General features: G+C 39.8%; 3 protein-coding genes and 4 non-coding genes across 14 annotated transcripts in view; 6 read left to right on the top strand and 1 right to left on the bottom strand.

Moving 5' to 3' along the window:
- Positions 1-512: 512 nt before the first annotated feature.
- On the top strand, positions 513-28216 carry KNG1 (kininogen 1). Of its 3 annotated transcripts, XM_027108948.1 has the most exons (11): positions 513-879; positions 3093-3203; positions 4199-4283; positions 7217-7389; positions 8512-8619; positions 17766-17850; positions 18712-18884; positions 24258-24365; positions 24484-24570; positions 25955-26032; positions 27984-28216. In XM_027108948.1, the coding sequence occupies exons 1-11, from the start codon at positions 688-690 to the stop codon at positions 28062-28064; spliced, it is 1281 nt and encodes a 426-aa protein (XP_026964749.1). In that variant the 5' UTR covers positions 513-687; the 3' UTR covers positions 28065-28216. The 3 variants fall into 3 exon arrangements, with proteins under 3 accessions (XP_026964749.1, XP_026964669.1, XP_026964829.1); XM_027108868.1 differs by lacking the exon at positions 27984-28216 and having other exon boundaries at positions 532-879; positions 25955-27901; XM_027109028.1 differs by lacking the exon at positions 8512-8619 and having other exon boundaries at positions 688-879; positions 27984-28204.
- A 25182-nt stretch (positions 28217-53398) lies between these two features.
- Positions 53399-59644, top strand: EIF4A2 (eukaryotic translation initiation factor 4A2). Of its 5 annotated transcripts, none has more exons than XR_003433354.1 (12): positions 53444-53488; positions 54301-54349; positions 54437-54569; positions 54862-55001; positions 55718-55886; positions 55989-56098; positions 56348-56491; positions 56810-56947; positions 57193-57282; positions 57502-57581; positions 58033-58143; positions 58858-59644. XR_003433354.1 is itself a non-coding variant. In XM_027109343.1 (11 exons), the coding sequence occupies exons 1-11, from the start codon at positions 53460-53462 to the stop codon at positions 59000-59002; spliced, it is 1224 nt and encodes a 407-aa protein (XP_026965144.1). In that variant the 5' UTR covers positions 53399-53459; the 3' UTR covers positions 59003-59644. The 5 variants fall into 5 exon arrangements, 3 of the variants coding, with proteins under 3 accessions (XP_026965144.1, XP_026965135.1, XP_026965154.1); XR_003433355.1 differs by having other exon boundaries at positions 58033-58139; positions 58858-58947; XM_027109343.1 differs by lacking the exon at positions 58033-58143 and having other exon boundaries at positions 53399-53488; positions 54304-54349.
- LOC113624019 (small nucleolar RNA SNORD2) lies at positions 54692-54760 on the top strand. Its single transcript, XR_003434169.1, has one exon. It is a non-coding gene; the product is annotated as a small nucleolar RNA SNORD2 (small nucleolar RNA).
- On the top strand, positions 56540-56718 carry LOC113624002 (small nucleolar RNA SNORA81). Its single transcript, XR_003434163.1, has one exon. It is a non-coding gene; the product is annotated as a small nucleolar RNA SNORA81 (small nucleolar RNA).
- LOC113624252 (small nucleolar RNA SNORA63) lies at positions 56997-57128 on the top strand. Its single transcript, XR_003434283.1, has one exon. It is a non-coding gene; the product is annotated as a small nucleolar RNA SNORA63 (small nucleolar RNA).
- Positions 57309-57448, top strand: LOC113624316 (small nucleolar RNA SNORA4). Its single transcript, XR_003434303.1, has one exon. It is a non-coding gene; the product is annotated as a small nucleolar RNA SNORA4 (small nucleolar RNA).
- RFC4 (replication factor C subunit 4) overlaps positions 59639-60948 on the bottom strand; it is a 13503-nt gene continuing 12193 nt past the window's right edge. The window contains exons 9-11 of one of the 2 annotated variants that reach the window (XM_027109374.1): positions 60066-60146; positions 59877-59993; positions 59639-59795 (exon numbers count right to left, since the gene is read on the bottom strand). In XM_027109374.1, coding sequence (XP_026965175.1) covers positions 59700-59795; positions 59877-59993; positions 60066-60146 — 294 coding nt within the window. In that variant the 3' untranslated portion in view covers positions 59639-59699. The remainder of the gene's footprint in view (positions 59796-59876; positions 59994-60065; positions 60147-60948) is intronic. The other variant, XM_027109385.1, reaches the window with a different exon arrangement.

The following is a 60948-nucleotide window of genomic DNA, read 5'->3' as shown; positions in this document are numbered from 1 at the left end:
CCACCCTGGGGAGCATTTTCCTTTCTAGAACTAATGCAAGTGAGTGGAGAGAGGCTGGCTTGAACACAGACCAGAAAGGATGTCCATATTTTATTTTTAGTTGCACCAATATTCTGGTGTAGGACCCCCAGCACTTACTATGTCGCTGTGCATGGGCTCCCCAGGCACGCAATATGATTGCTGGCAGCTTGCTTCTCTGCAGCTAGAGAAGTTAACATGCAGAGCAATTTTATTGAAAGGTGTCTGCACATTGTATCTACAGTTGCATTGTTGCCACCTGCAGTGACCTTCATAAATGGCTTTGGGAAAGTCACAAGGGAATAACAGAGGTAGTTGGTGTTTTTTTCTCTTCCTTCATTAGAGTCTGCTCTGATTTGCTAGACAAAGTTGTGCAATCACCAGGAAATGTGCTCTGTGCTCCCACATGCTCCCCAAATGCAAACAAGCAGGTCAACAACCCCAGTGTTGTAATGTTTCAGCCTGAAATCTGCTTGGATTACCCAGCAGGGCCATTTGTCCTTTTGGAATAAGCAAATAGTGCAGGGCAGCAGGAATTAGCCAGGCCCCCAGAGCACTGAGGCAGCAGGGAGAGGAGAGCCCGGAGGAAATAGAGGCTGAAGATAGTTAAAATCAGCATCTTAATTGGCTCCCAATTCTTCGTGAAACTCCCAGAGGGAGACTTAAATCATGAAATTAATCACCATCCTTTTTCTTTGCTCCAGGCTGCTACCAAGTTTAACCCAGGATTCCTCGCAAGAAATCGACTGCAACCACCCGGATGTATTTCAAGCTGTGGACACTGCTCTGAAGAAATATAACAGTGGAAACAAAAGTGGCAACCAATTTGTATTGTACCGCGTAACTGAGGTCATCAGGACGGTGAGTGAGCTGTGTTTAACCTTGAGGTCATTGGGAATTTGTGCTGTCACTTGGAGCCCAGGCCTCACGCCACACACGCACCCCAATCACCAAAGAACTGATAATCGAAGGGAAGCTTACAGCTCTTAGAAAGACCAACACCATTCTCTGGCCTGGGGGTGAAGGGAAAGGTATGACTCCTCCTGGGTGATCAGAGCAGCATATCCTAGGGTGAAATGAAACAAAGGTAGATGGAGAAATTTTAAAGGGACTGTGCAGAGTGGGAGAATCCAGGAACTCGGTCAGGCTGCAGCAGCAGGATTTACTGGGTGACCAGTCCTAGACAACAATATGAAGACCTCCAGACCTCAGGTGGGAAATGGGTTCTTAAAGGGGTACATCTAACAGGTATGATATGATCTCACTTATGTGTGGAGTCTAAAAGTTCAAACTCACAGACACAGAAAGTAGAACGGCGATTGCCAGGGACTGGGAGGTGGGGAAATGGGGAGACGCTGGTCAAAGGGTGCAAACTTTCAGTTATGCGATGAATACGTCCTGAGGATCTAATGTAGAGTGTGGTGATTATAGCTAATAATACTTTATTGTACACTTGAAATTTGTTGAAAGCCTAGATCTTAAGTATTCTCACCACAAAAATATAAGTGTGTGAGGTGATGGGTGTGTTAATTAGCTTGTTTGTGGTAATCATTGCACAATATACATGTGTTTCAGTTCATCAGATTGTACCCCTTAAATATATACAATTTTTATTTGTCAATTATACCTCAATTAAGCTAGGGGAAAGGGAAGGTTTGTCTAAGAGGAGTCAGAAATGAGACTAACTTGGTTCAACTGCATTGGACAAAATACCTACCCTGAAGTCCATATGGCTGAATGCATCAAGGTAACAGCCATGTTCTACTTGATTTTTAGCACTTTTTTAAAATCAATGATCGATGCACTCAGGATGGAGACAAACCCTGACAGGGTATGTGACTTCAAGAATTACAAATCTTTTCAATAGTTTGTTTAAGTGAATTTCATTATAAAACATTGTGTTTCTGTGATAGTTAAGCAATTGATTACTTTGGTGGAAAAAAACCCCAGGTATTTGATATGATAAGGAAAAAGGAAAAAGCCCAGTAGATATGTTTTTGTTTGTTTGCCTTCTGAAAGTCTGGCCTTTCTGTTTCACAAATTTGTGCAGTCCTGTGAGTCCTAGTGTTCTCTAGTATGGTTGTAGTCTTTATTGGCAGACATCCATGGCAAATGTGGTTTTTTATTCTAAAATGTCCATAGAATCACTCTTTATCTCTACCTTGCTGTGTGGGGACTGCCTGTACCATGACCACTTAGGTTTTATTAAAATCTGAGACCTAGGAGGAACCAGAAGAGTCTATCTTGTCTGATTCCATCATCTCCCAAATGCAAACACTGTGGAGAGAGCACTGCCTGGTGAGTCAGGAGACCTGCCATCCGGAGCTGGCTCTGCCTTTCCAAGGTGGGGAGGCTGCCTAAGGCATACGCCATCTACCTGGGGCCTCCTTTCTCTCACCTGCAAACTGAGAAGATGGACAACATCCCCTCTGAAGTCCCTTGCTGTTCTGACACACCAGGACATTGCATCTGAAGGCTCATCTAAATCAGCACCTTTATACTTTAAAAGTTTAATTTATTATTTCACGTCATGCTATACTAAATAGAAAACAAAACAATGCCCATAAAAATACTAAAATTACCCATAATTATTCCCACTATCCAGATAACTGTTACTTTTTTTTTAATGAAAAAAAGGCTTCTGGTTTGTTTTCTAACTGTAAAAATAATGTTTGTTCAAAAAATAGACAATTCAGGAATGTTTGTTGAAAGAAGAAAGTGAAAGAGAACTGTACTCCCACCACGGAAAGACACACATTTTAACAGCTTTGCTGCGTACTTTTCCAGACTTAAAAAGAAAATTTTATATATATTTACATATAAATTGGTTTATACAAAAATGGGCTAAAACTATGGACCTACTTTGAAATTTAAATATATATATATATTTGTAAATAGTATATTATGAACATTACTCCAAGTAAATATTTATAAACTTTCAATATTTTTAATAAATGTTTTTGCCTTCATTGAATCAAATCAAGATCAAATATAACTGCACCAGATCCCACTCAAATGATTTGCCGTTGGGTCAGTTAGATGAACCGTACGTATCTTTGGTTGCTGTTTTTCAGGATGATCCTGACACGTTTTATTCCTTCAAGTACCAAATCAAGGAGGGCAACTGTCCTGTTCAAAGTGACAAAACCTGGCAGGATTGTGACTACAATGACTCTGCACAAGCTGTGAGTGTGTTGACAGTTTCCGAGCCTCCAGTTTTCTCGGCCAAGTTTACCAAGGGCTGTCTTAACCTAACGCCTACCCTGCCCTGGCACAGCACAGCTTCTTGCTGGGCCGTAATTGAGGGAGAAGCAAGCCACTCTCCTCCCAGTCCAGGGAGCCACCTCTTCAATGTCAAAACCCTGGCTTCCTGTATGCAGTTTGAACACTGAAATTGAAAGGTAAATCAAGAGGACAGTTTAGCAGGCTGGTTCTCAGGCACTGTGTGCATCTTGATGAAACAGAAATATCTCTGGGGCTCAAAACAAAGATTCAGGGCTTCCCTGGTGGCGCAGTGGTTGAGAGTCCGCCTGCCGATGCAGGGTTCACGGGTTGGTGCCCCGGTCCGCGAAGATCCCACATGCCGTCGAGTGGCTGGGCCCGTGAGCCATGGCTGCTGAGCCTGTGCGTCCGGAGCCTGTGCTCCGCAACGGGAGAGGCCACAACAGTAAGAGGCCCACGTACCGCAAAAAAAAAACCCACAAAGGTTCATACTCTAAAACCTCGCCATTTAAACTGCCTTTCCTCCAATATTTCACGAATATCAGTGGCTTGTATAAAATAATGATTAGGCTGCAAAACATTCATTCTTGTGTCTCAAAACTCTTCTAGAAAACATAAAAAATCTCGACAAGGTTGTTTTTTGTTTGTTTTGTTTTGCGGTACGCGGGCCTCTCACTGCTGTGGCCTCTCCCGTTGCGCAGCACAAGCTCCGGACGCGCAGGCTCAGCGGCCATGGCTCACGGGCCCAGCCGCTCCGCAGAATGTGGGATCCTCGCGGACTGGGGCACGAACCCACGTCCCCTGCACCGGCAGGCGGACTCTCAACCACTGTGCCACCAGGGAACCCCTTGACAAGGTTTTATAAAGGAAAGCCGTATTTAGCAATAGTACTAGGTGGCTTTCATCTGAAAGATTAAGATAAATCTTTTTTTTAGTCCTTTTTTCTTCTTCTTCTTAGGCTACAGGGGAATGCACAGCGACGGTGGCAAAGAGGGGGAATATGAAGTTCTCCGTGGCTACCCAGACCTGCCAGATTACTCCAGGTAGCTGCTGTGCCTGGTGGTGCTGCCCTGGGGAAAAATGAACCTCTTCTGTGTGGCACCAAAGACCCCTCTTTCCCGGAGGGCAGCAGTGGCAATACCACTTGCAGCCTTGCGGGGGCGCTGGAGGGGGTGGAGCGGCAGAGTCCTGAGGTGGGGCCGGGCTCACGCCCCTCAGCGCTATCCTGATTCTCTTCCTCAAGAGCAGCATTGTATTAGGTGTGTGCAAAAGGATGAGAAGCCACAGAACTGGCTTCAACTGTAGGCAGCGTCCTAGAGTGAGAGTAGCACAGGCTTTGAGGTCAGATCTGGCCTGGAACCTTTCAAAGCTCTCACCTTCTTGGCTTTCCTTTTCCTTACCTATAAGAGGAGATCACAGTAATTCCCACTTTGCACAATTGTTTAGAATGAAACTAGATGATACACCTGAAGATGTAATCATAATAATGTATTAATGATAATCAAGGAAAAGGTAATAATAGCTAACATTTATTGAGCCCTTATTACTAGCCACAGTTCTAATCACTTCATGTGTATTAACATATCTATTCCTCAGAACAACTCTATGAGGCAAATGTTAATATCCCCAGTTCACAGATGAGGAAACAGGCCCACAGCAGTCAAATATCTTGCCCAAGACCCCACAGCTAGCAGTTAGCAGAGTTGGTGGAATAGACCCTCCATAAACGATATTCCTTTAGAATCTTAAGTATGGAGAAACTTCTCAACAGATGACCACTGTTAGCTCCTTCCCTCCTGTGGCAGAGGTGCCACATACAGAAGGATGGGCACGTCTAGGTGAAGTCAGTCACAAAAGCCATCCTGGAACTGGCCTTCTGCATGATAGCGTTTTGTACCTAAGCTCCAGAACTGCATCCTCAGCCATGCTATTGAACCCCACTGTAGTAGTGGTCCTTCTATTCCAGCCTTAATCCCCTATATGGTACCCACAAAAACTATATCCCTCGAGTTTCCGTTCCTGCAAGAAGTTGCATTCAAAGAAAAATAGTCCAAAACAGAAATCACAAGTAATTAAAATCTTTTGATAGGGGTAGCTTTTTATTATTTGGTTTAAGAGCTCTATCTCGTAAGCACATTTTAACATTATCCAGAGCAGAGCACGTTATGTACCATGAGAGAAAAAGCTCTTTGCCACACCTTCAGAAATTAGTGCTAGGTCCACAATCTCTTATCTGAAAACTTTTTGGCCAGATATGTTTCAGAATTCAAAATTTGAAACATTTTAATTTAAAAATCTCTCTGGAAATGTTGAGGCAGTGTGGAAAATCATTGTCACCCAGAAAAACTGAGTTTGCGTCTTTCCCTGTTCATCTCACCCTCAAAGGCTGCTCCACTGCTTCCCCTACACCAGTGGGAGCTGCCCTTGAGGTCAGGCAAACCAGCCTCTGGGCTTTTCTCCACCTCTCCCTTTCACCTCCTGTGTTCATCTTTTTTTGTTTTGTTTTCCCATCAGTAATTCTCTCATCTTTCCCATGTCATCCCCTCTAGTTTTTTTTTTTTTTTAACAGAAACCATCTTAGAAACAATTTTATTCAAAGGGTCTGTATATTTTTCTCGGAAAAAATGTAAATATTATTTCAACAGTATTTATTTATTTATTTCCCTCTAGTTTTTTAACTTTGCCCATTACGCTGATTCAACCTAACTTCTACAAGGAAAGGAGGGGGGAAAGCTATGAATATTCACACAATATGTCATTTCCTGACACAAACTTATGGAGAGAATGCCGAGAAACAGTTGCAAGGGGGGTTGCGTTGAACTGCTGACTGGGGGATCTTACATCCTCGGGCTGTGAGAGCCCCAGGGCCAAGGGGCCCAGGACTCCTTCATTTCTTCCCCTTTTTGCCACATGTACTGCTACTGACCAGGGAGTCAGGGCTGTGTGTCATGAACAGTGGTGATTTAACACAGACTCTCTCCTTTTAAAAATATTTTACATCATTTTATTAAAACCCATTCGGTGGCTCCCCATTCTTACAGGGGACCAATCTCAATTCACCTCAGAGGGTCTAGGAATGCCCAGAAGTGGAGAAGGTTGTGAGTATGTGCATCTTCCAGGAGAGGGCGCCATAGCTTACGTTAGGGTCATCAAAGGAGCCTATGACCCAGGAAAATAGTTAAGAATCCCTGCCTACAGAGCACAGCCCAGACTCCACAGCAGAGGCCTCCCTTCAGACTGCTCACACTTCAGACCACCCCTCCCTGCCTCCTGCTATAAGCTCTGGTTAAGATGTGTGTACAACACGGTCCCTGCCTCATCCTTCTTCCTCAGGCGCCGTCCCTCCCTTCTCCTCAGGCCTCACACCTTTTAGCTCAGCCTGTTCTCCTCAGGAAAGGCTTCCCTGGGCTCACTCTGGGCTCCTGCCTTTCCAATCTCTTGCTGAATTATACTGAAATCATCCATCTCCAGTTCGGTCTCTCCCCCTTGACTTTTCCCGACTCCTTCATGGCAGTGGCCATTACTAACGAATTAATGCATCCACGCAGCCATGCTCAACACAGGGCATGTTATAGCAGGTGCGAAATACATGTTTGTTGGATTGAATTGATACAAAATGTATTACGTCCTGCTCCCGGCTTCAAGGAGCTTTGGTTAACACTGAAAAAGAAATAAAAATGCACCTGTAATGTTTTAATTTTATGAGGATAAATTCGTGTATCACTTCCGTAATTTAAAATGACTTTAAAATAAATTTAAAATAATTATGCACAATAGGATGCATATAAGATGTCCCTAAGTGAATGATAGGTCTTCCCTATCATTCAGTCTTGTGTTCTCTTTTTCCAGTGCATACTAGGACTTACTAGAAAGTTTGCTTATCAGGGCCTTCCAAATTATCTGACTTATTTAGGGCAATGTATGTGAATGCAGGTTTTGCTTGTTAACGCTGCCCTTTTGCTTGCTCTTTGTCAAGCCGAGGGCCCCCTGGTGACAGCCCAGTACGACTGCCTTGGCTGCCTGCACCCCATATCAACCGAAAGCCCCGACTTGGAACCTGTACTGAGACATGCCATTCAACACTTTAACAACAACACTGATCACTCCCACCTCTTTGATCTTAAAGAAGTAAAAAAGGCCCAAAGACAGGTTTGTTCTTTAATTTTTCCCGTGTCATAGTATTGTTAGAATTTGTTAGATCTTTATGGTTTAGGGTTTCATTACCTAAAATAAACCTTTGGCCGAGGAAAACATATGATTCCACAGGTGGTGGTGAGGAACTCTTTCACGTTCTCATACGACTAGCTCAGGAGGCAAAGGCTTTCTCTTCAGGCACAATGATTTGGATACTGCAGTATGTAAATGGAGAAAGGGAGCCTAATCAGACGCCCTTCCTGGGAGATTTGTTTTTGATGAATGGGTGGTCAGCATTGCATGTTCTCCCAGAGATGGTAAAAAGGAAAAGTCATTCTGGCCTTAGGGTTTTAAGAAGACTCTCTCATCACCTAACTATTAGGAGGCAAACATGGCCCCCCAATATTAAATTGTACCTAAAAAAGTTGGCAAAGCTTGCTGGGTACCCTCTAAATTATGGTTTCCATTTCAGCAGAGAAAAAAGCAAATACTTGTAAATCTGGTCCTTTCTGTTGCCTCAGTTCATGAAGACTTTACTGACAACTGACTGGGCCCCTTGGATTTCAGCCTCTAATTATGAGGGACCCACTTTGGTCAGTAGCATTTCCTGCTTTTAATTGACCTTCCGACTTGCCTTCATGCAAGATGCATGCTCTCCTCAGTTCTGTCCATATCCAGCTATCAGGGTGGGACCCACCCTAGATAAAGCAGGAGAAATCTTACTGTCTGGCAGTCTGGGAACGTAAGGACCTACTGGTCAAGGCCACTCCAGCTCCAAAGATTTCTTTATCCATCTAGAAAAGCATTATTAATATTTTACAAAATTCAACAGATCATTTTTTCCCTGTTGCCTGGCAGAGGAAATATTGCTACGTCTTACTTAAGGAAATACATTAACTCCATCTATAAATTGCTTTTCATTTTCAGATGTGTAGCTGTGTGTGTGTGTGTGTTGTGTTGAAGGGTGTGAGAGTCATAATGTGCTCAATATTTATTCAGTAATGACTTTTGCCTAGTAATAATAATAGTTTGTATTTTTGAGCACTTATGAAATGTCAGGCAGTATTCTAAGCTCCTCCTAACACTATGAATTATGTTTAAACTGCCCTTTAAATATTCAATCCAAAATCGTTTCAGGTGGTGGCTGGATGGAACTATGAAATTACTTACTCAATTGTGCAGACTAATTGTTCCAAGGAGAATTTTCTATTCTTAACTCCAGACTGCAAGTCCCTTTCAAATGGTGTAAGTAGGCAAAAATCTAATCATAAAGTTCTTAGCCTTTTGTGTCCAGTATTTACAGGTGTGGGAACTCTCAGCTGTGGAGGAAGTCTCAGTCACTAAAATTTTTGATGACATACGCAGCTCACATTCACTTTCACTTGAGACTCTACAGTTCACATCATTGGTCAAGCTGCTTACCCAGCTGGTCAGAGTCTGTACATCTGGCAATAAGCATTTACAGATATAACCAGAGGCTAGGAATAGCCTGAGACAAAATGATGCCACGGTCAAGTTTGTCTTTTCATGTCTTCACGCTTTCCTGTCTCCTTTCCTCCCCGTGTGCTCAATGTCCTTACAAGGCTCCCGAGCTCTACCCAGGACACTCCTTCACTTCCAACTTGTCTCTGCTTGTTCTTTCACCTTCCCTCCCCTACTTTTATCTTTAATAAGTACATCCTGTGTCTCTCTCCCTTAGTGGCCCTTTCCAGGTTGATATCTTATTACCTGAACCAAAATTATGTTAAAAGAGAGCATCTCAAAGTGGCAGGAGTTAGTGCATGTTAAGATGATAAGGCATGATGACCTTCCCAGGGCTATTTGCATTTTAGCAGAAGGCTGTTCTTTAAGCAAGGGGTGGCTGCAAGTCCCTTCATCTAGTCCAGGGGTCTCCAACCCCTGGGCCGTGGACCGGTACCAGTTTGAGGCCTGTTAGGAACCAGGCCACACAGCAGGAAGGGAGCTGCGGGTGAGTGAGCGAAGCTTCATCTGACGCTCCCCATCCCTCCCCATCGCTCCCCATCCCTCCCCATCACTCCCCACAGCTCCCCACCACTCCCCACCGCTCCCCATGCCTCCCCATCCCTCCCCATCGCTCCCCATGGCTCCCCATCCCTCCCCATCGCTCCCCATGGCTCCGCATGGCTCCCCATCGCTCCCCACCGCTCCCCACCACTCCCCATGGCTCCCCACGGCTCCCCATCGCTCCCCATCACTCCCCATCGCTCCCCATCGCTCCCCAGCACTCCCCATCGCTCCCCACCGCTCCCCATTGCTCCCCATCACTCCCCCATCGCTCGTGTTACTGCCTGAACCATCTCCCCCACCCCACCACTCCCTACCATCTGTGGAAAAATTGTCTTCCACGAAATCAGTCCCTAGTGCCAGAAAGGTTGAGGACCACTGACCTAGTCATTCTACTTCTCAACGTCCATTATATGGGAAGAAAATGAGAAATCCAGGCAGCAAGATGTTAATTTTGACTTTTTATTAAAAGGAAAATATTAAAAATAACATATTTTCAACATATGGAATGGTTAAGCAAATTACAGTATATCCATACAGTAGAATATGTGCAGCCATTAAAATTATGTTTGCAGAGATTTTAGTGACCTAGTAAAATGGTTACGGTATGTTAAGTAAAAAACAAAAAAAAGCACGGTACAAAATTACACATACAGATTTACTCAGGTACATAAAGTAGATGTAAACATAAAAAGTGATGAAAAACAAATATGCCAAAATATAAAATATGGCTAACTTTTAGTTGGAACTATGGCTGTTTTTTCTGATTTTTTATACTTTTTGAAACTCTTCAATACTTCCCAATGTTTCTAATCAAGCATGTGTTTGTTTCATAAATGGGGGGGAAGTAAAAAGGACACTACTAAGAGAGTGAAAAGACAATCCACAGAATGGGAGAAAATATATGCAAATCATATATCTGAAAAGGGCTTAATATGTAGAATATATAAAAAACTTCCACGGTGCAACAACAAAATTTTTAAATGGGCAAACAACTTAAATAGACATTTCTCTAAAGAAGTCATACGAATGGTCAAAAAGCACATGAAAAATACTCAACATCATTAGCCATCAGGGGGAATGTAAGTATAGACCACAGATGAGATGCTACTTCACACCTAGAGGATGGCTGTAATTTTAAAAAATTGTAAAATACCAAGTATTGGGGAGAATGTGGAAAAATTGGAACTTTTGTACATTGCTGATGGAAATGTAAAATCATGCAGCCATGGTGGAGACCAGTATGGCAGTTCCTCAAAGAGTTAAATGTAGAATTACCATATGACCTAGCAATTATACTCCTAGATATATACCCCAAAGAATTTAAAACAGGGACTCAAAAAGATACTTATATGCCAATATTCATTGCAGCATTATTCACAATAGCCAAAGGTGGAAAACAACCCAAAAGTTCATCGATAGAGGAATGCATAAACACAATGTGACATGCATATAACAATTCTTTAGCCATAGAAAGGAATGGAATTCTGATATATGCTACAACATGTATGAACCTTGAAAATGTTAAGTGAAATAAGCCAGACACAAAAGGACAACCAGTATATGATTTCACTTATATGAATTATCCAACATACACAAATTCATAGAGACAAAAAGTAGGTTAGAGTTTACCAGGGGCTGGGAAGAGGGAGAACGGGGAGATTTTGCTTAATGGTTGCAGAATTTGTGTTTGGGGTGATGAAAACTATTGGAAATAGATAGTAGAGATGGTTGCACAGCACTGTGGATGTAATAAATGGCCCTGAATTATACACTTAAAAATGGTTATGATGGCAAATTTTATATTATATATATTTTACCAGAATTTTAGAAAATAGTATAAAAGAGAAAGAGAGAGAGAGAGGAACCCTCTAAACACATAGGTTCTAGCCACTATTTAATTTTGTCAGGTTGAGTTGAGTCTGGCCTTTTAAGCATCTGTTAACATCTTCTGTTTTTATGCTTAGCCGTTTGAGGTTATATAGGCCTAAATGTTATCTAGCTTTAATCTTGCTGCATCTGTTTATAAACCCCCAGTTAAGTTTTCTCTTTGCAACACAGAGAGTTGCAAAGGCTGGTTGGAGTCACAAAGCCAATCAGATTTGGTATAACTTTTCTGAGCCTTCACTTCCTCATTTGTAAAATCGTGAAGAATAATAGCACCTATATCACAGAGTTGTTACAGTAATTAAAGGACATGAAATAGAAATGAAATATTTTGCCCACAATTGGTAAGATTTAAGGCCTTGCTATTCAAAGTGCATTAGCATCACCAGGGAGCTTCTTAGCAAAGTAGAATCTCAACTCCACCCTTAGCTACTGAATCAGAATCTGCATATTAACAAGGTTCTCAGGTGATTCATCTGCACATTAAAGTTTGGAAAGCACTGATTTGAGGGTTTTCCTACGTAGTTCTCAGGGCATGTTGCACCTTAGAAGCACTAGCCTAGATTTAAAAAACACCTATTCCCAGATCACTCCCCCAGACATTCTGATTTTTTTTTTTTTTTTAGTTGCAGCATCCAACAGTGAACATACTGAACATTTGTCTTTTTTTTAAACATTTTTATTGGAGTATAATTGCTTTACAATGGTGTGTTAGTTTCTGCTTTATAACAAAGTGAATCAGTTAAACATATACATATGTTCCCATATCTCTTCCCTCTTGCGGCTCCCTCCCTCCCACCCTCCCTATCCCACCCCTCTAGGTGGTCAGAAAGCACTGAGCTGATCTCCCTGTGCTGTGCGACTGCTTCCCACTAGCTATCTATTTTACATTTGGTAGTATATATAAGTCCATGCCACACTCTCACTTTGTCCCAGCTTACCTTTCCCCTTCCCCATGTCCTCAAGTCCATTCTCTAGTAGGTCAGCGTCTTTATTCCTGTATTGCCCCTAGGTTCTTCATGACCTTTTTTTTTTTTCTCAGATTCCATATATATGTGTTAGCATACGGTATTTGTTTTTCTCTTTCTGGCTTACTTCACTCTGTATGACAGACTCTAGGTCCATCCACCTCACTACAGATAACTCAACTTCATTTCTTTTTATGGCTGAGTAATATTCCATCGTATATATGTGCCACATCTTTATCCATTCATCTGTCGATGGACACTTATGTTGCTTCCATGTCCTGGCTATTGTAAATAGAGCTGCAGTGAACATAGTGGTACATGACTCTTTTTGAATTATGGTTTTCTCAGGGTATATGCCCAGTTGTGGGATTGCTGGGTCGTATGGTAGTTCTATTTTTAGTTTTTTAAGAAACCTCCATACTGTTCTCCATAGTGGCCGTATCAATTTACATTCCCACCAACAGTGTATGAGGGTTCCCTTTTCTCCACACCCTCTCCAGCATTTACTGTTTGTAGATTTTTTGATGATGGCCATTCTGACCGGTGTGAGATGATATCACATTGTAGTTTTGATTTGCATTTCTCTAATGATTAATGATGTTGAGTATTCTTTCGTGTGTTTGTTGGCAATCTGTATATCTTCTTTGGAGAAATGTCTATTTAGGTCTTCTGCCCGTTTTTGGATTGGGTTGTTTGTTTTTTTTTTCATATTGAGCTGCATGAGCTGCTTGTAAATTTTAGAGATTAATCCTTTGTCAGTTGCTTCACTTGCAAATATTTTCTCCCATTCTGAGGGTTGTCTTTTTGCTTGTTTATGGTTTCCTTTGCTGTGCAAAAGCTTTTAAGTTTCATTAGGTCCCATTTGTTTATTTTTGTTTTTATTTCCATTTCTCTAGGAGGTGGGTCAAAAAGGATCTTGCTGTGATGTATGTCATAGAGTGTTCTGCCTATGTTTTCCTCTAAGAGTTTGATAGTGTCTGGCCTTACATTTAGGTCTTTAATCCATTTTGAGTTTATTTTTGTGTATGGTGTTAGGGAGTGTTCTAATTTCATTCTTTTACATGTAGCTGGCCAGTTTTCCCAGCACCACTTATTGAAGAGGCTGTCTTTTCTCCATTGTATATTCTTGCCTCCTTTATTAAAGATAAGGTGACCATATGTGCGTGGGTTTATCTCTGGGCTTTCTATCCTGTTCCATTGATCTATATTTCTGTTTTTGTGCCAGTACCATACCAGACATTCTGATTTAATTGGTCTGGGGTGAGTCCCTGGAGTCAGATGATCTAAAAATTTCTCAGGTAAACCAAATGTGCTAATAATACTGAGAACTTCTGAGCTATCTCCAGCATCCTTCTCCCCATCCAAAATTAAGGTACTATAAGTGTGGTATTCCCTGTACCTTTAAAAAACATGACTTTTTTTTTAACATCTTTATTGGAGTACATTTCTTATATGTGTGTTCCTTTATTGGAAATATACATTTATAGAAAGCTTCAAGACAATGCAGAAACAAAGAAAAAAAAATAATGTTGCACCACGTACCCAAACACCCAAAGTTATCTGAATGTATTTCCCTCTTGTCTTTTTTGGTGGGGAATACGGGCAATTTTGAGTGATTTTCTTTTTTGCCTTTTTGTAGTTGTAATTATTTTACATGCTACACTTTTTTCACCTAAGAATTCTTCTATGTCATTAGAACTCTTGATAAACTTTTAAAATAACTTTTAATATCCTAGTGAAGATACCATAGATTATTTTTTAAATTACTTTCCTACTTTTGGTCATTTGTTCAAAACCCACCAAGAAAATGGGTTGTTTCCATTTTTATTATAATTAATAACTCACCAAACATCTTTTAGAATACAGCTATTTCTGTTTGACGTTGTTTTTCTCAGAATAAAGTCCTGGCTTTACACATAGTGTAAAATTGTATGAAAGCTCTTAAAACTCTTGATATATATATAGGTTAACTGCTAAATGCACCAATTTACATTCCATCAGCAATGTTTACCCTTGATAGAATTCAGTATTTTTTTAACTCAGCTAAATTCATAGACAAAAACATTTTTAGTTTTTATTTTCTCAATCAATAACATAGTTAATATGCATTTATTTAAGCATTATATTTTCATACATTCATTAGAAATTTATGGGTTGAATTTATGAATTGTCTTCTACATCCTTTGCCCATTTCTTTTTGGGATAAATCTTAATGACTTAGAAATAGTATTTATATATTAAAGGTATCAGTGTTTTGTCATATTTTCTCATTTATTTACTTTTTAGTTTTCATTATGGTATTTCTGACTTACAAATAGTTTTTGTGTATAGGTGACTAAATCTATCAATATTTTCCTTTTGAATCTTTCTACAACTTGCTCAGCAGTCACTATATGTTTTTTTTTTTTCTAGTTTGTCTATGGTCAGTATTTTCAAATATAGCTTTTGAAACTATATGGAATTAATTTTGATGTATCTTGTGAGGTATCTAACTTGATATTTTCAAGAGAATAACCAGATACCTTAACAGTCTTTCCTTCAACAAAATTTGCAACAAACTTTATCCCGTAATAATTTCTTACAAAAAATCTGTTCTCTGTTTTTGTACCAACACTACCGTATTTTAACAGCCATAGCTTCATAGTAAGCTTGAATACATGTTTTATTATTCTAGTGTTTGTATTTTTAAAACCAATCTTAGAAGAGGTTTGGAAGAAAAACTTACACTGTCACATAGATTGGAATTGCATTACATTTCTAAATTAATTTGAGGAATTGGCATATGTACTATATTTAGTCTTTTTAATCAAGAACTTGGTATACATCTCTATGTAGTCAAGTTTTATTTTATATTTCTAAAGTTGTGTGATTTTCTTAAATATATTCAGAACAATGCTCACTAAAGTTATTACTAGGTTTTGTTTTGTTGTTTTTGGTTATTGTTATTAGGAATTAAATCCTTTTTTTTTTCCTTTTCCTTTCATTCTCTTTTAAACAAGTTATTGTTATATACAAATGTATACTTTTTTTTTTTTTTTTTTTTTGCGCTACGCGGGCCTCTCACTGTTGTGGCCTCTCCCGTCGCAGAGCACAGGCTCTGGATGCACAGGCCCAGCGGCCATGGCTCACGGGCTAAGCCGCTCCACGGCATGTGGGATCTTCCCGGACCGGGGCACGAACCCGTGTCCCCTGCATCGGCAGGCGGACTCTCAACCACTGCGCCACCAGGGAAGCCCTACAAATGTATACATTTTGATTAGCTTACCTTATATCCAGAAACTTTATTGAACTCTCTGATTAACTCTAATGTCTTTTCATTGATTTTTTTGATTGTTCTAGATCTATAATAATACCTTATGCAAATAATACTATCTCCTATTTTCCAATGTTTATTTTTTTGTTTCATGTCTCAATGAATTGATCCAAATTTTCAGAGATATTTTTTGAAATAGTGGTGATCACACAAATTCATGTTTTATTCCTGATTTTATTGAGAAAGCCTCTAGAATTTTGTCATTACGTATAATATTGCTGTGGGATCCCGGTAGATATTCTTCCTCATGTTAAGGAAACATCCTTACATTCCTCCTCTTTAAAGAGTTTTGTTTTGTTTTTAAATAAGGAATTGGTGTTGAATTTAGCAAATGCTTTAGAATATGTATTGAAATATCATATTTTTCTAATTTAATCTATGCTGTTTTGACAGCTTTCCTAATAGTAATCTTTAGATTCCTAAACTAAACTCTACTTGTTTAGTGTTAATTTTTCTTTAAATATGCATTTGGATTCTATTTCTAGTTTAGTTAAGCAGTCTACGTATACATTTATAAGTGAAAGTGGTGTAACAGTTTTCTGGGTATGTGTTTGTGTGTGCATTCTATTTTTTAAGGTTTTGGTATCCAGAATATACTTTTATAGAATGATTGGGTAGTTTTTCTGTATTCAGAAATGGTTTATATAACATGGAAATACAGTATATATTTCTTTAATTTTTAAAATTATTCATCTATAAAACATCTATGCTGTTTAGAGGTGAAAAATGGGATGTAAATTGAGAGTAGTAATAGCATTCTCCATTTCTTCTTTAGTCATTGGTCCATTCAAGTTTTCTTCTTGTTCTTAAGTCAGTGTTGGTTATTTATATTTTCCAGAAAAGTGTCTTTCTTTGAGATTTAAATTAGCATACACTTGTTCATAATATTTTCTTATATTTTTACATTTCTCTGTATACTTTGTTAGGTTTCCTTTTTTATGCATTTGATTATTTTTCCTTACCCCATGAATGATTATTTGGATTTATTTATTAATGCTAGTGCTTTCTGTTTTCTAATTCACCAGCTTTGCTTTTATTTTTATTGTTTCCTCCTTCTTGTTTTCCTTAAGGCTGTTTATTGTTCTTCTTGTTCTAACTTCTTGAGATAAACACTGAGGTTGGGGGTGTTTTGATAGTTTTTGCCTCTCTTTAAATTGTGGAAGTGTATAAAGCCGGGAGTTAACTCTGAGTGCTGCCCTGGCAACATGTGGAATTCTCGTTTTTCTCAGTTTGTTTTTTATTATTTTCCTTATCAATGAAGATTTTAGTTAGGAAAGTGTGTTTATTTTTCCAAGTACTTTTTGGTTGTTTATTTGTTTAAACTTATGTTATTAATTTTTACGGACTTTTTTGTTTCATTGTGGTGCTGAGGTCAAAGAACATGCCTGTATTGTTTTCAATTTGCAAAATTTATTGAGACTTTCTTGTAACCTAGTATAAAAGCAATTAGAAATATTATTTGCATCATACTTATGAGAGTATCATTTTAAATCGTGTGTATCATATGAGAATACCATTTCAACAAATCTTTATTATGTTATTCAAGTCTTCTATGACCTTATTTATTTTTTATACATTTTGCCTGTTGTATAATAGTTATATATTGGAGTTTCCCAGCACAATTATTTTTATCCATTTCTATTTCTATATGTTTTCTGCTTTATGCATTTTGATTCCATGCTTTTAGATAAAACTAAAATTATCTTTCTTTTACCTTTATGAGTTGTTACCTTGAATTTTACTTTGTCCAGTATTAATAATGCTCTAGCTCCTTTTTTGTTCATATTTGCTTCTTGTGGCTTTGCTCATCCATTATATTTAATCTTTCTTTATCTTTTTTATTACATGCTATTATTCTTGAAGATGTAGTACATTGATTTTGGTTTTAACCTAATCTGAAAGTCCTTGTCTTGCTAAAAGAAAATGTTACCCATTCACTTGTACGACTATTATTTCTACATTAGATATTCTTGTCATCTTTTTTCATGTTTCTGTGTGCTTGTGTGTATGTATTTGCTGTTGGTGTTGGTACTACTTTTTCATTGTTTATTATTCTATCTTTTGAAAATAGACTATGTTTTGTTTTTTTCCACATGATGATTTGCAAAGTCAACATCCTATTTTTAATTTTACTAGTCGTTTAAAGATTCTTAAAAAACGTTTTTAATTTATGCTCTTATATGCTTTTTAAAAACCAGAATATCGGTGAATGTACAGATAAAGCATACGTGGATATCCAGCTAAGAATTGCTTCCTTCTCGCAGAAATGTGACCTTTATCCAGGTACAGGATGATACATATTGGTGCTCATGTTAGTCCCAGACAACTGGCTAAATCTTTCCATAGATATTGTGCTTTGGTTCCCATGATATGCCACAAAATCTACATGCCCCACAGACCTTACTAGGAACACTGTGCCCCATCTCTGCCCTGCTGTGCTGCAGCAGGTGAAGCTGAGATTGCTTGGCAAGTGGCAGAAGGGAATACGGTGACAGAAGGGAAAATTTATGTTTTCTGGGCAAAGCTAGCCTTCAGATATGTCAGCTGGTCTTTCTTATATACAAGCTGTCCCTGCATCGGATATTGTGAATTGGGGAAGCTGTATCTCATTTTTAACTACTCAGAATAAAATCCTTTCAATTAAAGATTTTTTTCCCTTACATGTTATAATGTGGGGAAAGGGCGATAGTGCAAGTTTAAGGTCAAGTCAGTATTTCTTACACCAAGAGTTGGCTTTTCTCATATTTGGAAGATAGTTGTATATGTTGTACAATATAAAGCATTATGGAAGTTGCCTGCTCACCAGAATTTTCCCACTAGAAGATCATTCCTTTACGTTAAGCATTGCTTTTCACAGTTTCCATTAAAAATGCAAAAACTTAAGAAAAGTGCGGCCTATTGATTGTCACTAACTAACACCTTCTGATTGAAAGTTTCCCTACACACACTTGGCTCTTAGGAGAGGAAGAGAGGAGAGACAGTAAGTTGGAGGTCTGACAGGCAACCTCCACCCACTCACTGCTGGGCCTTGGGCTGCCACGTGGCCCTCTATAAATGGATGCTGGATCACATGTGGGAAAGGTACAATACTAGGCTAGACGGCTCCTTCAGTGCACACGCTGATATAAAACCTGCCTCTTTCAGGGGAGGATTTTGTACAACCACCCACCAGGATTTGCGCTGGCTGTCCCATATCTATACCTGTCAACAGCCCAGAGCTGGAGGAACCTCTGGAACATTCCATCGCAAAGCTTAATGTAGAGAATAATGGAACCTTCTATTTCAAGATTGACACTGTGGAAAAAGCAACAGTGCAGGTCTGTAAATTATGCTACAAAAATAGTGATTATCTATTGCAAATTGCTTACTAATTTTGCCACTGATCTTGGCTCTGGATTGGGAAACAGTATATCTGGTGAATGGGATTTGGTAGACTTGAATTTCAGGTCCCAACCTCGCTGCATGCTTGGTGTGTGATCTTGGACAAGTCATTTAAAATATTGTCTCTTTTATCCGTAAAGGACTACAGTGAGGGTTAAAAAAGATAATGTATGTCAATCACTTTTCAAAATCTAAAGTGCTATATAAATATTAGCAATGATTATATATATAATTAATAAAATTCAGGGCTAGGAAAAGCGAGACTTATCCTCTGCCTTTCTAGACTCATCTCTCATTCTAACATCACTTCATGCCTTGCGCTCAGCCACATCAGCCAATCGTCCCCCAGGCTCTCTTCACACATTCATCTTCATGTCATTTGTTCCCTGCCTGGGGTGTCATTCTCTCCTACAAATGTAGCCTCTGGGGATTCATCTCTCTTGTCCATGCTTGTCAATAGAGGATAAGGAGTATCCTGGTCTGGAGGTCAGGAGACTCAGCTCTGCCACAGCATCCACCACTTGCATCCCAGGTGATCCTGGGCAGTCATTCAGACTCACACAGCATCTGTAAAATGAGTGGCTGATTAGAAGAGCCCAAATCCCTTCTAACTCCAATAGCCTATGACCGATGTATTCATGGACAATTCCTTTTATGGAACCTCAAAACAGGCTTCCCTAAATACAAGCTAAAAAAAGTAATCAAAGTAGAACCAAACTCCTATAGCAAACCAAGATGGTTTTTATAATCTATCAATACAAAGAAAATCTCACTAAAAATAAGTTTATAATTCTGGCTAAGTAATTGAATTTCTAGAAATCTAAAATAGAAGGAGTCTTTAAATACAATGATATTCATTGCAGCTCTAACTACAAAAGCAAAAAAAGTAAACCATAAAAATGATCAGTAATATAGACATGATCAGATAATGTCTGGTATATTTGTACAATGGAATATTAACCAGCAATTTTAAATCATCTTTGTGAGGAGTTCTTGATGTGGAAAATGCTTATGTTATAATATGCAGTGAAAAAACAGGCCATACACGGGGAACTATATACAATATCCTGTGATAAAGCATAATGGAAAAGAATATGAGAAAGAACGTATATATATGTATAACTGAATCATTTTGCTGTACAGCAGAAATTAACACAACATTGTAAATCAGCTATACTTCAGTAAAAAAAAAAAAAAAGAGGCCATAAAATTGAATAAACATTCTGTACTCAGTTGTGTTATTTTAAAAAGTTTAAGGACTTCCCTGGTGGTCCAGTGGTTAAGACTCCGCACTTCCACTGCAGATGGCACGGGTTCAATCCCTGGTCAGGGAACTAAGGTCCTGCATGCCACACTGTGCAGCCTAAAGAAAATAAATAAATAAAAACCAAAAATAAAACAGTACAGGAAACAATACTGAAAAGAAACAAATACCTCAGATTATTCATAGTGGTAGCTTTTAGGTAATGGCACAATGGGCTGTTTATTTTCATCTTTCTTGTTTCCTGTAGTAGTTTTATAACTGGGGGGAAAAAAAGGACCTAAACAAACTGTATTAAAATAAAACTGACACTTGATCTCTCTCCTACTCAGGCACTTATTCCTGTCCTAGTCGCTAACTCCTTTCACTGATTTCACTGACATGTGACCCACATTAGGCTTACTTGAAGGAGCTACCAATGCCTACTACTCCTGTCTGTGTCAGCTTTTCTTCTCACTCTATATTTCTGCTTTTCTGTGAAATTCCTTTATTCCTAAGGATGCAGGAACAATCTTGTACTCCACCATATATTGCATGTCAGAGAGTTACTGTCAGGAGAGAACCATTCATTCTCAAGCGTGAACTACTAGTCTTGGTAGTCACAGTTCTTTCTGTAAATGAGTCGACACACTAGAATGGATGTGTGTTTGTTTATGCTAAGGGTGCAAGGGGAACCACAATAGATTATGCTACGAATTGAAAGGGAATGACATCCCTTCATTTGCTAAATTAATCTGGAATATTGTGAGAATTTCAAATTTACTTTTAAGAGGTGACTCTTTACTGATTTTTGCATGTAAAGAGAGCAATTTGGTTACTCAAGGCAGCCTTAGTGGGAGCAGCCAATTTATTATTATTGGAAATCAACTTACCATAATGAATTTGCAGTAGCCAATCTCCAAATGACCAATTTGCCAAATTGCTAGATTTGTTTTACAATTTTAGTCTTGCCTTGGCTTCGCATGTTTAGTCCTATTTGGGTGCATGTCCGTTCCAGGTTGGTTTCATATTTCAGATACCAAACATTTCTTAAATCCTTTGTTTGCACATGTGAATGGTTGCGATTTCTGTTATATACCGTTCATTTTGCTGTGTCCCTACTGCCTCTGTCCCCGCTGCTGTCAATGTCCCTCCCTGCCTCTGCACAGATGAACACACTTCAAGGATCTGTGTGTGCACATTAGAATTTTTCCTTTGACGAAGTCCTAGAAATGTCAAGGAATATGTGGATGTCTAAGACTTATGATGCAAATTGACAAATTACCAAGTGATTTGCAATTATGCCAATTTACATTCACACCACCTGGGTGTAAGACACTGGTTGATGGTCTTGATCTGAATTATATTCCTACCATCAGTGATTGAAGCTGCATGTTTCCCACACCTGGCCGACACCAGGTGTCATCGCTGTTTCTCATCTTTGCCAACACGCAAGGTTAAAAATGATGTTGCATTGTTTTTTTACGTACGTATCCTTGGTTATTAATGAAGGTAAACTTTTTTCAGGATTAATGACCATTTTAACTTCTCCAAAAGATCTGGTCATGTCCTTTGTCCAGTTTTTTAGTGTTGGGCTTTCTATGACCAACACTAAATATTGGTCATATTGACCCTACATCATATTCTTCCCAGTTTACCCTTTTTACTTTACTTATGGTGACTTTTGAGAATCAGTTTTCATTTTTGTCTAGTCAAATTTAGACATTTTTCCCTTCCTCCTGGTTCCTTCCTCTGCTTTTCACCTACAAAAAGCCTTCATCATCCTGAGAACTGATGAATGTTTTTTATATCTTTCCAGCTTATTTCTTTAATTTAAATGTTTTAATGCATTTGGAACTTATATTGCTACATAGTGTTCTCTACCTTAAAAGCAAAACTTGGGCAGGATGGGCTTAAACAGGGAAGACTTCTGATAAGAATGGCACCTGATAAGAATGGCAATGTGGATGCGATCTTGAGGCCCTCGAACAGAAGACGTTATTAGGTCTACTTTATTCCTGCCCTCTGGACCTGGAATAGTGTTGAGCCAACAGCTGCAGTTTGTGTCATATACTGTCAGCTTTCTTAGGCGGCATCACATTGATCAACTGTAATGTCAAACAAACTGGATTAAAGTATACTCTGAAATAAGCAACAAAATTCATGATCACCGAAGTATAGACTCTAAAACGCTTTTCAAACCTTCCTGCCCAACTTATACATATCTGGAGTTTTAAAAGTTAATTACCAAATTTGTCCTAAAAATTTAGCTGTGCTTACCTAGCAAAATGATGCCAGAAAATGTAGAGGAGTTTAGTTCTTCCTGTGACTCTTCGCTCTCCTCATCCTCCTCCCACCATAATTTCTCCATGCTTTTAGAAAACATAGAGAGCGGAAAGACTGTTATGATTTGCTTTTACAAAAATGGGATTATACTATCACCCTATAACTTTATTTTTTCAATAACAGTCAACCCTCCAGGTCAACATATATATGTGATATATTCTTTTTGATAGCTACTTAATATTAAACACACACACACACACACACACACAGTGTTAGTCTGCTTAGGTGGCCATAACAAAATACCATAGACTAGGTGACAAACAACAGCAGTTTATTTCTTACAGTTCCGGAGGCTGGAAAGTCCAAAAACCAGCCAGTTTGTTTCCCTGGTAAGGACTGTCTTCTTGACTTGCAGATGGCTGCCTTCTCACTGTGTCCTCACATTTCAGAGAGAGAACGGGGTCTAGTCTCTCTCTTATAAGGTCACTAATCCCATCATGGGGGCCCCACCATCATGACTTTATCTAAACCTAGCTGCCTACCAAAGGCTCCCCCTCCTAAAACCATCACCTTAGAGGTTAGGCCTTCAATATATGCATTTGGGAGGGATACATTCAGTCCATCACATACACACACACAGACACACACACACACACACACACACACACACACACACACACACACATTTAAATCCTCGAATGAAATACTGAATAACTGAGCCTGAAAATTGAGCCACATCAACTAACTTTTTTTTTTTTTTTTTTTTGGGTTGTGTTGGGTCTTTGTTGCAGTGCGTGGGCTTCTCATTGCGGTGGCTTCTCTTGTTGAAGAGCACAGGCTGTAGGCACGTGGGCTTCAGTAGTTGTGTCACATGGGCTTAGTTGCTCCACGGCATGTGGGAATCTTCCCAGATCAGGGATCGAACCCATGTCCCCTGCCCTGGCAGGCAGATTCTTAACCACTGCACCACCAGGGAAGTCCCTAACTTTTAAATTTATATATATAATTTTAAAACATTTTATAAAGTGTGTTTTTCAAGTATATAAAGGCTGTAAGGCTTTAAAAAAAAAACTGTGCTCGGGATTTTGTTGAAGTCAGTGTATTAAAAAAAAAACACACACACACAATGATTGTTACTTTTTAAGTAAATAAAGTGTGCCTCTTCTAGACCAAAAAAAAAAAGGAAAAAATTGGGCCACAAATTGTTAACAGAAGACAGCATTGTGTAATGATTAAAAATATTGCTAGAGTGCTAGAGCTTAAAATAATTTCTTAATATTAAAAAACTCAGAGAAGCGAGCTAGAAATCCAAATCATTTTCCTACTCACATAATTTAATCCACATAATTTCTATAGTGGTACTAACTCAGTATTTCTCTGATTCAAGATTTGGCAGGACAATAAGATTGTGTTTAAAGGAAATGTTTAAGTTTTACTTCCTATTCTTCCTAGAGTCTATATATTATGACTTGAGGCTTAGAATTACTAGTGAATTTTGCAGCTGCTAAACAATAAAACTGAGAAAAATATAAAAATAAAAATTATAGCCTGGTTTTCTTTTCCCATTTAGAAAAGGAAACGAGCCCAACCAATAGCCAAGTGTTTTAACATGCGTACAAACAAAGTTTTGTTGTCAAATATTTGTGCTTTTTGAGTGTAGCTCTCACTTGGTCAATGTATAATTAAAATTTCAATATTCTCCCCTAAAAGCCCTTATGGTAAAATGTATGATTTATTACACAGTATTAATTAAGCTCCTATGTTGTACTAATTCATTTTCCAGGTGGTAGCTGGAAAAAAATATTCTATTGTGTTCACGGCCAGGGAAACCACATGTTCTAAGGAAAGTAATGAAGAGTTGACGAAAAGTTGTGAGATCAATAAACATAGTGTGAGTAGTAACGCAACCATCTTACTTATTCCCTGGAAACCTATATGACGTTTTATGCTTGTTTATGTATCTCATGAATAACACTGTTCTCTCTTTTGGCTTCTGTTTTCGTGGATAGCTAATTCTAAACTGTAAAGCTGATGTTCACGTGGTCCCTTGGGAGAAAAAAATTTACCCTACTGTCAACTGTCAATCACTTGGACAGGTATGATTCTAATTACAGTTGGTTTGGGTTAGTTATGCTCATTCTGAAAAATCATATTTTGGGGTTGAAAATGATCCACTATTTAAGTGAATTGGGGGACTATCTTTTTAAAATGTGGAGAGCTCTCACATTTCTGTGCTGATCTCTTTTTTTTTTATGACTAGAAAGGAGAGCAGCAGTCCTCTTAATCACTTCTCAGACACTGTCAGTGCCCCAGGGGTCCACAGGCTCTCTTAGTGAAGCACATCCAGGGAGCTTGGGAGAAACACAGGTCTCATACTCCACTCCACATTTCCTGAATCAAAAGCTGCATTTTAACACAGTCCCCAAGGGAGTCATACCCATATTCAAGTTTGAGAAGCATTAGTTTGCATCATTTTTTTAATTCTTAAAAGAACCCTGGGAGGTAAGTAATACTTTCCCCACTGTCAATGTTGAGACACGAAAAATTACGAAGATGCTAAAGTCCTAAAGTGAATAATAACTTTCTCAAGTGCTTCCTCCCTCCCAGGCACTGTACTGAGGACCTGACACATACGTTCCTCCTGACAACTCTATGAGGCAGGTGCTTTTATCATGCCTATTTTACACATGAGGAAAGTGAAGCTAGTGGTGCTCGGATTCAAATCTAGGTCAAATCAGAGCCCACTCTGTTCACCAAGATGCTGGTAACTAGTAGGGTCTGGCTTGTTTGACTTCAAAGACCATGCTCTTTGCATCACCAAACAGTGCCTCCGACTGCCACGTCCTCATAGGTAGTGAAAGTGTAGGTAGAAACAATCCACAAATCCATATCTTCAATGCAAGTTGCCTCCGCTCCCTTTGTCCTCATTTAGGTTTTCGCCATGTGTAGGTATGTATATACTCTAATACAAACATTATACAAAGGCTGTGTTTCAAGCTTATGAACATATATATTCTAATGTGTTTCAGTTCAACAGAGTGATTGTGGTATATGCTGCCTATGTATTCCATTCTTAAAGCCAGGTAGGGCCTTTTTGGATAAAAGCAGTAATTGTGCTAATAGAAATAGCATCAACTAATAAGTAATATGCCATGGCTTTAGAGAATCATAGCCTTAGAAAGTACCCTAGAGATTATATAGTTAACCATCCAGTTTTTCCAGATAAATAAAAAAATTCTCTAGTTTAGAGTATTATTAAGAAAAAGAATCAATATCTACAAATTATAAAATCAATCAAAAAAGGAAAAATATTATTCATTTTCATCCTTTTTGGATTATTATTATAATATAGTACTTAAAATCTGGCAAAGACATGACCCACTGTAAACTGAGATAACATTGCCAGGTCCCTGTCCCTTCTTTCTTCTTTGATAGTGTGGTTTTCACAGTAATGCATTCATCTTAATATCTCCTGTTTAGATCACACTGATGAAAAGGCCTCCAGGTTTTTCACCTTTCCGATCAGTACCAGTGGAGAAAACTAAAGAAGGAACAATCGTAAGTCCACCCCACACTTTCCTGGCACCTGTACACGATGAAGAGCGGGATTCAGGAAAAGAACAAGGACCCACTCATAGGCATGGCTGGGGCCATGGAAAGCAAATAAAACATGGCCTTGGCCATGGCCATAAACATGAGCATGACCAAGGCCATGGACACCAAAGGGGTCATGATCTTGGCCATGGGCACCAAAGGGGTCATGGACATCAAAGGGGACATGGCCTAGCCCATGGACATAAGCATGGTCATGGCCACGGAAAACATAAAAATAGAGAGAAAAACAATGGAAAGCACGATGGTTGGAGAACAGAGTATTTGGCAAATTTTTATGAAGATAGTACTACCTCTTCTTCACAGGTACAAAAGAAGACAGAAGGGCCAACACCCCTCCCTTCCCTAGCCCAGCCAAGTGTAGCCAATACCTTTCCTAACTTACAGGACTCAGATCTCGTTGCAACTGTGATGCCTAATACACTACCACCTCCCACAGAGAGTGATGATGATTGGATCCCTGACATCCAGATAGAGCCAAATAGCCTTGCATTTAAATTGATTCCAGATTTTCCAGAAACAACTTCCCCCAAATGTCCTGGACGCCCCTGGAAGCCAGTTAATGGAGTGAATCCAACTGTAGAAATGAAAAAATTTCATGATTTCAGTCTCTCTGATGCTCTTTATTAATTTATGCAGCTACGGGTATTTCCTTAACATCTCATCATCCCCTCTCCCCATTGTCCAAATATCCTGATATAATACAACTAAGACCATGAACGTTCAGAGCAGCCTAGAGAGAAATGGTGAGACTCCTAATGGGGACACCGTCAATCTCTACGGACGACATAAAGCTGTGCACAGAATTCAAACTCCTTTCTGAGTCTTCCTCACAAGTTTTCTCAACTAGCACAGAAAATGGACAAACTAATGTGACTCGTGGCCTACTGCAGTTTGCTTTTCTGATAACGAATGTGTACCTTAAAACGTACGTCATCAATTTTCATACAAGATTCTTGACATTTTGAATAAACTGTGACATCTGAGCCCTGAACACATGTGAAAATAAGGGAAGTCAAGAGACTGAATGCTGAACTTCTTAATGGGGGAAAAACAATAATAAAAACCCTCAGAGGTCAAAGAGGGACAAGAGAGAAAGACAGACTGGCCACAGGCAGGAGAGAGAAAGTAAATTAATTGGCTTTCTGTTTCCAAAATGGGCTAGTTATATTAAACAGTTACTCCCACTTGACAAAGCTATTCTGATAATTCTCCTTCTGGGTGACAGTGTTTCTTATAAGTCAGTAATTTCTGTTTACTCATTAACTGTGCTTTGCAACAGGGCTTTCAAATAGGAGTTTTCTGTTTGTTTATATGTTGCCAGGGCTATATTGAGTAATCCTTAGTGTTTAGTAGCTCTGAGTTTAATGATAAGGATGGAAAGCAGAAGAAGTAATACAAAGGCAGGCCTGCTTAAGGAAATCTGTTTTTAATGATTGATAAGGGAATATCACGAGATGTGATGTAAATTTTGTTTACTATACTTACAGGAATTTTATGAGAAATTCCTCTCTAGCCTCACTTTATAATTGCATTATTTTTTTTTTGCTACAACATTGAAGTGTACGGACTTTGCAAAAGAGAATAATATGATTATCTTTAGTTGCCTGATAATGTGAAGGAGGCATATATTTGATAACCCTTGCTGTGCTTTTGCCTAGGGAAACAGGTAGGGCTTCATACAGCTACACTCACTTGTGGATGCATGTGTCACTGCTCCTTCAATTTACTGGATGCATTTGAGCCTCTGAGTTTTTATTTCCTTTCAAATATTATCTGTACTTGCAAATAAAGAACCTATGATGTCAGGAAAAAGTCTCATCTTGTCAACTGGTGGCTTCACTTTTCTCTTCTTGCATGATAACATCAGATTAATGGAGTTTTACTATACTTACAGAGGCACATAAAGTCTTGCGAGTACAAGGGCCGACCTCAAGAGACAGGGGCAGAGCCAGCATCTGAGAGTGAGGTCAATTGACCGGTGGGCAGAATCTCCACACCTGGCACAATTGCCCCGACAACCTCTGTCAGCAGTCCTGCGTGGAAGGACAAGAAGATGGGATAGAATTTAAATAGAGAAGAATGCCGTTTTATCCCTCTGTGGCTGGGTGAAATAAAGTTCCAACTTGATGTTCTCCCTCCTAGTTAATTCACAGTGGTCTCCTTTCAGTCACAACCAACCTGCAGCAAAGTCGAGCTGATCAGAGAGCGGGCAGTAGGGCTCTGCCCTGGGAGCTCACAGCCCAGCCCCGAAGCATTCTTGCTCACCGAGAAAGGATCCCTTTGGTGGGGCTTCCCCACCACAGAGACCTCGTCACGGGTGCCCAATCAAGGGTTAGTGGGTTATGTTTCTACCACCAGTCTAAGGACTCTCTTTCTCCCTTCCCTTCCTCCTCCTCCTGATTCCCAGCCCAAAGCTGAGAGAAATTCATCTTGTTTTATTATTATTTGTTATGATCCAAGTAATTACCAAAAAAGGAAAAAAATCTTTTGTTAATATGATGTCTACCAACTTCTCATTGTCAGAAAATATTAAGTTTCAAAAAAGTTGAAGGAAAATGTAAAATTATCTTTCTGATCCAGGTAAAGGAAAAAATAGAAAACCAGTAGAATAAAAAATAAGAGATTTAAAATTTTCTGTAGCAAAACACATTTATTGAATGCTCCTTTTCGTGTGTCACTTAGTCCTCACAACCACCCTGAGGTCCCCGTGATCACCTTTCTTTTACAATGAGGAAACTAGCTCACGGAGCCCTGCCCAGGGTCACAAAGTTAATATGTGACAGAGCTGGCATTCAAACTCAGTCCTTGAACACCTTTACACCATATTATCACGAGGCTTTATCATCAATGTTGTCATTACAAAAAACACATCAAGATAATTTCTGATTCTGAGATGATTATTATTTCGCTCCAAAACCTTCATGAAATATCTCATTTGGCTGGTACTGTTCTGAGTCCTGCTCATGGTAAACTAGAATGGAGTCAAGCACAGGCATTGGCTATTTACCATAGTCAGTCCTGAGAAAAAGAGAAATACTTATTATTTTTTTTAATATTGAATTTTTATTTAAAACATCCCACTCCATTGTACTATCCAGATTGAAGAGAAAGTCAACAAAGAGAAACCTGTGCAATCATTTTAAAGAATTACTAAGGGACTTCCCTGGTGGCGCAGTGGTTAAGAATCCACCTGCCAATGCAGGGGACACGGGTTCAAGCCCTAGTCCGGGAAGATCCCACATGCCATGGAGCAACTAAGCCCGTGCGCCACAACTTCTGAACCTGAGCTCTAGAGCCCACGAGCCACAACTACTGAGCCCATGCGCCTAGCGCCTGTGCTCCGAAACAAGAGAAGCCACCACAATGAGAAGCCCGTGCACCGCAATGAAGAGCCAACGCAGAAAAAAAAAAAAAAATTTATATATAAAAAAATCATTATGTATTTTTAAAAAAAAGAAGAATTACGGAGTAAGATGAAGATGCCATCAGTAAGATGACAGAAATTGACGTAAGCCTTCTTTTTTGTCAGTCTTATTTTAAATACGTGCCGGCTCATCACATTTGGGGGGTTCCCTGGGTGCTCAGAGCACGGGTGTGGTGATCGGGTGCTTCTACTCATCTTTAGTTGACTTGTGTTCACATATTCAGTCTATGGGAACCTCAAGGCAAAAGAAGAGAAATAAATTTTAAAAGTCATAAATGCTTTCCCTTGAAGAGCTTACAATCACTTTGGGAAGCCTAGACGAAAGCATATGAAACAGACATTTAATCCAAGTAGGATCTTTGTGGAGCAGTGAACCCGACTAATGTGACAGGAAGATGCAGAAGAGATGGAGGGACCAACTTGGAAAAGATAAAATGAAGCCCAAGTGGGACGGCTTTTAAAAAAATTTTATTGAAATATAGTTGATTTATAATGTGTTAGTTTCAAGTATACAGCAAATAATTGATACATGTGTGTGTATGTGTGTATATATACATATATATATATTCTTTTTTAGATTCTTTTCCATTAGAGGTTATTACAAGATATTGAGTATAGTTTCCTGTTCTACCAAGTGGGAGTTTATATTGAAGTAGGCAGTAGAGTACCTTTTACATGTCCTGAGCTAAGACATGCTAAAAGAGCATTTAAGACCCAGTATGCTGAAGATTCTGGAGAGCACTGATTAGATGAGACAAGACTGGACTCAAGGCAGTGTTCTGGGTATCTCCAGACCATCACATCTCAGCAGAAGAATGACCACTCTCAGGGCTGGTATACAAAGTCTACAGGTCTCACTTTACTCGACAACAGGAAGTATTTCCACCTCAGACCCTTGTTAGATAAAATAATCATGAGTTTCCTGAGACCCAGCACCTACCTTTCACTCTTCTGAAGTATCTACACCCTCTGCCTACTCCCAAGCCAAAGGCACACCCATGTTCATGACCTTGGCTCTGGAACCACACAGCTTCATCCATTTGTGCTTCTTTTTTTTTTTTTTTTTTTTTGCGGTACGCGGGCCTCTCCCTGTTGTGGCCTCTCCCGTTGCGGAGCACAGGCTCCGGACGCGCAGGCTCAGCGGCCATGGCTCACGGGCCCAGCCGCTCTGCGGCATGTGGGATCCTCCCGGACCGGGGCACGAACCCGCATCCCCTGCATCGGCAGGCGGACTCTCAACCACTGCGCCACCAGGGAAGCCCTAAGGTAAATCTTTTGTACCGTAATCCTCACAGTGGTTCTGCTTCCCTGATCAAACCTTGACTGACACCAGCCTTTTCCCTCCATCATTTTTCATTAGGGGAACACATTCCATTGGTCTTAAGTGCAGAGCCAGGCCCAGCAATGCAACTGCTTTTGAGCATCTCCTAGGAAATGAGTACAGTCTGTTCCTGCCCTGAGGAGATCAGTTTCGTGGGGGACACAGACATATAAAAATATATATATAAATCAGCATAAAGTTTACAACGGTAGGTGCTTAAAGAGCAGTGAGAGCAGGAAGGAAGAGTTGAGTCTGAGAGGCTGCAAGCAACCTGAGGACGAGCACCTGTCTCGTACAGCATCGTATCCCCAGGACCAGGCACAATGCCTTAAAGAAAACTAGCACTCAATCGGTTCTTCATTTCATTTCTTTCTTTCTTTTTAAAAAAAATTATTTATTTATTTATTTTTAGTTTTGGCTGCGTTTGGTCTTCATTGCTGCGCACTGGCTTTCTCTAGTTGTGGCGAGCAGGGGCTACTCTTCATTGCGGTGCATGGGCTTCTCATTGCGATGGCTTCTCTGGTCATGGAGCACAGGCTCTAGGTGTGCGGGCTTCAGTAGTTGTGGCACGTGGCCTCAGTAGTTGTGGCTCACGGGCTCTAGAGCACAGGCTCAATAGTTGTGGCACACGGGCTTAGTTGCTCCGCGGCATGTGGGATCTTCCCGTACCAGGGCTCAAACCCGTGTCTCCTGCATTGGCAGGTGGATTCTTAACCACTGCGCCAACAGGGAAGCTCTCTTTTTTTTTTCTTTCTTTTTTTTTTTTTTGCCCGCACCATGCAGCTTGCAGGATCTTAATTCCCCAACCAGAGATTGAACCCAGGCCCCTTCTGTGGAAGCATGGAGTCGTAACCACTGGACCTCCAGGGAAGTCCCAACATTTCTTGGTTGAACTAAACTGAATTTGCGTATGGCACAGTGTCAAGCCCTAAGAATATGTACGGCATTGAACAAGACAAACGGTTCTTGCCTTTACTTAGCTTACAATCTAGTGCAGTGGTTCACAAATGTTAGCATGCCTCAGAATCTCCTGGGAGGCTTGTTAAAACCCAGATTGCTGGGGCTCACTTGCAGAGTTTCTCATTTGGTAGGTCTGCTAGGGGGCCCTGGAATTTGAGTTTCTAACAGTTTCCCTGGTGCTGTTGGTCCAGGTACCATACTTTCAAAACTGCTGGTGTAACAGTTCCCCACCTGGCAGGCTACACATTAGAATCACTTAGGCAACTTTCAAACAATGCAAACTTTGCTAGGAGCATCAGCCCAGACCTATTAAATCATGTTTTAAAAGCTCTGCAGGTGATTTTAATCTGCAGGTCAACGTTGAAACCACTGATGTTAGTGGTAGCAGTTACCATTTATTACTTGCTTGCTACGTACTGGACACCACATGAAGAGCCCATACACATGACCACATCTGTGAACCCCATTTTACAGGTAAGAAAACCGAGGCTCAGAGAGGTGAGATAAACTGGCTAAGATCACACAGCAAGTGTTAGGAGAAGAGGCAGGATTGAACCCAGGTCTTTCTGACCCCAGAGTCCACACTCAGAAGCACCAATGACTGTGCCACATGGGCCTGAGAAACTGAGCACCTGATTTGAATATTGAATGATGAGTAGAAGTGCTGCAGGCAGAGAAAGGGGGAAAGTATTTCAGGCAAAAGTACTGAGCTCCACATTTCTGGAGGTGCTGAAGGAGAGGCCAGGAAGTTAGAGGTATTCTGGGAAGAGTCTCTGAGCTGGGTAGAAGGGCAGGACAGGATGACAGGGGTGGCCCATCCTCCTCCAAGATTCTAGAATCCTATAATGAGGAAATCTAGAACTGATGGACCAAGAGTAGAAGGAAAACGACGTGGGCAGTGACATTTGCCCAGGTGCCCTGCAAGAGTAATAATGAGCAGATGCCTCTCTCCTGCATTTTTTCTCTCTGTTTTGAACATCTACTACCACTCAGTGCCGAAATCTTATTTACCCCCAAACAACTTTATGCTAGTTCTAAATATTAATAAATAAAAGCCAGGACACGTAACAGGAAAATGTAGGACTAACATGGAGACTATTCACACTTAAATATTCATTTAAATGTTGAATTTCACTATTATTTTTCTCTAAGGTTGATGATATCTCTATTCTTTATTTTATATACTATTTTATAGTACATACTTTAATGCTTAGTATGGAAAATTTAGAAAACACAGAAGAAGTTAAAGCCGGAAGTAAAAACTCCTGTAATCTCACCAGCCAAAGGAAACTACTGTTGAAATTTTGGTTATGACTTTCCAGAAATATTTTCTCAAAATGCCTGTAGGTATGTGTATTCCAGAAAGGAAATCATGCTGTAAATATAACATATAATCTCTATTTTTTTATTCAACAAGTATGACCATTTTCTATGCCCTTAGACTTGATTTTCATAAGTTCCTTCATAATTGTGATAAACATATGAATAACTTTTAATAATGATACACTGCTGAAAATCTTAGTAAGAAAATTCAGTAAGTATGGTATGTGTTGTTGCTGTTACTGTACTGATATTACAAAAGGTGGGTCCATACAATAGGTGGAGACCCATCTGTGAGTAGCTGACTCAAAATAGTCCTTTCTGAATAAGTGTTTCTACATTTGAGAGGTGATTCAGCTTAAATCTTATTCAGGTGAGTGAGGATTTTTTTGTGAGTGTCCAGCCCCAGTAAGAAGCAAGTTTTCCCTCACCGCCAGGAAAAATGAGAAACGAAATGAATGACTGCCAGTGGCCCTCACCTTTCCCAAGGGTATCTTTCCTCCTTTATGGGGAACTGCTGACCCCCAGAGGATAAATGCAGAAGTGAAGGTCTTTACCGGACACCATAAAACTCTTAGAGGAAAACATAGGCAGAACACAGTTTGACAATAAATCACAGCAAGATCTTTTTTGACCCACCTCCTAGAGAAATGGAAATAAAAACAAAAATAAATAAACGGGACCTGATGAAACCCAAAAGCTTTTGCACAGCAAAGGAAACCATAAACAAGATGAAAAAACTCTCAGAATGGGAGAAAATATTTGCAAATGAATCAACGGACAAAGGATTAATCTCCAAAATATATAAACAGCTCATGCAGCTCAATATCAAAAGACCAAACAACCCAATCAAAAAATGGGTAGAAGACATAAATAGACATTTCTCCAAAGAAGACATACAGATGGCCAACAAACACATGAAAAGATGCTCAACATAACTAATTATTAGAGAAATGCAAATCAAAACTACAATGAGGTATCACCTCACACCAGTTAGAATGGGCATCATCAGAAAATCTACAAACAACAAATGCTGGAGAGGATGTGAGAAAAGGGAACCCTCTTGCACTGTTGGTGGGAATGTAAATTGATACAGCCACTATGGAGAACACTATGGAGGACAGTATTAAAAAACTAAAAATAGAACTACCCTATGACCCAGCAATCCCACTACTGGGCATATACCCAGAGAAAACTATAATTCAAAAAGACACATGCACCCCAATGTTCATTGCAACACTATTTACAATAGCCAGGTCATGGAAGCAACCTAAATGTCCATTGACAGATGAAGGGATAAAGAAGATGTGGTACATATATACAATGGAATATTTCTCAGCCATAAAAAGGAACAAAACTGGGTCATGTGTAGAGATGTGGATGGACCTAGAAACTGTCATACAGAATGAAGTAAGTCAGAAAGAGAAAAACAAATATCGTATATTAACCCATATATGTGTAGTTAGAAAAATGGTACAGATGAACTGGTTTGCAAGGCAGAAATAGAGACACAGATGTAGAGAACAAACGTATGGACACCAAGGGGGGAAGGGAGGGTGGTATGAATTGGGAGATTGGGATTGACATATATACACTAATATGTATAAAATAGATAACTAATGAAAACCTGCTGTATAGCACAGGGAGCTCCACTTCACTGTACAATAGAAACTAACACAACACTGTAAAACAACTATACCCCAATTAAAAAAATTAAAGATTGAAAAAAAAGAAGTGAAGGTCTTTATAGGAAACTCAAGGCCACTGGGAAAAAGTGCTTTCTCTTCTTAATGAATACATTTGCATCCTTTCTTTTCCTTGTTCTTACAGGGCTGCTGTATTATTTCACTTTGCCTAAGAGCTTACTGATTCCTTTTGTTATATGGCCGTGGTTACTTTTCTATGTGAAAGTCCATATGTACCCAGGAGGATGTAGGACCCCAAAAGGGACTCTAGCTTTTCTGAAGCCTTTGGCAGTGAAAGCTTTCTGTTCTGGCAGACCAGTGTAGATATGCCACTAAAGACAGAGGACAAGAGCCTGCCTTGGTGCCTTTGCCTTATATAGGATGACTCACCCATGGAGGAAATTAGAAAATAAAGTCCAGTAAAATATCTCAAATTTAATGGGACTCCTATAATTGGTGACAAAAGACCACTAAGACTTTATGAGTCTAGGGGAAGGGATCATAAAGATTTTCCAAAAAAATGAGACATTACGCCTGAGGAAAAAATCTCCAGGCTGTGAGGAAAGATAGATACTGGGCTGTCACTCTGTCTGCAAGTGCCCAGCAGTAAACTCTATGGCCTATAGAAAGGCCTCAAGTAGGTTAACGTGTAGTCTTCAGAATATTGAAACTTAAAAAGTCTTTTTCCTAGGAAAAGGTGCCTTCCAAGTGGAAAAGTTTAAGTTTTAGATGAGAGTTAAAACTCTGAGCAAAATAAAACTTAAAACATATAAATTATGATATAAAGATAACTAAGTTATTAATGAAAATTTAAAGAGTATGTCTATTGTTTTCTAATATAAACACTCTCAAAAACATTTTTAGATGAGAAAAAGGAAAATTTAACGTTCATTGAATGACCTCTTGTCTCTCTTATTTATAACATAAAAAATAGAGGTAGGAAAATTGACAACAAGCCAACAATGAGTAGTTACAAAAAGGGAAAGAAAAAAACAAATACAGGAGACCCTTTCCATTTGTAAGATGATGAATTATAAAGACACAGCTTCCTAGGACTTCTCCGGTGGCGCAGTGGTTAAGAATCTGCCTTCCAATGCAGGGGATGTGGGTTCGATCTCTGGTCAGGGAACTAGATCCCACATGCATGCCGCAGTTAAGAGTTTGCATGCCACAACAAAGGAGCCTGCAAGCCACAACTAAGGAGCCCGTGAGCTGCAACTAAGGAGCTCACGAGCCGCAACTAAGGAGCCTGCCTGCCACAACTAAGACCCGGTGCAACCAAAAGGAAAAAAATAGAGAGAGAGAGAGAGAGAGAGAGAGAGAGAGAGAGAGAGAATGAGAGAATGATTTTTAAAAAAGACACAGCTGCGCCTCCCGGGGGAGGAGAGAGGGAGCGAGGCCGCGTGCTCCGCCCCCTCCCCCCCGGGTTGCCGCCGCCACCGCCGCCACCACACCCTCGTCGCCTCAGCCTGGCGGGGAGGAGGAGGAGGAGGAGGAGGAGCAGCAGGCCCCCGGGCCCTGGCACCGCCGCCCGCAGGTTCAGTAGATGAAGGCGTCACTGAAGGGTTACCTACACTTCGGAGCACTTCTAGCACCAGTGCTCACGCAGATGATGATGATCGCAGCACAGAACGGCCAAGTCCAAATGGTCCAGATAGACCTTTTCAGTGTCCAACATTTCGGGTGCGATTCAGAACCTGAAACAGCACATGCTCATCCACTCAGGAATTAAACCATTTCAGTATGACCGCTGTGGGAAAAAGTTCACCAGGGCTTACTCGCTAAAGATGCATCGCCTAAAGCATGAAGGTAAACGCTGTTTCCGGTGCCAGATATGCAGTGCCACTTTCACTTCCTTCGGGGAATATGAGGGTTTCCCGGCACATTATCCGCAAGCCTCGGATTTACGAGTGCAGAACATGTGGCGCCATGTTCACCAACTCTGGAAATTTAATCGTGCCCCTGAGGAGTCTGAACCATGCAACGTCAGAGCTAGCAAACTACTTCCAGAGCAGTGATTTCCTAGTACCGGACTACTTAAACCAGGAGCAAGAAGAGACCCTTGTTCAGTATGATCTTGGAGAACGCAGTTTTGAAGACAACTCCTCTGTCCAGGTGCCTGTAATTTCACAGGTCTCCTCGACCCAGAATTGTGAAAGCACTTTTCCCTTGGGGTCTCTTGGTGGGCTGACAGAAAAAGAGGAGGAAATGCCAGGGCAGCCAAAGACCAGTGCTTGTGCCGAGGCAACCAGAGAGGACCCCCCAAAATCAGAGCTGTCTTCTGTAACTATTGAGTAATTTCATGGTTTGGCTTCATTTTTGATTTTTGGAAAGTGCCTGTGCTTGGTCTTGTACATTTGAATTTAATTTAACTTTTTAAGCAAAAAAGGGTTTGGGAAAGAATTTCCCTTTTTACTTTGTAAGTCCTGCAACTGATGTTTTATTTTTCATGACTGAGAGATTGCTTCTGTAAGTGCACAATAACATGGTTTTGAAATATAATAGAAACCTTGAGACTTAAGGAGAACCAGCTGACTTAAAACTGGTATCAGTTTCCTCTTCCATTATCAGGAGTAGGCTAACAACAGATCACTAGGTCAAGAAGAAATCAGGTGATTATTGACCTTCCTGAAATGAAAGCGTACACCAGAAACATATTACTGAGTGAATCTGGCAAATGGCCTGAATATCCTATATCCTATACACAGGGTATTGTACAGTCTTTTGTAAAGCCTGTTGTTTTTGGAAGTATTTATGGTGAGCTTTCTTAAAAATTATTAGGGTATATACTTCTGAAATCCCATGTGTTTTGTGTGTTTTTTTTTTTTAAGTTTTGTCACTATAATTTTTCATGGTGAAAATCTGGTATTGGGATAGGTATTCCCTGTACCTTTATAGTACCACTCCTCCAAATAATCTTTCTTCTGTGAAAGAAGGCGAAGAAGCATGGTTAAGGATAGTCAACTTGTGCATGAAATGACCAGGAACAGAGAATATAGTATGTGAATCGGCTTCATAGGAACTCTTTCATACAGCTTTTCTGGATAAAATTATTGTTTACCTGGTCTTTGAATGTTAATGCCTGGCTAATTGGGTCATTGCCTAAATCAGTTTTCTCTTGCCTATACTTGGCATGATCCCATGAAAAGGAGATATACTGGAGATGTTCTATATTTTATACATAGGTTTGTGTATTGTTGAGGATGTTTTTATTCTGCTGTTTTGGACAAAATAAAGAATTCTCTGTTAAGGCTATATTCTTAACCCAACTGCGATTGTTTACAAAATACCCATATGACAGTGATAAATTGTCCTTATTCCAAAATATTTTAAGACATTGCCAAATGTCATATTAAAAGCAGTTAGGATAGTTTTTACGCAATGTAAGCAATAATGTAGAAGTAGAGGAGAGTCTATAAAATGATGATCTATGACTCAAATCTATTTGGGGAAAAAAAAAGAATTGTTAAGACTAAAGAAAAACTAAAAACCTTAAATTAATGACTATTACCTCTTGCTGCTAAAAAAAGAAAAGAAAAGAAAGAAACTTCGTGGTTTATAGTCGAAATATATATGATACTCTAGACTGGAATATACGTTTTTACCTGGTGCCATTAAAGCATCACTGACCTTGATCCTAAATATTCATGAGTCCATGAACAATGATCTTTTGAGTAACTCTTTTTTTCTATGTATATACCCAAAGTTTAATAATTATGAAAACACCTGATTAGGTTAGAAAAAGAAAATACAGTTTCTTATCCAAAACACAAGATCTCAGTTTTGTCTGGGTGCTAGTCGTTAATAATAAAATTTTTCTAAGTTATAAAAAAAAAAAGACACAGCTTCCAACTGAAAAGACTTTAAAAAATCCGTTTAGTGAAGATTAGAGTTTCCATATTACTTTTTAAATGCATGAATAAAAAGTAAAATATAAGCTAAGTTTATGTGATACTACTCAAATACTTTAATAAATTGTTTTATGTATTCTGGATGTGAAAGATAGCTACATATCTTCTCCTGGTTTTGCTATATGAGAAATAAAAATGCAAACAGAGCAAATGTGAGAAATACAGCATTTTACAAAGTGCTAAATTAAATGAAAATTCCAAAATTCTAAACACTTGCCTTATAAATTACTATTGCTTAAAGTATATAAACATGAATATGGGCGTACAACTGAGTTGTGTTTTTATCTGAATGATTGGTGTCCTTAGAAACTGGTCTTGAAAACCTCAGATAATATTGCAATTTATGAGAACCTGGAGAGTTTCTCCACTTCCCTTTATGTGTAAACTTATAAGATGTGATATCTTTCTAATAAAAGTTTTTAAATAGTATTTAGTGAACTTTAATGCCAACTTAATATATTTTTCTAAAATCTTAAATTGTCTTTGGAAATTTAGACTAATAGTTTATTGAGAAACCTAGTTAAGAATCAATATTTATCTGGGACTTTGAAAAATACTAAAATTCAGAGTGCCAATGGACTTCCCTGGAGGTCCAGTGGTTAAGACTCTGCGCTTCCACTGCAGGGGGCCTGGGTTCGATCCCTGGTTCCAGAAACTAAGATCCTACATGCCGTGCAGCATGGCCAAACAAATAAAATAATAAAATAAAATGAAATTCAGAGTGCCAAGAACTGTGAAGAATCTAAGATTTTACTCTAATTTCAGCCAACAAGCTAGCCTTCCACAGTTTCATGGACGGTGGCAGAAGACACAGGACACCTGGGTCAGAGATAGTATTACTCCCAGCAATCCCAGCATTTCACCAGTCCCCTAAGTGCCATTTCCCACAGAGTGACACAGAGGGGGTCAGGGGATACCCGCATTGCCCACACAGTGGATTGCATTACAGGAGAGGAACCCTGAATTTGAAGAACACGAATATTTTATAATGAGCAGTAAGCCCACCTGAACTTTGTACTGGAGGGAGACATCACTACGATGGGCAATAAATAAAAACATCCTTTTCTCTGGAGGAAGACACAATCTCTATCTCCTGGTTGCTCACTGTACAAACATCTTTGAAAGAGAGTCCAGAGCAAAGTTAATCATTGCTTCAGCTCTTATGATGTGCAGAATCATGAGAACCCCATGGAGAATGGTCTCCCAACACAGAGAGAAATAAAAAATAAAATGCATAGCTCCTACACAACACCTATGCATGGTTTTATATATGTATTCTTATTTATGCGTGAACACTTTTTTCCTTCAGAATACTCAAATTAAGATTAAAAAGCATATAAACGTCAAATTATGATATACTTGATAAAGTTGTTTTAAGAGCTGGAGTTTTAAAGGTTTAAGTATTGTCATTTAAACTTACAGGACTATATATGTGTGTGAGTGCATATGTGCATATCAAAGTTATATTAAGGTTAATACTTTAAAAAAATTATATATAAGAGAGGAGAGATGACTTGCAGTTTGGGAAAAGAAAATTGGTCTCTGGGTATGTCATCTATTGTCAACATGAAGCAGGTAAAAGTTCTTTGCCTAAATTATATTCTGACATGGGAGCAAAGATTGTCAAACCTCTGTGTGTGCCCTCTCCTTTTTTGCAAGTGTGCCAATATTTATACTGATCCTTGTGATGCTTTTGAGTGCTTCATGATTGTACCCAAGTTCCTGACTGCTAAAAGAATTATTATGATTTCCACTGTTATCTCTCTATGGCTGTTATAAAATATCCACTTCTAATTTTTAGTCACCTTTGCTATTATTTGTATCCGCTCTCCAGTCTCTTAGGGCTACTTTTTCATATATTACCCATTTCTACAACTTGACCCAAAATTCAGAAGCTTTGGACACTCACAGGATGTCATTTTCACCTAAACTGTCTTTGCTGCTCCCCAGACTAACAAAGATTTGCTCCCTCGCCTTGTCCAGTTCAGCACTTGCCAACAAGGAAGAGAGTCCAGGAGTGAATGGGCATGATCTGTATGCTGCAGTTTTTTTCCAGAATTGCCCTGGAGTCTTGTAAAAGCTGCCCTTTTTTTTTTTGCCAGCCCCTCAATGTTGAAAAGTTGTTGATATGAGTGTGCTCTCGTGATTGCAAGCATCTATTTAGGATGAGTGGAAACAGCCACAAAGAGAGGTAGACACAATGACTATCTGCAAAAGACTTCTAAGAGACAGTTTATTCCCAGGTTTGGAATACCCTTGTCTGGTAACAATACTTGGATACACTTCGCAGGAGAGATTGTAAAAGAATTTTGTTTTAAGGCCCTACACGTATATAGCAATGCCTTCATTGATTTGTCCATCTTAAATTAATCAAGGGTAATGTTAAAACAGAAATCTTAAAGAAGAAGAAAAAGGAGAAGGAGGAGGAAAAAGAGAGGAGAAGGAGAAGGAGAAGGCAGGGAAGAAGGAAGGACCAACCTACTGGCTAAAGATTTTGAAAAACTGGATTAAAGTGGCCAGAAATATTGTCTATAGCCAAGAATCAAGTAGCAGAGGTTACCTCTGGGGAGAGGAGCTAGAGGGAAAGGGTATGAGGAAGACTTCTTTTTCACCATTTACGCTTTTGTTCTTTTGCATTTTGTACAAAGTTTATAATTGCTTATCAAAAAGTTCATATAATAACACTCTTCCAAATTACAATGTCACATACATGACCCTTGAATTACATTTCTTGCAGATATAACTGCACATGTGCAAATAATGATGGGGGAAACCTGTTCATGGCAGCATCATGTGTAATAGCAAAAGATGGGAGGCGTCTAAATATCCATGAAGGGGATGAGTGAAAGGAACTGTGTCCATCCATACAACAGGATAAAATGCAGACCCAGGAAAGGATCAAGAAGCCTATTATGCACTGATACAGAATCTGTATTTCCAAAATATATTACGTAAAAAAATAAATTAATAAAAGAAAAAGATACAGAAGTAAACTATGCTATCACTCTCTGTAAAATAGACATGCATTTCCTTGCTTATGTATTAACAACTATACCTAAAGGATACAGAGGAATAATATTATTGGTTGAATCTGGGGAGAAAATTAGGTGGCAGTAAGACAAGAGTAAGAGGATGGCTCTTCACTATACACACTTTTGTACCTTTTAAACTTTAGGTCTTATAAATATATTACCTATTCAAAAAATAAAAATAAGCATTTTTTGAAGGGGATAATAGTAAATGTTACCAATTTCAGAAAACCTCATCCACAGGCATTTTCTACACCTCCACCAAAGTTCAATTGGTATCCCAATAAAATCCATTTAGACTAGCTCTGAAATTATCCTGAGACTATAAGAAATAGAAAGAACATGGCAACTGAATTATTCTGTAGAGATAAGTGAGGAAACCCAAGTCATTTTCTGCAGATGAAAACTTTTTTCGATATATAAGTATACATATATCAGAGTGCTCTTCTTGCTATGAGTTTTTTAAAACTTTTAAAATTGTGATATAATTTTAGACTTACAGAAGAATTGCAAAACTAATACAGATAGTTCTTGTACACCACCTTTCACCCAGCTTCCCCTAATGTTAACATCTTGCATAATCATATTACAATTATCAAAGATAAGAAATTAGCATTGGTGCATTACTGCACCACAGACTTCATTCCAACTTCCTGTGAGATTTTAAATTATGTTTCAAAACCTACTTGATTCAGGCGGACTTCCCTGGTGGCGCAGTGGTTAAGAATCTGCCTGCTAATGCAGGGGACATGGATTCGAACCCTGGTCCGGGAAGATCCCACATGCCATGGAGCAACTAAGCCCATGAGCCACCACTACTGAGCCTGTGCTCTAGAGCCTGCGAGCCACAACTACTGAAGCCCGCACCCTCTAGGGCCCGCCTGCCACAACTACTGAGGCTGCATGCTGCAACTACTGAGCCTGCATGCTGCAACTACTGAAGTCCACGCGCCGAGAGCCTGTGCTCCACAAGAGAAGCCACCGCAATGAGAAGCCTGTGCACCACAACAAAGAGCAGCCCCTGCTCGCCTCAACTAGGGAAAGCCAGCGCACAGCAACAAAGACCCAACGCAGTCAAAAATAAAAAAATAAATAAAAATAAACCTACTTGATTCAAAAAGCAAGCCATTAAGAACATAAACATTATTTCTTTGTTACACAGCAAAACAAATTGTATTTTTTGTCTTTAGATTTTAATTTTTGTCACAAATATTTTTTGTAAATGTTCAAAATAGCTAGATAGTATTCTGAAGATTTTTAAATGTTTGTATAGGTGTACAATAAGGCAAACTGAATTCATGTTGGAAAAAGTGGCATCTGTAGAATTGTGGATTTGGCTTAAGGGACTTAAATTATGGCCTGAGAGAAGTATTCATGTTTCATCAATTGATCACAAGCTTTTGCTAGTCAAAAAATTTGTGAATTAGCCACTTAATTGAAGAGATTTCAATTCCATTCCTGAGTCTACCAACAAACGCAGTGGTTCTCAAAGTGTGGTCCCCAGACCAGCAGCATCAGCATCAGCTGGGAGCTTGTCAGAATATGTGAATTTCCAGTCATCTGTGTTTTAGCAAGCCCTGGGTGATTCTGAAGGCTAAACTTTAAAAATCTCTGATTATAAGTGTTTCAGTGACTAAAAGGAGGGGAGAAGGAGAAGGGAGGAACTAATAGAGAACAGGAAATTCTCAATGGAACATTCAACCTGCCTGCTTGTTAACAGGAAGGTCTTGGTTCAAACTTTACTTGTTTGTTTCCAAGAAATAGATTGTACTTCATTTCTCTTAAATACAGACTTACCTTTTCTATATATCAAGGTTTCACCTTTGACCTGAGTGAACTGGTTCCAAAGACTACAAAATGATTAATGTAGAACCTCTGCATTGATAACCTCTTCTGCCAGAAACCGATTTGATCACTTTCTCATTGGGAAATGAGTATAATAACTCCTCACTTTGCACAGTTCTGATATACACACATTTCAGTCACAGCGGTCTAAATTAAGACCAGTCCCCCAATACCTGTGAGTAATGACATAGGAAAAACTTCGCTGTCCTCAAAGCACTAGGGAAATAAGAGATGTGTATCATGATCTGTAGCCAATCACATCAATTCTTTCAAAGTCTGTTGACGACTAGTCACCGTGCATTTGTTATTCAGTATGCAGTTGCTGCTTTGTCTTCCAGTGATAAAGCCCACCTGACATTTTACAAAAATGAATGACTGAAAGAATTGTCCAAGAAAGATTAAAGTGCAGCCCCCCAACCCAAAAAAAAAAAAAAAAAAAAAAGGAAAAGTGATATCACTAGAAGTGAAGTGAAATTGAAAGTGATTAGATGATACCGCCAGGGGAATGTTGACACCGCTGCCATTCTTGAGACTCCAGGCATGCAGCCAGGGGAACTTTGTAAAGGTGAACTTAGCGACATAAATGAGGAAAGTGGTTGTGACACCAAGGATGAAGATGTGCCAGTGGAAGTGATGTCTGCAAAATCCTTCATGTTGAAGAATCTTCAGATTTCGTAACATAGAAATCACAAAAGGTATAATCTTGGAAGCAAAAATAAGTTGTCAAATTGTACTCCCCCGAGAGGGGGGAGCTATATAAATGGATTGGTGGACTTTCAGGGAATTAGGAGCTGAAAAATTGTGCAGTAAGTTGGAAATATTTTCGTTCAGAGATTGTTGTTGTATCTCGTATGTTACCTTTGCTGACAGAAAATCAAGTCACAATCAAGCTAAGAAGAGGATTATAACCCGACACAGATTCTTAGAAGCTCTGACAACTGTTCCACTGGTCAAGAGTTAGAGGTGCAGTTTTATACATTCCTGAGACAGAATTTATGTATCACATTTACAGGTTAGCATTGTACCTCAAGTTCATCAGAGATGTTTTGGTCAGTTATGTGTGTACAGAGTAAGCCTTTGGTCAATGTGACCCCCTGTATGGGATGAAAAAGAAATACTAATCTTAAAATTACCATGCTGGTGTCTGAAGAAAGGGACCATTTTTCTCAACAGTTGATTATATCGTCCTGCTTTGAGGAGGTCTGGTTAATGTATCATGCTGATGCACATTGCGCATTGGGAAAGACCCGCCACAAAGAGGGGCGTTTTTCTTTTTTCTTTCCATCTTAGTTTGATTCTCTTGTCATAGAAAATTTATGATTTTTCCTCATCACCTTTATCATCTAAAGTTTGATTTCTTTCTGGTTGTCATTCTCAGTAAGTTACTGGTCTGGTAATAATTAAATTATTGTCTATTTTTTTTCTGAAAGATATAAATACTTGTGAATTTTCTTTAGTAAGCTAGAATAGGATTTTGGGCTCTTCTCCCACATTTATGGTGGTTAAAAAGAAGAAAGGGGAGGAGAAAAAGGAGAGGACAAGGGAAGGGAGAGAGGGGGAGACTGGAGAAGAGGTGCTCTGTTCACCCACCCATCCATCCCCCTTCCAGATTATTCTTTTATGGTATTTTATCTTTTTCTTAGGTATTCAGTTATTCAATGTCTTAGTCATTTTAAATTGTTCTATTTTGTGTTCTCTTTCAGATAGTCTTTCTAATACCAGAAGTTCATGGCCACTGAGTCCTACTGCTTGTTCTAAGTGCTGACTCTTAACAGGGTGAGTTGTTTCCACGTATGTTTCGATTATGATCAAAACGTATGATCTGTAGCAGGGCTTTCTTTTTCCTGAGAGAACCCATTGTGCCCTGGGTGAAGAAGAGTCCTGGCAGATCCATTCTCTGTTGACTTCCAACAAGAGTCTTGGGATGTCACTTGGACTTGGACACATTTTTATATTAAATTCCCACCTTGGGGTTGGGGGACTTCATTGGTAAAAGAAATTCAATCTCCAAACCTCTATGAGAAACTGGACTCTAAGATGTTAACAATGAGGGAAACTGGGTAAGGGGTATATGGAGGAACTCTGTGTACTATCTTTACAACTTTTCTGCAAACCTAAAATTGTTCCAAAATAAAAAGGTGATTTTTCAAAAGGGAAGCCCCTAGGTTAGACCCTTAGGTAGCCATGGAGTCAGCTTGCATGCATCCTGGTCCTGTGTTCATTTACATCTTCATTTTGTGTATCTGCAATATCCCTTTTGCCTTGCAAGTTCAGCTATGAATTTAAAATAACTTTTGTTGTAATTCATCTAGCACATCTGAGAGTTATTACAGGTAGATTTTCAGATCATATCAGTCCACTACACATGGAACTTAATTTCCTATTTTCTCTTTAATCCACACAAATCAGGCTTTTATCCCCACCAGTGAAACTGGTCCAGTCAACCTTACCAATAACATTCATCTTGCAAACGCAGTGGTAAATTCTTAGTAGTCAGATACTCAGTCCTTTGTTAGCATTTGAACAGTTGAGCATGCCTTCCTTGAAACCCTTTATTCTCTTGGTTTGTCAGACCTTCCTCTTATTTCTTGTACTTCAGTGGCCTCTCCTCAGACTTTTTTGTGGTCTCGCTCCTTTGCTGACCTTCAGATGTTGAGTGCCTCTGGACTCAGTCTTCCACCCAGTCTCTTATAATTCTGCACTTATTCCATGGGTGATATTATTCAGTACAGTGATTTTAAATATTCATATGCCACGACTCCCAAATTGAGATCTTAGGACCTGATGACCTGATTTTTCTCCTACCTCTGCCCCCCTGCTTCAGGTCCCCAGACTCATTTATACAACTGCCTACTCAATATCTCTGCTTAATGTCAAATTTAATAAAGCCCAAACAGAACTCTCCATCTGGCGCCAAAAATAACAGATATGTTGTTCAGTATATGCCTGTGGTAGGCCTTGACCAGGTCTGGCGATGTAGCAGCAAATAGAAAAGTAAATCACTGTGGCATAGCAAAACCTCTTTATGGGGACTTCCTGGCGGTCCACTGTTTAAGACTCCATGCTCCCAATGCAGGGGCATGTGTTCGATCCCTGGTCAGGGAACTAAGATCCCGCATGCCGCAAAAGGAAAACCTGTTTATGGAGTAGTAGGTAGACCTTTGAGTGGGAACATGGCCCTTCCCCAATAATAGTATGACATGGTAAAACCACAGTTCTCTACATTGACCACCAAATTTCAAGAATACCTTCATGAGGGCCTTCAATCCAGAGGTCTACTATTTTATCAATACTATCTTTGGAGAGTAAACTTCTAGACTAGCCGGAGTAAAGGAGAGAAAGTTGCCTAACTACATGGAGTAGGGGAGGAATTCCTGAAGTCTGCTTTTTCTTTTTTTCTCATTTAATTTCACATTTATTCTCATTGCACTGGGCTGGGAAAGGAAGGAGTTGTGAGTGTATAGAATTGCACTATTGCACTGTCTTTCAGACAGAATTGGGATCCAGGTTCTAACTTCCTTTGAGTTCAGGATCTGAATCAGAGTCAGAGGAGGTTGACTGCAGCTGGAGGCTGGGGGCTGCTAGGAAAAAGGCAAGGAACAGGAATGTACTTGACCTTGGAGAATTCCTGTTCCAGGGCTCCCATCCAGGTACCTGAGGATCCTTCATGTAGATCACATGTTGGGGCGGTGGGCACAGCAGCTCCCCAAAGGGAATATGACTGGCACAGGCCTGGGACTGGTATTCAGGAGGTGGGAGGCTGGCCACATGTGCACAGGAAGGACCTGAGAAGACATTGTCCAACCATCTGTATCCCAGGATCCTGTGAAGGGGCCTCTCCATAAGGACAAGGCCAGGGCTTGCTCCTTGACCTCCGGTTGGCCTCATGAATAGTGGAGCATAAGTCATGCAAATTTATAAGCATTTGGAGACATTGTTGCCACTCTTCTTTATGCCCCTGTGCTTGCGACCCTGGGCAATTGCTTTCGGCTGTACATGAGTCTTCTCACCATTTCACATTCAAGGAATTCCCATTCTTGTAGGAAACTCCCGATTTCCTGGTCACTCTAAGGTTTAATTAACTGGCCTGTTGGCTTTTCTGATCCCTGGGTTTATTTTTCCTCCTTTACTTCCTGGGGGGTTGCCAATGATTTCAGCCTGAAGTGTCTATTTTAATTCCTGATAAAAATGTCTATTTTCTCTGCAGCCACAGGGTTCTAATCCAGGGTCAGCAAAGAGCTGGTGTCCAGGGTCTTTTGAGCATGGGCCACTGCCTGTACTCCTTGCTTGGCCCTTGCAGTAAACCTTTCTCTGCTCCAAAGCCCGATGTTTCAGTTTGTGCGGCTTCACTGTGCATTGTGCACATGAACCTGGGTTCGGCAGCACAGGCACTTACTCTGGCATGCTGGAATTCAGCAGAGTGTTTGCTCCTCTCTGCTCTGGCCGTTTCTAACTGCTTTTTCAACAGATTCTCAACCAGTGTTCATGTTTTAATCTCACATCCCTATATCCAAAAAAACATGGTCCTACCAATTTCTGAGTCTTTTGGTTGTTCTGCAATACAAATGAGGTTGCTTATCAGCTTTCGACACTCTGAATTTAGGGCTTTCTCCCATCTGCTAATTTTCTCATCATTTTCTCATTTGCTTTCCAATTCAAGTTTTGTGAGCTGTTGTCTCTTTTCCAATTTTCTTGAGTGTTTAAGTCTTTTCAGCAAGACTTTTTACTATTATTTTGGTGAGCTTTCAAGAGACGGCAGAGGTTAAATATCAATCTTCTAACTTTAACCAAAATCAAGACTTTAATACATAGGGACAAAGGTCCCCATTTGAAGGAGGAGGGTGGGATGGAGCAAAGGCGGGGCCACTGATACCCTTAGGAACCTAACAATCCACCTAGATCCACAAACTATTCAGAGTTGCCTGGGAAGCTTTGAAATCTCAGTTCACACTAGTTAGCCCAGGGGGAATTCTCATCACAGTTCTCTCAAGGAATGCATTCAAACGCAAGCATTTTGAAGTAAATCATTTAATCTCTATACAATCTCTGTACACTCTGTACAAATCTCTGTATAATCCCTCCACAGTTTTTTACCTCTAGGAACCAGGGTCACTGCAAAGAAGGAGGGCAACCCAAATTGGAAAATAGGTGCCCCAAAGGAAAATTTAGTACCTATTCCTCAATCTGTTTTCTGTTGAGAGTCTATCCCCTCAGTAATTCCCACTGTCCACAAGTATCGGCTATCTTATCAGACAGCCTTTGAGCTGGCTGATTAATCTAAACTCATGTAGAAATGCACTCCCTGACTCTACTTTTTAGCCTCAGAACTTCATTTAGTTCGTTTGATAGATTTTCCTTTCTTTGTCTACTTCAAGTTGAGTCTAACAGATTGAACAGCTTATTTCAAATTAGAGAGAGCAGGAAAAATAAGAAGCTTCCCATTCAAGGTCCCAAAGGGTCCTCTGCCTTTCCCCTCCTTGGCAAGCCAGGGAGTTCAGTCCCAAGCGTCTCCTTGCCTGCTGGAAGGAGTTTGCCAGCTGACTTTACCACAGCACCACCTTGTCCAGGAACCAAGTTTTGAGGTGTGTTTAGAGTTAAATCTATAAGAATCATCTTTTGTGTTGTTTTTTTACTTGCAGAGCCAGCAGAAAGGCAGCTAAACACAGGGCCTGGGGTTTTTTCATCAACTAACAGACATCAGCTTATAGAGAAAGATAGGTCATATAAAGTCAAAGCTATTAAGTCAACTACGATTTAAGTGAACAAATTACATTTTCTACTGCAAACTCATTCTGCAGATTAAAGAAACACTGCAAAGTTATATTTGCTTTGCAGTAGAAGGGAGTTTAAACATGAATGATCAGCTCAGGGAAAACAGCTAGTAGCAGTGGACATCTCAGGAAAATTTTCGGTGTTTCTACTGAACATCGCAAGAGACAGAGCCTTACAAATTATAATTAAATAAGACTTCTCCTCCACTGGGCTGGGCTGCTTATTCCTGATATCACCAGAGTGTACATATTCCTGGCTCTTGATTCTGAGCTTACTGTGGAGGATAATGATCAGCCTAATACTTTGAAAATTTCAAGTATTTAATGTAATAGGTTTCTTGACCACCACCCCCCGCCAAAAAATGACATTATAGCCCATATAATTTCTTTTATTTGGGTCAATTGTGAGTATAAAATTTTAAAGTTACTTTTCAAAGGAATTTTAAAGGAAAATAAAAATAGAAGCCTCTAGCAAGCAAAGGGGCACTATGCCTTGACCATCTTCTCTTTTCAGAGGCGAAGGCCTTCCCAGAGACAGTCTCAGGGAATACCAGCTAGTTATGCATCACCTCAGCCTTTCTACGGAAGTCAGGAAGATGACAGAGTGCCCACTCCCTTTATTTTTTCGAAGTCCTATTAATATAATTAAAAAAAAGTTTTCATCAGAAACAACTGACAATATTTAGTCGGTTATTTTCAGACTTCAGTTGGCCTATCATTCAGAATTCAGAACTGGAAACCAAGATCTAATTTGCCTCTGCCCTGGTCTGGCTAATGACTACAGATTTAGTAGGCCTGCAATCCATCTGAAACAGTGTATCCCAAACAGAAACGTTCAGATGAGCTATATTGACACACAGTATTTATTTTGATTTTTTTTTGGTAATTACTTTAATCAGTATTAGAAAATACAAGAAATTAAACCGATGATTTCACTCAAGCGAAGTAAATGCAAATTGACTTAAAAATTAGGTAAATAATTCAGGTGGTACTCAAGTATGGCAAAAATCAGGAAGCCTGAATAGTTGAAGAATGGCTGGATTTATTCCAAGGAAATGAGGTCTATAAACTGCCACTTCACTTCTACGTCTACTGCACCCGTTTCAGATGCAAGGAGTGGACCTAAGGACCACCACCACCCAGCCTATGCTCCAGGCCCACTTTCAAATGGGGGCAAATTCACCATACAAAATTCACAGACGGCATCAGCAGAAGTAACAATACCAAAGCAACTGACGGAGCAGTGAAGAGGAGGAAAATGCTGAGCTTTTTTCCTTAATGTAGTAGGGTTAGGAGAAATTTTATTTTTAAAATGCCCTGTATTGTTCTTAAAGGATTGTTTGTGCAACAAAAAACATAAAAACTTGCAAGTAGAACTCATTTTGTTTTACAGTCCAGACAGTCTAAAACAGCTTCTTCTTAAAAGTACCTTTATGTAAATCGTCACCATTTCAGTAAGTAAATGCAGGCCTACAAGTTCAGGGGATAAAAATGGTTACATAAGCTGAAGGGGACATCAGATGTGTCCTTTTTTGAATATGAATAGCAGGAGTAGTTCTACTCTTTAAAAGAAATTAAAACAGCATATCAACAGTACAACTCACTGTAGGAAATAGATAATATCCCTTCATCTTTGTAGTTCTACTATTTATTCTTCTAGTTATTCACTCATTCATTCAAAAACATTTAAGGGCTTACTATATGTCTAAGGAATTACTGCCAGCAGTGAAAAAATTCTTTTCCTCATCAGTTTGACCTAAGAATAAAAGAAGCAAAAACATCATTTTGCCATTTTTGGATTAAAATTCACAACTTCCTAGAAGCTATTCTGGATCAACTCTACTCTATGCTAGCAATGCCTTTACTGTCTCTTCTTGGTTCTTATTTTATACACTATTCAACAAAGTTGGTTGCTGTGGCAGGCAGAATAATGTTCCCCCCAAATAGGTTGACTTACAATCGCTAGAGGGCTTTACAATTGTCAGTGGAGGCTACTGGAGAGTAAAACTAAACTAGGTGGTCACACAGGGAAAGAAGCCGAGTTTTAGCATCACTTGCCATATAAATGGCCTCACATGTTCCAGGTTAGCAAAGAAGCATTGTAGTTGACTTAGAGATAGCCATCCAATTTTAGATCTCAGGTAAGTGGAAAAGTTTCACAGTATACTCTGTGTTGATATGCAAAACTTTGTTAATGTGTATGTTTTGTTTGGATCTTTATCTTATGTTTTACTTACTAATGCTATTTAGTAAGCACTTGAGAATGTGGCAAGCACAGCATTTATTAGAAATACATGGTAGAGTTGCTGGCAATGTGGGTCTGGATTTTTGCTGAATTTTGGATTAGGAAACTTTCTTACCTTGAAACCCCTTGAGCAATTGTGACTTAAACCAGAGTTTAGTCCTTGATTATTTCCTGTTAAGGGACTCTGGAAATCTTCCACAGCATGTAACAGTAGGGCTAAACCTAAAGAAAACACTCAACAATTAGGTGTTGTTGATTGATTTCACCCTGTAGACTCAAGTGAGACTAAATTGTTCGCCATTTTTCTCATTAAGTATTTTCTTTAGTTTCGTGGATCCCAGGAGATTTTTAGTAGGTTTTGGATGAGCCAACAAGGATTTCTGACCTCCATTCTCAGAAAATGTCTGGCATCACCTCAAATCTGCATTTGACCATTACAGAGGGTGGATAGGGAGCATCATCACTAGACTGAGGGTCAAGTACACTTTGTCATCTTGGTATTAGTTTTTGTCACAGTTCCTAGCATGATAATTTTCAAATAAATGATTTTTGGAAAAAATGTATTTACAACCTGGTATCATGTTGAATACACAAATATAGAAAATTAAGTCATTTTTTCCCCCGTTATCAGACTTTAGGTTGGCCTTCTGAATTAATGAGAAAATGTTTTCTTGAGTATTTGTGTTATCTTGCAGGGTGGGTAGGACTGTATTTTAAAGTTAAATGACTAAAAATACTATTTTTGGTTTTTATTAACGACCCTGGGTTAGGGCTACAGTTGAAAACCTCTGGATCTTTACAAATCATGCAGTTTATTTAAGCAGCAAGGGTTGTATTGCTCTCAATTTCACTAAATCAACATTCATTACGTATAAACAATTAAAGCGCAAAAAGCCTTAAAAAAAAAAAAAAGACCATAACCAAAACCTGTGTAGTCCCAAAGCAGCATGGAGCTGTACAGGCCGGAAGCATCCATTTAAATTCCTGAGTTACAAGGAACATCACCCCTACATAAGCAAAAGTTTACAGTGATTTTAGCAGGCATTTCTCACACCTGTTAAAATTATAAGCATTATTTTAAAAAGAGAGCGAGAGAAGAGCAGAGGCAACATGAGAAGAATGGAGTTGGCTGCTCCAGAGACATCTGCAGAGGACACTACATATTTCTTCTCGCCCTGCACGCTGGACGGTAAACCGGATCTTCTGGGGCTTGCTGGGCAGCCGACATTTTCCGTAGCAAGAGTTTCACTGTCAAGGTCTGAAGGATGTTAAACGCTCGGGCCAAAGGCCAGGCGGCTCTTTACCGTCAAGTTAAGTAGCGGTGGGAACGAGCGGAACAGCCCGATTCCCCTCCAGTGCAGAGTGTGGACGTGCCTGCCCCTCCGGCACCGAGCACTGCGGAACCGGCGAGCCTGGTCGCACTGTCCGGCGGGAAAGCCGGAGCTGCCAACCGTCCGGCGCGCCCCAGCCTTCCGCCTCCCGGTCCAGCCCGGCGGCCCGGCCGCCTCTGCTTCGGGGACGCGGAAACCCCGTAGGAGCAGGGCGGGCGGGGAAAGCGGTCTTCTACCTCTTGCTGCAATATTCTTCCGCCGCAGAGCAAAGAGTCCCAACATCCCCCGCCAGGGTCTTGGGATGTTCAGCAACGCCGTAAGATCGGCAAATAACTAAATTTGGGTTTTCCCACCGATTTGCTTAGGATATTTTCTGAGATAAGCACCCCAGGATCACAATTTTGTGGCTGGTCGAAGAACGACGGGAAAATTCCTCCGCAGAAAACGGGTCCCGGCCGCGAGCCTATAAAAATCGGGTGGTGCGGCCCTTCTGCCTTTCCAGTCAGGCACTGAGTGGTTCCTCGGATCATGTCTGGTAGCTCCGCGGATTATAACAGGTATGCCGCTTCCTCGTTGGTGGTGGTGCTCTGTGGCACAGGTCCTAAGGCGCTGGAGGAGGTTGTAATAGATGGAGAGGAGGTAGGGAACCCCGGGTTCATAGGCGTGGCTTTGGGGTACAGTACTCCTGTGTTTTGTCGAGAAGCTTCCATGATAGGTAGGGCCCGGATTGTGGGGAGACGGGTAAGAAAACGAGGTGGTGAAAGAGTGTGTTTTCCCGAAGACGCCTTGAAATCGCGGCCGTTTCCCCTGCCCATACGGAGCCCGGCATTTATTGGCAGCCGTGGCGCAGTCCGCAGTCGGTACGGTGTAACTGGTCTGTCTAAAGCTCTATTCGCGGCCAGCGGCGCGGTTTGGGAGCGCTAGGCAGTAGGTTGGGTGGGGGCCGGACGGCAGCGGCGGCCGGACGCCGGATGGGGCCGGGCCGGCAAAGGGGCCCCGGCGAGCCGTTGGCAAGGCCTCGCCGGGCCTAGGCCCGCGTCAATCACTACGGCTTGCGCATTGTTAGGGGCGGAGCTCGGCGCGTGGAGCTCTCGCGAGACGGTGCACCGCCGAGAGGGGAGCGCCTGGCGCTCAGGCCTGGGGGGAAGGGCCGGCGTCCGTGGGGCCTTTCCGGGCGTCCCCGGTTCCTAACCTTTGAGCGGCCGCGCAGTACATCGTGTGCCCTGCGGCACCAGCTGCCTTTGCTCGTTTGGGAAGTGTACACGTGCGGGGGAGAGCGACCGGATGAGAAAGGGCTTCTCTTCCCCTCAGTGTGCAGTTACAGGGGTTTGGGGAAGGGACGTTCTCCTAACAGCAGTATTTTTGTCAGCAGAGAACATGGCGGCCCCGAGGGAATGGAGCCCGATGGTGTCATCGAGGTAAGAAATGGGTGTGGAATTTGGAACTTTGGAAAGGTGAGTTTGTTCATCCGTTTATTCCTTTTTTTTTTTTTTTTAACTTTTCAGAGTAACTGGAATGAGATTGTTGATAACTTTGATGATATGAATTTAAAGGAGTCTCTTCTTCGAGGCATCTATGCTTATGGTTTTGAGAAGCCATCAGCTATTCAGCAGAGAGCTATTATCCCGTGTATTAAAGGTAAAAGAACTCGTTGGCGCTTCTTAAAAATGAATTCCCTGTTCTGCATAGGACCTGCACCTTTTTCTCTTTAATATGGGAAAATTACCTTCTGGGGGACTAGCACCTATTTGTATTCCTTAAAGTGAAATGATGGCAATCATCTTTCGGGACTGACCTGAAATGAAGAGAATACTCATTGCTGATCACTTGATTATTTGGGCATAATTCGTGTTCCAAATGGAATACGTGGTGTAAACTAGAAGTGGCGGTTTGATGTGGGATCGGTAAATGTGTATCCTACTTTTTTTAGGGTATGATGTGATTGCTCAAGCTCAGTCAGGTACTGGCAAGACAGCCACATTTGCTATTTCCATCCTGCAACAGTTGGAGATTGAGTTCAAGGAGACCCAAGCACTAGTATTGGCCCCCACCAGAGAACTGGCTCAACAGGTATTGATAGTGTAGTTCAAAAAAACTGCTTGCGTGTTGTACAGGTTTCAGGTTTCACAATTGTGAAGAATTTAAAGCTTAGTATAAATTTGAGCCCTCCTTTTAACTGTGTGCATGCAGGGAGTTTCTGTTGAAAGCTAAACAGTCAAACGGGAACTGGGTGTGCAGGTATGGTTTGCAGGGTTGTGTAACAGATTGAGAAACAAGTTTTTGTTCAGGGTGGACTAGACCTGTTCTCATTTTCAAGTTTGAATGCAGTTGTGCAACATGAAAACTACAGTGACATGTTATTTGACTGTCTTAGTAGTTTGTGATGTATCTGTTGCATGCTGTGTTTTCAGAGCTCACTGCCATATTGGTCTGAAGTAAAACCTTGCTAATACATCTGTAGGGTTTATTAAAGCCAAGATTACGTCGCAGTGCTACGGGAAAAATTATTGTTTTACCATGGTTTACACTTCAATACACAATGAAGAATAACAGTAGGAAATGTTTTTAGTTACGTAGCTGGTACCTGGGGCAACAGGATCTCAAGTTTGACAAGGCACAAGATGTTTTCAGGGAAGTTTATCTTGAGGCATTTTAAGCTCGGAAGTAGTTAAGTGCTCTGCATGCATTAAAGCTGTTTGTAGACCAGATGTTTGCCATTATGCTTTGGAAGTTAAGTCACAGAACTAGTAATTCTGCTGGATAATAATCAGGCTTTTGGCTTTCAGATCCAAAAGGTAATTCTGGCACTTGGAGACTATATGGGAGCAACTTGTCATGCCTGCATTGGTGGAACCAATGTTCGAAATGAAATGCAAAAACTTCAGGCTGAAGCACCACATATTGTTGTTGGTACACCAGGGAGAGTGTTTGATATGTTAAACAGAAGATACCTTTGTAAGTATTGCTTGTCGAATATAGTTTGGTTTTACTATTATAAATAAAGTAAATAGCATGCCTGAAAACCTAGAGATGATAGTATGACTTTATTTTAAACAGCTCCAAAATGGATCAAAATGTTTGTTTTGGATGAAGCAGATGAAATGCTGAGCCGAGGGTTTAAGGATCAAATCTATGAGATTTTCCAAAAATTAAATACAAGTATTCAGGTGAGCTTTATTTCACTCCCACTCTTAAAATAGCTGGAGGTTAGGTTTAATGCAGGTATTATTACAACATAACTGAAGTGTTCTGTTGTCATTCCCCCTGAAAGCAAAAGCAACTGATGCATGACTCTCACAATTCCATGCTCAGACAGAGATGCTTGGTCTCAAAGATTTTTTTTCGTCGAGTATTGTGCCAAGTTGTGCTAACTACTTGTGTGACGTGTGACAGCATAATGAATTTTTTTTTTTAAGGTGGTGTTGCTTTCTGCCACAATGCCAACGGATGTGTTGGAAGTGACCAAAAAATTCATGAGAGATCCCATTCGAATTCTGGTGAAAAAGGAAGAATTGACCCTTGAAGGAATTAAACAGTTTTATATTAATGTTGAAAGAGAGGTAATTTGTCTAATTGTCAAACATAAAAATGTAGCCAGTTTTTTTTTTACCTTCTTGAATAAGCACTGTGCTAAAATTACAGAAACTAGGATCACATCTTGGTTTTTGTAATAATGCTAGCAGAGTACACACAAGAAGAAGAGTAACTGCACTAGGTTGTAAAAGACTGGGGTGGACCTCTTTCTTAATGTCCAATGTCCTTTGTCTTAAGATTTGGTGCAATATGTCTTTAGACCAATCTAATAATGAGTTTCTAATGAATGTAAGTTGGAAACAATCATGTTAATTACTGTTAACTTTCTCTTTGAAATACTGTAGGAATGGAAGTTGGATACACTTTGTGACTTGTATGAGACACTGACGATTACACAGGCTGTTATTTTTCTCAATACAAGGCGTAAGGTGGACTGGCTCACTGAGAAAATGCATGCCAGGGATTTCACAGTTTCTGCTCTGGTAAGAGGTATTCTAACCTAGTAATGGTAACTTAAGTCTACCTTCATTAAAGCAGGATTTAGACTACAATATAGCTGCTAAGTGCTGTGTTGTCGTTCCCCCTGCTCAAAATAAAGTTGTTTCTTAACTATACCTGTCTGCTGTACCCCTGTAGCAGCCAGGGACGCTTGGTCTCATACATGTTGATAAGGTTAAATGTTGATTTGATTGGTGATTCTTGAATTAATAGGTTTGTTCCTTTGCAGCATGGTGACATGGACCAGAAGGAAAGAGATGTTATCATGAGGGAATTCCGATCAGGGTCAAGCCGTGTTCTGATCACTACTGACTTGTTGGTAAGTCTTTCACTGCTCTTTTTAATTCACCAAAAGTTTGTTTGGGGGGAAGGTTTTTTAATAACCTTTACCAATTCTAGGCTATTTGGGAGAATAAAGAAAAGACCACACTCCACAGTGAGCTATACCACTTAGTATAGTTCATTACTATTTTGTGGCCTACATTACATAGGTGTCTAGTATTTCAATTAGAATTTGAACATCGTCATTGTATTTCAGGCTCGTGGGATTGATGTGCAACAAGTGTCATTGGTTATAAACTATGATCTACCTACCAATCGTGAAAACTATATTCACAGGTAAGTAGATGGCATCTTGACTTTACTGTACTGGTAAAATTCATATTTTGCTTTTCTACTGACTGATTTGTCTGAAAGGTAACCTCAAATCAGGGAATTGAGTAATATGACATAGTAACTTGGTAGGGTGTAATTAAAATTGTACTTGGGAAGATTGGTCATACACAGTGGGAAAACAGTTGTGAATGTTGCCCAAATTGTGGACTCTGTACATACAGATAAGGTTGTTTTAGATCGGTTGGTCTTAGCTTATTTTTGAGCTGTATTTTTTAGTGATGCTCGTGTCCGTGTCCATGCGCTTTCTTGGTGATTCCTCTATAGTTGGGATTTTCTTGGTGTCATCTGGTAGCAATTTGAGCAGTCCCTGGTTTAGTTATAGTGGCTTTATCCCTAAGTAAATTGAATTGTACTTTGTTATATGATGTAAAAAAAGACTTTTTAAAAAATACAGGGGTCGATAGCAGCAGTTGATGACGAGATGGCGCTCAGAAACGGCGTTGACGTAATTTAGGACGTGGAATCATAAGCGAAACAGCACACTGTTTGAATAAAGAGCGAGTCGGTATTTATATTTGTTTTTCTTTTGTCATGATTATTTGATATTTTAAGATGCTCCAGCCAAGGCATTTTGTATACTAGCCTATTAGGTGGTTTGTATTGTCTGGTTTCTATCAGGAAGGTTAGAAAGCTGTTTTTGGAGGTAAACACGTTTGAGTAATTTCAGTTATAACGTGTGAAACTGAGCAAAAAAGCAGTGATAAGTTTGGGTCACCATACCAAATATTTGTTTTCCCACTGGAAAAAGTTGTAAGTTTTAGACAATAGTTAACCTTGCAGCATTTGTATTTGCAGTTTACAGTTCCAGAAGTGCGTCGAAATGGATTACATAACTGTTCTTTTTGTTTTATCCCTGGTGTTTTACATCTGTCCCAGGCTGACATCTGCTCTTGGCTGGCCCACTTTGGTATGGGCTTTAAATTCACTACCCCAAACACAATACTGTCATCTGCTTTAAAAAAAAAAAAAAAATGCTCAAGATACTTGATAAAATCTCATTTTGCAGCCAGACAAGCCTTGAATCCTTTTGGCACTAACTGCAAAGGAAGATTTTTTTCTCTAGATATTGATTAGCAGCTAGTGCTCCAATTAGAAGCACGAACTATAACCTTGATAAGTAAACAGCAGCTGCTGGTTAACAAGTGGATCGTCATGTTCAGTAGTTCATGCAGCATGTGAAGTAGTATATTCTAATTGCTGATTTCTTTTTCTTACACAGAATTGGCAGAGGGGGTCGATTTGGGAGGAAAGGTGTGGCTATAAACTTTGTTACTGAAGAAGACAAGAGGATTCTTCGTGACATTGAGACTTTCTACAATACTACAGTGGAGGAAATGCCAATGAATGTGGCTGACCTTATTTAATTCCTGGGATGAGATAGTTTGGAATGCAGTGCTCGCTGTTGCTGAATAGGCGATCACAACGTGCATTGTGCTTCTTTCTTTGGGAATATTTGAATCTTGTCTCAATGCTCATAACGGATCAGAAATACAGATTTTGATAGCAAAGCGACATTAGTCGTGAGCTCTTGTGAGGAAAGTCGTTGGCTTTATCCTCTTTAGAGTTAGACTGTTGGGGTGGGTATAAAAGATGGGGTCTGTAAAATCTTTCTTTCTTAGAAATTTATTTCCTAGTTCTGTAGAAATGGTTGTATTAGATGTTCTCTATCATTTAATAATATACTTGTGGACTAAAAGATATAAGTGCTGTATAAAATCAGCCAATTATGTTAAACTAGCATATCTACCTTTATTGTGTTTGTCATTAGCCTGAATAGAAAGGCCCTTAAAATTGATTTTTTTAGAAAGCATTTGAATGCATTTTGTTTGGTATTATATTTATTCAATAAAGTATTTAATTAGTGCTAAGTGTGAACTGGACCCTGTTGCTAAGCCCCAGCAAGCAATCATCCTAGATAGGGTTAAACGTTTACCCCAGTAAAATTGCCATATTGCACATGTCTTAATGAAGTTTGAATGTTAAATAAATTGTATATTCACTTTAAAGGTGCTTTAGTCATTTTATTTTAAATTGTTCACAAAAATACATGCTGAATATGTTTTAACAATTCTGAGTTAACTGCTGCATGACAGTTGCGCAGAGGCCGATCAGCTGTAGATGTTCATCAGCACCATCTGCTAAACATTTATCAACTTCCTACAAGAAAATGAAAGATGAGTAAGTAATTTCCCTTTCAGGTGTGTATGCTGTGCTGAAATGCAGAAGATGTCTACTTACAGCAAGTTTTTCTGTAATAACAGATTTCTGTTTATCAGAAAGGTTATCATTTTCTACAACCCCATCATGAAGTTGATTTACAAGCTGAGTTGCTGCATGACCCTCATCTATTAAGTCCTGTAGCAGAAAAAGAAAATGATTTTGGTGTGATTTCCGTCCCTCCCCACCAGTTTAGTAAAGTGTCTTTACCTTTACCACAGCTTCTAGTTTGTCAAAAGAGCCACTCTGACATGCAGCAAATACTCCATCAATTGTTTCAGCTGGTATTACCTAAAATAATTAAAGAATGAATTAATTAAAAATAAAGCATAAAGTTTCTTGGTGAAGATGGTTGACTTGTTTCTCTGCCAAGCCTGTGCAAACTCCCTGGTTTTCTATGCTAAGACATGTGCCACTTCAAGCGTGGAACTGCTACCTGATAAACTGAATCCATACATACGGAGTTGGGAGGGCAAAGAACTGACAAAGGGTCAGCTTTAACCCTTATGCTCATCTGGTCTCCAGACAGGTGATGGAGAAAGCTACTGGACCTGAAACAAACTCTGGAAACATCCTGTTTCTAAGATGCCACTAACAAAATGCAGAGATGGGTTGGTTTATGTTTCATTACAATACAAAATGAAACCTGAAGACAAGGGTGTGGCACAAGAGAATTGCTTTAATGATTTAATTATAAGTTGGATATGACCCTTTTTCCTTTATAAGAAAAGGGATATCTGTTAACATATCTGACATCTGTTAGATGTTAGATATCTGATATCTGCCACATCCCTGCCTGCCTGCAGCATTCTGCTAACTCCCAGAATGGTACAACTGTTTATATTCCCTCAAAATTCATGTTAAAAATCCCTAATGTATTTGGAGGTGGCACCTTTGGCAGGTGATAGGAGAGTGGAACCCTCATGAATGGGATTAGTGCTCCTAAAAAGCTCAGAAAGCTGCTTTTTGCCACAGGATGGTGCAGAGAGGTTAAGGCCATCCGTGAACTAGGAGTCTACTCAACTAGGAAGTGTGTCCTCAGGCACTCAATCTGTGGGCACCTTGATCTTGGATTCCCAGCCTCTGGAACTGA

This window comes from Aethalodelphis obliquidens, unplaced genomic scaffold (genome assembly GCF_003676395.1).
Source record: "Aethalodelphis obliquidens isolate GAN/ISIS:26980383/991018 unplaced genomic scaffold, ASM367639v1 scaffold1, whole genome shotgun sequence".
Taxonomy (NCBI): domain Eukaryota; kingdom Metazoa; phylum Chordata; class Mammalia; order Artiodactyla; family Delphinidae; genus Aethalodelphis; species Aethalodelphis obliquidens.
This window is presented reverse-complemented; position numbering and strand designations above follow the sequence as displayed.

What these genes read in the sequence shown, in the direction of transcription:
- KNG1 (XM_027108868.1), top strand. Translation starts at nt 688, where the DNA reads ATGAAATTAATCACCATCCTTTTTCTTTGCTCCAGGCTGCTACCAAGT. An exon ending in GAAATGTGACCTTTATCCAG is followed by an intron (nt 17,851 to 18,711) that starts GTACAGGATGAT and finishes TGCCTCTTTCAG; the next exon opens with GGGAGGATTTTGTACAACCA. An exon ending in GTGAGATCAATAAACATAGT is followed by an intron (nt 24,366 to 24,483) that starts GTGAGTAGTAAC and finishes TTTCGTGGATAG; the next exon opens with CTAATTCTAAACTGTAAAGC.
- EIF4A2 (XM_027109334.1), top strand. Translation starts at nt 53,460, where the DNA reads ATGTCTGGTAGCTCCGCGGATTATAACAG. An exon ending in ATTTCACAGTTTCTGCTCTG is followed by an intron (nt 56,948 to 57,192) that starts GTAAGAGGTATT and finishes GTTCCTTTGCAG; the next exon opens with CATGGTGACATGGACCAGAA. An exon ending in TGATCACTACTGACTTGTTG is followed by an intron (nt 57,283 to 57,501) that starts GTAAGTCTTTCA and finishes ATTGTATTTCAG; the next exon opens with GCTCGTGGGATTGATGTGCA.